General features: G+C 37.8%; 1 protein-coding gene and 2 pseudogenes across 1 annotated transcript; 1 reads left to right on the top strand and 2 right to left on the bottom strand.

Moving 5' to 3' along the window:
• The first annotated feature begins 16,715 nt into the window (after window positions 1–16,715).
• On the top strand, window positions 16,716–18,690 carry LOC105499872 (double-strand-break repair protein rad21 homolog pseudogene; annotated as a pseudogene).
• Window positions 18,691–26,922: 8,232 nt separating this feature from the next.
• On the bottom strand, window positions 26,923–51,952 carry LOC105499870 (C-type lectin domain containing 6A). Its single transcript, XM_011772693.2, has 6 exons — window positions 51,796–51,952; window positions 49,958–50,047; window positions 47,940–48,041; window positions 43,291–43,436; window positions 30,796–30,911; window positions 26,923–29,719 (listed from the first exon to the last, which is right to left on the bottom strand). The coding sequence occupies exons 1-6, from the start codon at window positions 51,824–51,826 to the stop codon at window positions 29,575–29,577; spliced, it is 630 nt and encodes a 209-aa protein (XP_011770995.2). The 5' UTR covers window positions 51,827–51,952; the 3' UTR covers window positions 26,923–29,574.
• Window positions 46,414–47,020, bottom strand: LOC105499869 (large ribosomal subunit protein eL15-like; annotated as a pseudogene).
• Window positions 51,953–72,089: the final 20,137 nt, after the last annotated feature.

Here is a 72,089-nt window from a genome sequence, read left to right as displayed (position 1 = left end):
CAGATGCTCTGTCCCAGGAAGATGGGAATTTTATCTATAAGCCCTTGACTGCGGCTGCTGCGTTTCTTTCAGAGATGCCCTGTCCAGAGAGGAGGAATCTAGAGAAGGGGTCTGGCTACAGTGGCTTTGCCATGCCAGTCCAAACTTCCGGGGAGTCTTTGTTTCCACTATGAGGGGAAAACCGCCTACTCAAGCCTCGGTAATGGAGGAAGTCCCTCCCCTACCAAGCTCGTCCCAGGTTGACTTCAGACTGCTGTGCTGGCAGCGAGAATTTCAAGCCAGTGGATCTTAGCTTGATGGGCTCTGTGGGGGTGGTATGCACTGAGCAAGACCACTTGGCTCCCTGGCTTCAGCCCCCTTTCCAGGGGAGTGAACAGCTCTGTCTCACTGGCATTCCAGGTGCCACTGTGGTAGGAAAAATAAAACTCCCGCAGCTAGCTCGGTGTCTGCCCAAACAGCCACACAGTTTTGTGCTTGAAACCCAGCGCCCTCGTGGTGTAAGCATCCCAGGGAATCTCCTGGTCTGTGGGTTGCAAAGACCATGGGAGAAAAGCTTAGAATCTGGGCTGGATAGCACAATGCCTCACCGCAGGGTGCCTCATGGCTTCCCTTGGCTAGGGGAGGGAGTTCCCTGACCCCTTACACTTCCCAGGTGAGGCAATGCCCCACCCTGCTTCTGCTCACCCTCTGTGGGCTGCACCCACTGTCTAACCAGTTCCAATGAGATGAACCAGGTACCTCAGTTGGAAATGCAGAAATCACACACCTTCTGCGTTGGTTTTGCTGGGAGCTGCAGACCAGAGCTGTTCCTATTCAGTCATCCTGCTTATATAAAAATTGACTCAAGATGGATTAAAGACTTAAATGTAAGACTTAAAACCATCAAAACTCTAGAAAAAAACCTAGGCAATACCATTCAGGACATAGGCAGGGGCAAAGACTGCATGACTAAAACACCAAAGGCAATGGCAACAAAAGACAAAATTGACAAATGGGAACTAATTAAGCTAAAGAGCTTCTGCACAGCAAAATAAACTATCATCAGAGTGAACAGTCTATCTACAGAACGGTATAAAATTTTTGCAATCTATCCATCTGACAAAGGGCTAATATCCAGAATCTACAAGGAACTTAAACAAATTTACAAGAAAAGAAACAAACAACCCCATCAAAAAGTGGGCAAAGGATATTAACAGACACTTTTCAAAAGAAGACATTTACATGGCCAACAAACATACGAAAAAAAGCTCATCATCACTGGTCATTACAGAAATGCAAATAAAAACCATGATGATATACCATCTCACACCAGTTAGAATGGTGATCGTTAAAAAGTCAGGAAACAACAGATGCTGGAAAGGATGTGGAGAATTAGAAATGCTTTTACATTGCTGGTGGGAGTGTAAATTAGTTCAACCATTGTGAAAGGCAGTGTGGCAATTCCTAAAGGATCTAGAACCAGAAATACCATTTGACCCAACAATCCCATTACTAGATGTATACTCAAAGGATTATAAATCATTCTGCTATAAAGACACATGCACACGTATGTTTACTGTGGCACTATTCACAGTAGCAAAGACTTGGAACCAACCCAAATGTCCATCAATGTTAGACTGGATAAAGAAAATGTGGCACATACACCATGGAATACCATGCAGCCATAAAAAAGAATGGGTTCATATTCTTCATAGGGGCATGGATGAAGCTGGAAACTGTCATTCTCAGCAAACTAACATGGTAACAGAAAACCAAGCACCGCATGTTCTCACTCATAAGTGGGAGCTGAACAATGAGAATACATGGACATACGGAGGGGAAAAACACTTACTGGGGCCTGTCGGGAGAGGATAGGAAGGGGTAGACCATTGGGGAAAAGAACGAATGCATGCTGGGCTTAATACCTAGGTGATGGGTTGATAGGTGCAGCAAACTACCACGGTACACATTTACCTATGTAACAAACCTGCACATCCTGCACATGTACCCCAGAACTTAAAAAATAAAGCATAAAAAAACAAAGATTTAGTCTGCTTGAGAAAATCTCTGAGCACTTTTTAATTTAAATATTGGTGTTTTCACAGAGAATTTATGGAGAAGGACAAAAAAAGAATTTCCTTAGTCAAAAAAAAAAAAAAAAAAACTTAGTACAAGTATCCTAAGCAATACACCAATAAGAAGATGCATTCCAGCTGATGCGAGTTCTAATCTCGGAGCATTATGAAAGATGTACCTCTAAAACAATGATAGGTAACATATGTTGATATGTCAGGCACTGCTCTAAGCACTGAACAGTAATTAACTTGTTTAATTTTCACAAAATGAGGTAAGTGCTATTACTGCCATTTTACAAATAACATACCCAATACTTTGAAAAGTTACAAACTTGCCTGAGCTCCTGAAGAGTGCTGGAATATGCTAGAACTGGAATGCAGATTTAGGCTACATAACACTCAAGCTCATATTGGTAACCTCTAGGTTATAATCCTCTGAGAAAAAAAAAGGACAACTTACCAGTAAAAAGCCACCAATAAACACTAACAGATAAATTTAAAACATCAGAAAATATCCAGCAATCAAATGTTGGAATTCATGACTAGACTAGAAAAGGAAACTGCGTAAGAAGCAGAGGAAGGAACAGATGTATACCAACAATCATGGTGATGAAACTGCTATCAGCAAGCCAGATGGAAACCACAGCAGCAGTTCAGTGACTCAAAGCGGACCCACAACTTCCTCTTTGGGTGGAAAATGTAAAGAATAGTGATCTGGGGTAATACGTTTCTTGGCCGGGGTAACTCAGAAATGTTTACAAATGAGTATGTCTAGACTTACAGTAAAGATCACTTTTTCTTTCCAAAAGTACTTCTGACACATTCTAGAGGGCAGACTGCAGTCAGAGATATTTTAAATAGAAGAACTGTCTTCAAGTAGTGAGACAGCATCCATACTTCCAGGCTACTGCTGGGGTATATATGTAGGAGATGAACTCCTTAGGAAACACAGATTATACATTTACATCTCTAGTTCTTTTACAGACATGGGCATACTTAACTTTCCTTTCAAGGTCATAGTCATTTCCCCAAAGCACTACAATTTTATATTTCATTCTAATCCATCTCAGGTTATCATTTCCGTACTTCTTGTTATCTAGATAATTTGTGTATTGTGTTATATTTTCATTTATAAGTGACAGAAATAAGTTTGTGGGCCAGGCATGGTAGCTCACTCCTGTAATCTCAGCACTTTGGGAGGCCCAGGTAAGCAAATTGTTTGAGACCAGGAGTTCCAGACCAGCCTGGAAAACATGGTGAAATCTCATCCTACTAAAGATACAAAAAATTAGCTGGGCGTAGTGGTGCTTGCCTGTAATTTCAACTACTCGGGAGGCTGAGATGGGAAGATCACCTGAGCCCAGGAGGTTGTGCTGTGAGCTGTGGTCATGCCACTTCACTTCAGCCTGGGCGACAATGAGATCCTGTCTCAAAAAAAATTAAAATAAAAATAAAGAAAGAAAAGAAAAGAAAGAAGCTTGCTAAAAATTGCTAATGAAAAATGAACGTATAGGAAGGCTACTTGTGAATTTCCCAGAATCCATAGGGCAGAACAACCAGGCCCCACAAGGATGGGGTTAATGTAGCTTGGGGAATCTCAGACACAAAAGTATTCATGGATCTTAAACCTAGAGCTCTGTCGTCAGCAAAATTAATTATTTTTCCAAATTTGTGCTTTTGAAACTTCTAAACACTTAATGTTCTCTGAAATCGACCCCTTTTATTAGATTTCCATTTATGAGGCAAAATTCTTATTTTTTTCTCTTTGAAATTGAAGCATATCTATAACTTAGAGCAGTTCATCATCACTGGCCATCAGAGAAATGCAAACCAAAACCACAATGAGATACCATCTCATACCAGTTAGAATGGCAATCATTAAAAAGTCAGGAAACAATAGATGCTGGAAAGGATGTGGAGAAATAGGAACGCTTTTACACTGTTTTGAGACTGTAAACTAGTTCAACCATTGTGGAAGACAGTGTGGCAATTCCTCAAGGATCTAGAACTAGAAATACTATTTGACCCAGCCATCCCATTACTGGGTATATACCCAAAGGATTATAAATCATGCTACTATAAAGACACATGCACACATATGTTTATTGTGGCACTATTCACAATAGCAAAAACTGGGAACCAACCCAAATGTCCATCAATGATAGACTGGGTAAAGAAAATGTGGCACATATACACCATGTAATACTATGCAGCCATAAAAAAAGATGAGTTCATGTCCTTTGTAGGGACATGGATGACGCTGGAAACCATCATTCTCAGCAAACTATCACAAGGACAGAAAACCAAACACTGCATGCTCTCAGTCATAGGTGGGAATTGAACAATAGGAACACATGGACACAGGGCGGAGAATATCACACAGTGGGGCCCGTCAGGTGTTCGGAGGCTAGGGGAGGGTTAGCATTAGGAGAAATATCTGATGTAAATGACGAGTTGATAGGTGCAGCAAAGTAACATGGCACATGTATACGTATGTAAAAAACCTGCACATTGTGTACATGTACTCTAGAACTTAAAGCATAATTTTTAAAAACGATGTAAGTTGTAGCATTAAAATATAAAATGTTGGAGGGGCAATAAAAAATATGGCTTTAGTGTACTATCAAAGTGAAGCGGTTACCAGCTAAAAATAGACTATTCTAACTAAAAAATATTATATGTAAACCTCATAGTAACCACAAAATAAAATCCATAGTAGATACAGAAATTATAAAGGAATCAAAATATACCAATACAGAAAATCATTGAATCACAAAGGAAGACAAGACAGGAAGAAAAAAAACAAAGAATCTACAAAGAGCCAGAAAACAATTAAAATGGCAACAGTAAGTTCTTGTCTATTAATTATTCTCTTGAATGAAAATAAATTATCCAACCAAAAGATATACAGTGGCTGAATAGATAAAAACAAGACCCCACTATATACTGCCTATAAGGGACTCACTTCAGCTTTAAGGACACACATAGATTGAAAGTGGAGGGATGGAAAAAGATATTCTATGCATCTGAAAACCAAAAGAGAACAGGGGAGAACTATGCTACATAAGGTAAAATAGACTTTAATATGAGTTTTTAGCCTGGCGGGGTGTTGAGTTTTATCAAAGGCCTTTTCTGCATCTATTGAGATAATCATGTGGTTTTTGTCATTGGTTCTCTTTATGTGATGGATTACATTTATTGGTTTGCATATGTTGAACCAGTCTTGCATCCCAGGAATGAAACTAGGTATTGATGAAATATACCTCAAAATAGTAAGAGCTATTTATGACAAACCCTTAGCCAATATCATACTGAATGGGCAATGCAAGGAAATTCAAAAAACCATACAAGAAGTCAAAGGACTAATATTCAAGGAAATAGATAGCATAAAGGAAAAACAATCAAAACTTCAGGAAACATTGAACACACTTATAGAAATGCAAAATGCTCTGGAAAGTCTCAGAAGTAGAATTGAACAAGTAGATGAAAGAAATTCAGAGCTCAAATACAAGGTCTTTGAACTAATCCAATCTGACAAAGACAAACAAAAAAGAATAAGAAAAGATGAACAAAGCCTCCAAGTAGTCTGAAATTATGTTAAATGACCAAACATTAAAATAATCGGTGTTCCTGAGGAATAAGAGAAATCTAAAGGTTTGGAAAACATATTTGGGGGAATAATCTAGGATAATTTCCCTGACCTTGCTAAAGACCTAGACATCCAAATACAAGAGCACAAAGAACACCCAGGAAATTTATCGCAAGAAGATCGTCACCGAGGCACATTGTCGTCAGGTTATCTAAAGTTAAGACAAAGGAAAGAATCTTAAGAACTGTGAGACAAAAGTGTCAGGTAACCTACAAAGGTAAACCTACCAGATTAACAGCAGATTTTTCAGCAGTGTTAGACATAAGTGCCTGGTACTGCAAAGAAAACCAGCATGTAGGCAAAAAATTCCTCAGCAAGGCAAATTTACTTCTGCAGAAGGGTGCAGTTTGTGCCAGTCACGATCGCAAGAGCACACTGAGTAGGGTAGGGCAGGGATTTTTATCCCTAACACAGTTCCTAGCACTTCTGTGTCCTTTCCCCATTGGCTGGGGTTGGACCTCACAATCTAAAGCTAACTTGATTGACTAAGGTTTAAAATTGAATAGGGTTTATTAGGTGGGAAGGAAGAGGGACTGTCCGTTACAAGGCAGGAAGCGATATCTGGGCTTGTCTGAACACAGCAAAGGCAGGAAGGTTGTTTACAGAACAGGTAGCTAGGAGACAAGGAAGTACAAAGAAGTGGGTCTTAAGAAACAAAGAACAGGGAACTAAAGCTTTTTGAAGAAGAATTTATCATCTCTAACAATTTCCCCCGCTTGATTTTATGGTTTTTCTGCTTCAAAATGCCGTAGCATATCTAGGCTCTGTTGTTCTTCTTGGGCATCAAGAAGGAAGAGTTTATCTGAATAAGGTGGAGGTGAACTAAGGGAGGTTTTGGTGAGAGCTGTTTTTATAAGTCTTTGCACTAAACCACAAATACAGGGTATGATACAGCATCCTACAAGAATGATTTATTTAGAATTCAGATGACAGTGTCATTTCAGCCTATTAAGTTTGAAATGCTTATTTAGGGTCTCCAGTTGAAGCAGCAGGACTTACATGGAATTCATAACAGAGAACAAGCTGAATAGGAATGTGGCCATTAGAACAGGAAGTCTGATTATTCACAGCAAAGTGATACCTTTAAGCGGAACTGCATTTCAAATCTGATCAGGAAAAACCCCTTTTCTATTTTCCATTATGCAGATTTTTGACAAGTCACTGGAAGAGAGGAAGGTGGATTAGTTCCCTTAGACTTCATTACGTCTGTCAAGCTAAAGAGCTTCACGTTCTTAAAATCCTTCAGAACACAACCCTCTCACAGAGCAGCTTACCCCTGTTATCTCACCCTTATTCTCTCTCAGGTGTTAAAGATTAAAATTGGCATCATGATTCTTACTCACTTAATGTCAATTCTCTCCAATCCTCCTGAATATACTCGCTCTTCTACATATCCAATCCAAGAAAGAAAACGTTGCTATTTCAGAGCTTGCTTATGTTTGTTTATTTTATCTGTTTACAGGTTTGCATATCTTTTCGATGTCCCTCGTATTAAAATGTAGGAGCAGGAACTCTGTTACATGTCTCATTGTTCCCCTAATACCAGGAAAATACTAATTACCCAATAAAAATCTGTTGACTCACTGGCTGCCTGTGTCTCTGTATTTTATTATTTCTGAAGAAAACTCATGGGCCTTTTTAGAGTTTTTGAAGTTTTCTGACTGCTATTATCTATTTTTTAATAAGGAGTAATTTTTAACAAAACAAGGGAAAGTTTTAATGTTTTGACATATCTTAAACATCTCGCAATAAAAGCTATCTTTATGTTTTTGGTGAGAACATGCAGTGATATCTTTGTTTTCCACTTCATCTCCTTACTCCTTTAATTCATTTTTTTGTGATTTGTGAAGACTCAACCCAATTTAATTACTATTCATTTTCTTAGTCTAAAAATGAGTTTCCTAATCTACTTCCCCTTGATTAATGATTTATTCTTAAACTCAATTCTCTCTAGCACTTGATCTTAAAAAACGAAATTGGAGCTAACTTGGGTGATGAGCTCTTTCTTTCTAATATACTGAAGTCTGAGATATTCTTTTTTTAACACCCAAAACAATTTTCATTTATCTAAATCAACATGCTTCCAATTCACATAAGATGGCACTTTAGGTTAGTCTCCCATAGGCTCTTATTATATGTTTTTTGTCACCATATCAGAAAGTAGATCTATTTTTTAAATCAGAAAAATAATAAAGCAGAGAAATGGGAGATCTTTAAAGCCTGTCACAATAGCAAACCCTAGATATTAATTTGGTGGTGCAGGAAACAAAAGATATATTCACTGCCATATTCCTTGATGAAATTATTCTTTGAATACATTTTTCTCTAATGGTATAAAAAACTCTCATATTAAGATGAAAGACACTAGCCTAGATATTATAATTATGGAAGACGCTAATTATTTTGAATATGACTTTTTGATCCATCTAAGCACTGGCAACCCTAGAATTGGTAGCAGCAATTAATTTGGTGAGTACCATTGCTACACATGCATGGATGAGTTCAGAACCAAATTTGGGAAAATACAGCTAGATTCAGGCAAATAAACTAAAAATGAGAGCCAATTATCAAAAAGCATATTTTAGTACTTTTAAGGTCAAAGAAGAAAAATATCAAGTCTATAATACATATTTGAATTCTGTTTTTTTTTAAGGCAGAAAAATTAGAGATTGGCATAATAACAGAAAGAGAAAGATATTTTGAGGGACATTTGTTTAAAAAGCTATATCATAAGTGATGAAAAGATAGTTCCATTTCTAGTGAGAATTTACAAAATCAGCTACAATGAAACAGCCACTGAGAAGTTGGGTGGAAACCATAGAGATATTCTCTGAGGCTTCTCCTGGGTCTACAAGCTCCTTCTACCAAATATGCAAGACAAAAAGAAGAGGTTTATACTTTTCTCAGTCAAAAGGCTTGGGATACCAGTTATTTAGGAGTCTGGAGTATAGAAAGTGATCACTAGTAACCTAAGATTAATAATATTGGGGAAAATTTAAGTTAGAAGAATCCTAGAAACATCCTGTGATCAAATGGCCAAATACAAACTTAGGCAATACGAAGCAGTCCAAGCTTACTCTTACCTTTTTTCTTCAAGAGCATCCTCCCTTTGATACCCTAACTTTCCCCAATTTTTACTATTTTCTCCAATTTTTCCACTCCCAAATTTGTAAGTTTTTCTTCTCCTCTCAGTTGCCCTTAATGTGACTTACTTTCCTAATTTCATCATTTTCTAACCTATTATCAGGTTTCAATCTCTGTTTCAGTCCTAAGATTATCTAACTTTACAATTCTTCCACTTTGTTCCTTTGCTTACTTTAAAAAAAAAAATCAATCTTAGAATTAACATCAATTCCTAATCTTCCATTCTTGGTTTTACTTTTAATCTCCTCCCTGTAACTAAAAAGAAAAACAGTTCTCACTTCCACTTTAAGGTTAGTCTTCTAGAATCACTGCATGTACAACTCCAAAGTGAGGCAGACAGGAACCACTTGTGCAGGTTTCTTTGAAGCTCAAATCTTATTCTTTATCTTGACAAAAACACAGGCAAAAGAACGTTCAAAAATTTAAAGAATGTTGACTCTCCAAATATGTTCAAATAATTCTCATGATGTTTTATGTGAAGTTTCTCTTTTTGATTACCATGTTAAACCATGCAAAAAACAAGCATTTAAATGGCATAATTTGCTTATACGCCTTCAAAATATGAACAAGTATTCAACATCACAAATATCTATTGCTATTTCTATATGCTTTTCTTAATGATAAGTAGTCACTGGAAGTTGTGTTAATAAGTTAATGTCTTAAGAAGAAACATAACAGAGGGCTGGCAAGATGGTTGAATAGTAACAGCTCCAGTCTGCAGCTCCCAGTGAGACCAACAGAGAAGGTGAGTGATTTCTGCATTTCCAGCTGAGGCACCCGGTTCATCTCATTGAGACTGGTTAGACAGTGGATGCAGCCTATGGAGGGTGAGCAGAAGCAGAGTGGGGTGTTTCCTCACAAAGGAAGCACAGGGATCAGGGAAGTCCCTCCCCTAGCCAAGGGAAGCCATGAGGGACTGTGCCATGAAGAATGGTGCTATCAGGCCCAGATACTACGCTTTTCCCATAGTATTCACAACTCATAGACCAGGAGATTCCCTTAGGTACATACACCACCAGGACCCTGGATTTTGAGCACAAAACTGGGCGGCCATTTGGGCAGACACCAAGCTAGCTGCAGAAGTTGTTTTGTTTTTTGTTTTGTTTTGGTACCCCAGTGGCACCTGGAATGCCAGCAAGACAGAACCACTCACTCCCCTGGAAACGGGGCTGAAGCCAGAGAGCCAAGTGGTGTCATCAATGGGTCCCATCCCCATGGAGCCCAGCAAGCTAAGATCCACTGGCTTGAAATTCAACCTGCCAGCACAGCAGTCTGAAGTTGACCTGGGAGGCTTGAGCTTCGTGCAGGCGGGGAAAGGGTGTCCGCCATTACTGAGGCTTGAGTAGGCAGTTTTCCCCTCACAATGTAAACAAAGCGGCCAGGAATTTGGAACTGAGCAAAGCCCATTGCAGTTCAGCAAAGCCAGAACATAAATGGAGCTGAAAAACACAGCATGAGAACTTTGTGAAGCATACACAAATATCAGTAGCCAAATTGATCAAGTGGAAAAAAAGGATAGAGATTGAAGATCAACTTAATAAAATAAAGTGTGAACACAAGATTAGAGAAAAAAGAATGCAAAGGAATGAAAAAAGTCTCCAAGAAATATGGGACTATGTGAAAAGACCAAACCTATGCTTGATTGGTGTACCTGAAAGTGATGGGAAGAATGGAACTAAGTTGGAAAACTACTTCAGGATATTATCCAGGAGAACTTCCCCAACCTAACAAGGCAGGCCAACATTCAAATTCAGGAAATACAGAGAACACCACAAAGATACTCCTCAAGAAGAGCAACCCCAAGAGAGATATTGATCAGATTCACAAAAGTTGAAATGAAAGAAAAAATGTTAAGGGCAGTCACAGAGAAAGGTCAGGTTACTCACAAAGGGAAGACCATCAGAATAACAGCAGATTTTTCTGCAGAAACCTACAAACCAGAAGACAGTGGGGGCCAATATTCAACATTTAAAAAAAAAGAATTTTCAACCCAGAATATCATATCCAGCCAAACTAAGTTTCAGAAACAAAGGAGAAACAAAATTCTTTCCACACTTGCAAATGATAAGGGATTTTGTCACTACCAGTCCAGCCTTGTGAGAGCTACTAAGGGAAGCACTGAATATGGAAAGGAAAAACTGGTGCCAGCCACTGCAAAAACATACTGAAACGTAAAGACCATCAACACTATGAAAAAACTGCATCAACTAATGTACAAAATAACCAACTAGCATCATAACAACAGGATCAAATTTACACATGACAATGTTAATTTTAAACTTAAATGGGCTGAACGCCCCAATTAAAAGACACAGACTGGCAAATCGGATGAAAAGTCAAGACCTATTGGTGTGCTGTATTGAGGAGACCCATCTCATGTGCAAAGACACACATAGATTCAAAATAAAGGGATAGAAGAATATTTACCAAGCAAATAGAAAGCAAAAAAAAAAAAGCAGGGGTTGCAATCCTAGTCACTTGTAAAACTGACTTTAAACCAACAAAGACTTATAGGACGAAGAAAGGCATTACATAATGGTAAAGGGATTAATGCAACAAGAAGAGTTAACTATCCTAAATATATGTGCACCCAATACAGGAGCACCCAGGTTCATAAAGCAAGTTCTTAGAGACCTACAGAGAGATTTAGACTCCCACACAATAATACTGAGAGACTTTAACACCCCACTGTCAATGTTAGACAGATCAACGAGACAGAAAATTAACAAGGATATTCAGGACTTGAACTTAGCTCTGGACCAAGCAATCCTAATAGACATCTACAGAACTCTCCACCTCATATCAACAGAATAAACATTCTTCTCAGCACCACATCGCACTTATTCTAAAATTGACCACTTAATTGGAAGTAAAACACTCCTCAGCAAATGCAAAAGGATGGAAATCATAACAGTCTCTCAGATCACAGTGCAATCAAATTAGAAGTCAGGATTAAGAAATTCACTAAAAACCACACAATTACATGGAAACTGAACAACCTGCTCCTGAATGACTACTGGGTAAATAACAAAAATCAAGGCAGAAATAAAGATGTTCTTTGAAACCAATGAGAACAAAAACACAACGTACCAGAATCTCTGGGACACACTTAAAGCAGTGTATAGAGGGAAATTTATAGCCCTAAATGCCCACAAGAGAAAGCAGGATAGATCTAAAATCGATACCCTAACATCACAATTGAAAGAATTAGAAAAGCAAGAGCAAACAAATTCAAAAGGTAGCAGAAGACAAAAAGTAACTAAGATCAGAGCAGAACTGAAGGATACAGGGACACGAAGAACCCTTCAAAAAAATAATTGAATCCAGGAGCTGGCTTTTTGAAAAAATCAACAAAATAGACTGCTATCCAGACTAATAAAGAAGAAAAGAGAGAAGAATCAAATAGACACAATAAAAAACAATAAAGGGGATATCACCACTGATCCCACAGAAACACAAACTACCATTAGAAAATACTATAAACACCTCTACACAAATAAACTAGAAAATCTATAAGAAGTGGATAAACTCCTGGACACATACACATTCCTAAGTCTAAACCAGGAAGAAGTCAAATCCTTGAATAGACCAATAACAAGTTCTGAAAGTGAGACAGTAATTAATAGTCTACCAACCAAAAAAAGTCCAGGACCAGACAGATTCACAGCCGAATTCTACCAGAGGTACAAAGAGGAGCTGCTATCATTCCTTCTGAAACTATTCCAAACAACAGTAAAAGAAGGAATCCTCCCTAACTCATTTTATGATGCTAGCATCATCCTGATACCAAAATCTGGCAGAAACACAAGAAAAGAAAATTTCAGGCCAATATCCCTGATGAACATTGATATGAAAATCCTCAATAAAATGCTGGCAAACCGAATCCAGCAGCACATCAAAAAGCTTATCCACACAATCAAGTTGGCTTCATCCCTAGGATGCAAGGCTGGTTCAACATATGCAAATCAATAAACGTATCCATCACATAAACAGAACCAAAGACAAAAACCAGATGATTATCTCAATATATGCAGAAAAGACCTTCAACAAAATTCAACACAACTTCATGCTAAAAACTCTCAATAAACTAGGCATTGATAGAATGTATCTCAAAATAATAAGAGCTATTTATGACAAACCCACAGCCAATATCATACTGAATGGGCAAAAGCTAGAAGCATTCCCTATGAAAACCAGCACAACACAAGGATGCCCTCTCTCACTACTCCTATTTAACACAGTATTAGAAGTTCTGGCCAGGGTAATCAGGCAAGAGAAAGAAATAAAGGGTATTCAAATAGGAAAAGAGGAAGTCAAATTGTCTCTGTTTGCAGATGATATGACCGTACATTTAGAAAACCCCACCATTACAGCCCAAAATCTCCTTAAGCTGATGAGCAACTTCAACAAAGTGTCAGGATACAAAATCAATGTGCAAAAATCACAAGAATTCCTATACACCAATAATACAAACAGCCAAATCATGAAGGAACACCCATTCACAATTGCTACAAAGAGAATAAAATACCTAGGAATACAACTTACAAGGGATGTGACTCTTCAAGGACCTCTTCAAGGAGAACTACAAACCACTTCTCAAGAAAATAAGAGAGGACACAAACAAATGTAAAAACATTGCATGCTCATGGATAGGAAGAATCAATATTGTGAAAATGGCCATATTACCCAAAGTAATTTATAGATTCCATGCTATCCCCATTAAGCTATCATTGACTTTCTTCACAGAATTGGAAAAAACTACTTTAAATTTCATATGGAACCAAAAAAGAGCCTGCATTGCCAAGACAATCCTAAGCCAAAAGAACAAAGCTGGAGGCATCACACTACCTGAATTCAAACTACACTGCAAGGCTACAGTAACCAGATCAGCATGGTACTGGTACCAAAACAGAGATATAGACCAAAGGAACAGAACAGAGGCCTCAAAAATAACACCACACATCTACAACCATCTGATCTTTGACGAACCTGACAAAAACAAGCAATGGGGAAAGGATTCCTTATTTAATAAATGGTGTTGGGAAACTGGTTAGCCATATGTAGAAAACTGAAACTGGGTCCCTTCCTTACATCTTATACAAAAATTAACTCAAGATGGATTAAAGACTTAAATGTAAGACCTAAAACCATAAAAACCCTGAGAAAAACCTAGGCAATACCATTCACGACTTTGGCATGGGCAAAGACTTCATGACTAAAACACCTAAAGCAATGGCAACAAAAGCCAAAATTGGCGAGTGGGATCTAATTAAACTAAAGAGCTTCTGCACAGCAAAAGAAACTATCATCAGAGTGAACAGGCAACCTACAGAATGGGAGAAAATTTTTGCAATCTTTACATCTGACAAAGGGCTAATATCCAGAATCTACAAAGAACTTAAGCAAATTTACAAGAAAAAAAGAAACAACCCCATCAAAAAGTGGGCAAAGGATATGAAGAGATACTTCTCAAAAAAAACATTTGTGCAGCCAACAAACATATGACAAAAAGCTCCTCATCACTGGTCATTAGAGAAATGCAAATCAAAACCACAATGAGATACCATCTCACGCCAGTTAGAATGGCAATCATTAACAGTCAGGAAACAACAGATGCTGGAGAGCATGTGGAGAAATAGGAACACTTTTACACTTTTGGTGGGAGTGTAAATTAGTTCAACCATTGTGGAAGACAGTGTGACAATTCCTCCAGGATCTAGAACCAGAAACACCATTTGACCCAGCAATCCCATTACTGGGTATGTACCCAAGGGATTATAAATTATTCTACTATAAAGACACATGCACACATATGTTTGCTGTGGCACTGTTCACAATAGCAAAGACTTGGAACCAACCAAAATGCCCATCAATGATAGACTGGGTAAAGAAAATGTAATACATATGTACCATGGAATACTATGTAGCCATAAAGAAGGATGTGTTCATGTCCTTTGCAGGGACATGAATGAAGCTGAAAACCATCATTCTCAGCAAACTAATACAAGAACAGAAAACCAAACACCACATGTTCTCATTCATAAGTGGGAGTTGAACAATGAGAACACATGGACACAGGGAGGGGAACATCACACACTGGGGCCTGATGGGGGTTGGGGGGCTAGGGGAGGGATAGCATTAGGAGAAATACCTAATGTAGATTATGGGTTGATGGGTGCAGCAAACCACAATGGCTTGTGTATACCTATGTAACAAACCTGCACATTCTGCACATGTACCCCAGGACTTAAAGTATAATAAAAATAAATTAATTAAATAAATAAATACTAAAAATTGATAAAATTCAAAAAAAAGGGACAAAGAAAACTTTTTTTATTTTTCTATTTTTATTTTTTATTATTATACTTTAAGTTCTAGGGTACATGTGCACAACATGCAGGTTTGTTACATAGGCATACATGTGCCTTGTTGGTGTGCTGCACCCGTTAACTCATCATTTACATTAGGTATATCTCCTAATGCTATCCCTCCCTCCTCCCCCCTCACCCCACCCACGACAGGCCCTGGTGTGTGACGTTCCCCAACCTGTGTCCAAGTGTTCTCATTGTTCAATTCCCACCTGTGAGTGAGAACATGCAGTGTTTGGTTTTCTGTCCTTGCTCAGAATGACGGTTTCCAGCTTCATCCATGTCCCTACAAAGGACATGAACTCATCCTTTTTTATGGTTGCATAGTATTCCATGGTATATATGTGCCACATTTTGGGACAAAGAAAATCTTTAAAATAGCCAGAGAAAAAGGGAAATTACCTTCAGAGAAGCAAAATTTAGTTGAATTGCTAGCTTTTATAGCACAAGTACAGAGGCCAGAAGATGTGGAATGATAATTTCCTTGAGCTGAAAATCTCCATCAAAAGAGAATTCTATACTCAGCAAACACTGTCTTCAAGAGTAAATGTAAAATCATAACGTTTTCAAGCAAACAAATTTTGAGAAAATTTGTCATGAGAAGATTGACCCTAAATAAAAATATAAAGACTATTATTCAGACAAAAGGAAAACAACTGTAAGACCTGAGATTCTGGAATCAATGAAGAGAAATAAAAATTATAAATACGTAGATAAATCTGCGTGGACATTGACTGTATAAAACTTGTAAAGTGTAAAGAAAACATAGTGTTAAAATACATAGCAACCTTAGCTTATAAAAGAGAGAAGGGGCAAATGGAGTAGCGCTCAAAGATTCTCATACTGTTCAGGAGAACAGCCAAAGCACCAGTTACCGTTAGATTTGATAGGTCATTGTTGCATGTTGTAATTTCTAGAGTAACCAGTATGGGTAGTCAATGAGCATGTGATTCCCAAAATGACAAAGGAGGGAAATAATAATTTTTTTTTTTTTTTTTTTTTTTTTTTTTTTTTTGTGAGACGGAGTCTCGCTCTGTCGCCCAGGCTGGAGTGCAGTGGCCAGATCTCGGCTCACTGCAAGCTCCGCCTCCCGGGTTTACGCCATTCTCCTGCCTCAGCCTCCCGAGTAGCTGGGACTACAGGCGCCCGCCACCTCGCCCGGCTAGTTTTTTGTATTTTTTAGTAGAGACGGGGTTTCACCGTGTTAGCCAGCATGGTCTCCATCTCCTGACCTCGTGATCCGCCCGTCTCGGCCTCCCAAAGTGCTGGGATTACAGGCTTGAGCCACCGCGCCCGGCCTGAAATAATAATTTTTAAAATAATCAATCTATAGGAAGCCAAGGCAGTAGGAAGAAAAAAAGGAAACATAAAATACGTTGTAGCAAGCCATCTTGTTTGTTTGAGTGAATCAGAAAGGAGGCGGCAGCTGTGTCGGCGGCGGGAGCTGCTTCGAAGCTACACCTCACAAGGGTAGCCCCCTTTCCCTGTCCCCTCCCCCGACCCTTTTCCCCTCCCCGGGCCACCCAGCCCGCCCAACTCCCAGCGGAGAGCAAGGTTTCCTTCTATTTTCATAGCCAACCAGAACAATGTTCTACGCACATTTTGTCCTCAGTAAAAGAGGGTCTCTGGCCAAAATTTGGCTAGCGGCCCATTGGGATAAGAAGCTAACCAAAGCCCATGTGTTTGAGTGTAGTTTAGAGAGCAGCATGGAAAGTATCACCTCACCAAAGGTGAAAACAGCATTACGACGTCAGGACATCTCTTACTGCGAGTAGTTCGAATCTATCACAGAAAAGCTAAATACCTTCTTGCAGACTGTAATGAAGCATTCATTAAGATAAAGATGGCTTTTCTGTCAGGCATTGTTAACCTGCCTGAGGAAAATCGGGAAGCAGCTTATAATGCTATTACTTTACCTGAAGAATTTCATGACTTTGATCAGCCACTGCCTGACTTAGATGACATTGATGCGGCCCAGCAGTTCAGCTTGAATCAGTGTAGAGTGGTAGAGAGAACCAAGAGAGAAGAAATTGAGAACACCAGTATTTTACAAGAAAATGGATTTGGTGATTTTGGAAAGGGTGGTTGTTAGATAATGAGCAAAGGCAGTGCTTTTGACGATGAGGACGTGTTAGTAAGCGCTACTGCATCTAACCTCCTATTAGAGTCTGAACAGAGCACCAGCAATCTGAATGAGAAAATTAACCATTTAGAATATGAAGACCAATATAAGGATGATAATTTTGGAGAAGGAAATGATGGTGGAATATTAGATGACAAACTTACTAGTAATAATGATAGCAGTATCTTTGATGATCCCCCTGCCCTCTCTGAGACTTGGGTGATGTTGCTGGAGCAGCCTACAATGATGACATGGGTGAGGATAAGGTATCAATGGGTGGGCCTGATAGCCCTAATTTAGTGGATCCACTGAGCCAATGCAAACTATGACTGATCAAACAACACCGGTTCCAAATGAGGAAGAAGCATTTGCATTGGAACCTACTGATGTAACTATTAAAGAAACAAAAGCCGAGAGGAAGAGGAAGCTAATTGTTGACAGTGCCAAAGATTTGGATAGCAAGACAATCAGAGCCCAACTTAGTGATTCTTCTGATACTGTTACTGCTTTGGATGTGGCACCACCCACCAAGAAACTGATGATGTGGAAAGAGACAGGAGGAGTAGAAAAACTGTTTTATTTGCCTGCTCAGCCTTTGTGGAATAATACACTACAGAAGCTTTTTACACGCTGTTTTACACTGCTTCTACCAGAAGACCTTAGAAAAAGGAGGAAAGGAAGAGAGGCAGATAATTTGGATGAGTTCCTCAAAGAATTTGAAAATCCAGAGGTTCCTGGAGAGGACCAGCAACAGCAGCATCAGCAGTGTGATATTTTCAATGAGCCCATTTTGGAAGAGCCAAGCCACCTCCAGGAGTCAGTGATGGAGGCCAGCAGAACAAACCTGGATGAGTCAACTATGGCTCCACCACCACCTCAGGGAGTTAAGCGAAAAGCTGGACAAAGTGACCCAGAGCCTGTGATGCTTCCTCAGCAGGTGGAGCAGATGGAAATACCACCTGTAGAAGTTCACCCAGAAAAACCTACAAAATATGTCAGCGACTACCAGAGTTAGAACTTCTGCCAGAAAAAGAGATGGAGAAAGAGAAAGAAAAAGAAAATGATGGAGAGGAAGAGGATGAAGATGTTTCAGGTGATGATCAAGATCAGGAAGAAAGAAGATGGAACAAAAGGGCTCAGCAGGTGCTTCGTGGTCTTCAGCGAGCTTTTGCCAAAACTGGAGCTGAATCTTTCAGTTTGCTTGAGTTACATTGAAACACGAACAGAAAACAAGCTGTCACAAAGTTCTACAGCTTCTTGGTTCTTAAAAAGCAGCAAGCTATTGAGCTGACGCAGGAAGAACCATACAGTGACATCAACGCAACACCCAGACCAAGGTTCCATATTATATGAGGAGTTAGAAGCATTATAGCTAGTGTTCATTTCACTAGTGCTGCAAATTGCCCCCATGTGTAGGCAACACAGAACCCTTTGAGAAAACTTAGATTTTTGTCTGTACAAAGTCGTTGCCTTTTTCTTTCTTCATCTTTTTTCCAGTATATTAAATTTGTCAATTTCATCTTTGAGGGAAACTGATTAGATGAGTTGTGTTTGTGTTCTATTGGAGAAAACAGCACCCCAGGGACTCAGAAGATTATTTTAGCAGTTCAGAACAGATGTGTGCAATATTGGTGCATGTAATAATGTTCAGTAGCAGTTGAAAGTCAGGATTTTATCTTAGTTGTTCATTACTGCATTAAGAAGGAAAACCTGTCTAGGAAAATGCCTGACAGTTTAATTTATAATTATGGTATAAGTCTTTGACAAGAAATAAAAAACCCGTTCTATCAGTAACACTGGCAATCTTCTTGTTTACCATTCTCCTTAGGGATGGCATCTGAAACAACAAAGGTCACCCTCTTGAGATTCGTTTTAAGTGTAATTATGGAATTACACTTAGGTGTACATGAAACTGTGTTGTGACTGATGCACTTCAGCTACAAAAAGATAGGACTGACTTGGTTTAAAGTGTTCTATTTTGTGAATCATTCCATTTGAGTCTTTCTGATGAACTTGGCTATCCTGAAATCTGTTATTTTAGTGAGGCTCCAAAATGAGCAGAAATAGGCTTCATTACAGTAGAGTGACTATTAAAAAATATAACTTTCTAGGAGCTCTAAATCAAAGCTTTAAAAAGATGTTTGGACATATTTGAGTATTCACATCATGAAAATAGACATTGCCCTGCCTACTGTTAGAGCAGACTGATGGGAAATTATACTTAACCTTTAAACAGACAATGCTGTAAAAGCTAATGGTTTCTCTGATATTTATTATAAGTTTTAGTACTGATCTCCTTTTCCAGTGCTGCACACTCCTGTGTTTGGAACTTTAATAGCTTTGCAACAAAATCCTATATCCAGTTTCCTATAATTTAATTAAAGAAAAACACATCCAAATAAAGGCTTTATTATGTTTTATTATTATTATACTTCAAGTTCTGGGGTACATGTGCGGAACGTGGAGATTTGTTACATAGGTATTCATGTGTAAAGGCTTTATTATTAACAGAGCAGATAGCATCAGAAATCATGTGACTATTATGATTATCAGAATATGTCTTAACTTTTCGGGCAAAATTAACACTGAAAGTTCTAGCTTAGTGTTGACACCTTTGTGGGAAAAAAGAAACCACTTTTGAAACTCAAATTTAAAACTGAAATGTTTTAAATTTGTGAACTCCTAATTACTATCTTAATGATTCGTTTTCTTGAGAGTGATAATTGTATAAAATGCTATTGCAGCTTTATTTTCAGTATGACATGCCTGTAAACCATGGAGTTTTCCCTGTTTGTAAATAGACATTGCAGATAATTAAATGTTTGATTTTAGAAAGGTCATTAGTTTCTTGTTACACATTTTGTTAGTACGGTTTTCATTGCTTATCAGGTTTCATTTTGTTCTTGAAAATAGTTGATGCTATGTCACATATAACTTTTCTAATAAAAGTTGTGTTATAAGCTGTAAAAAAAATAGGTTGGAGCAGAGGAAATGGAAACCACCTAGTAAGATGATAGATTTAGAACCATATATATGTTGAATTGTCACAAATGTAAAAGGATTAAATTTTTGACCTAAAAGGTGATTGACATATTGGATTTTTAAAAATTTAACTATATGCTACTTACAAGAAGCACATGTGGAATATAAAGATAAAAATGGTCAAAAATAAAAGATGGAAAAAAGAAGTGTTTTATAGCACTAACATAATGAAAGTTACTATATCTATTTTAATATCAAGAGAAAAATTAAAGCCAAAGGTATTACTAAATTTAAAGAAAGTGACTCCACAATGATAAAAAAATTAATTTGCCATGTACAAGTAATAATTGTAACATTGTATATACCTCATCATGGCTTCAGTATACAGGTATCTCTTTTTATAGGAAGCTTTAATATCCAAATATTTGCTACATTAACTTTAAAAAATTGTTATGCCATATTTCTATTCAAGGGGGAAAAATATGTTAGAATCTACATATGCATCGCAGTAACAACTATTCAAGTTGCTCGTGAGTCCAGGTGAGAAGACATTCAGTACTACCAGCTTCCCAATCCTTTCCCCAATTTCTTATCCCTTTATAGGCTCCTACTACCAGATACTTCTGAGTATCAATCAATATAGGCTCAATTTGGATGATGGGTTTCTTCTTTATATTATGATATTTTCAGTGCAATGAAAAAGAATAACATAATTTGTATCATATATCACACAACTTTTGCATATAGTCATGCCCACTAATAAGTTTAATATGTACTAAATAATTAGGTAATTTGTTTTAAAGTATGTTATATTATGCAGAAATCCTTTGTGGATATATATTAATGACTGTTTGAGTAGTTGTTTAGAAAATTTGATGAGGTTTTTATATAAAATAAAAATAAACTATCATTATTATTGCCATTTAAAATGATGAATTACAGGCTCTAGTTATCTCAAACTTTGCTAACCATCATATTTTCAGGAATAGATTAGATTTGGGTAGCAAGAGATACTTGCAAGCAAAGAAAGATTTGACAAAACTTAAATGAGAAATAGACAAATTCCCAATCAGCGAGAGATCTTAACACCTATGCCTCAGAGATAAAACAAGTAAACCAATAATATAGGATATAGCAGTATCAAACACCATGCTTGCCAAACTTGATCGAATCAACATATATAAAATGCCAAACCCCTAACTGCAGAATAAAATTTATTTCCAGGACACATTAAACATTTACAAAAGTTAATTTTTTCCTGAGTCATAAAAAGGTTTTAATATGTTTCAAAGACATGAAATCATTTTGAAAACTAGGAAAATATAAGCTGTAATGTACAGAAATGCAAACTTAGGAGATAAAAAATATAATGAGTATAAGGAATGGATTACAATAGAAGTCAGAAAAGTGGCTACCTTTAAAAAAGAGAAAGGATGGCTGGGCGCGGTGGCTTATGCCTGTAATCCAAGCACTTTAGGAGGCCGAGGCAGGAAGATCACGAGGTCAGGACATCAAGACTAACCTGGCTAACATGGTGAAACCCCATCTCTACTAAATATACAAAACATTAGCCGGACGTGGTGGCGGGCGCCTGTAGTCACAGCTACTCGGGAGGCTGAGGCAGGAGAATGGCTTGAAGCCGGGAGGCAGAGCTTGCAGTGAGCTGAGATGGCGCCACTGCACTCCAGCCTGGGTGACAGAGCGAGACTCCGGGTCAAAAAAAAAAAAAAAAAAAGAGAGAGAGAAAGGATTTGAATTAGGAAAAGCTTCTAGGCAACAGGCTTCTAGGATTCTGGCAATATTTTGTATTTGACATGAGTGGTGATATTTGCTTGAAATAATTCTTCATAAATGTTATTAAAAATATACTAGCATGGACCATAAAGTACCATAGATGGCTTGGTATGATGTTTATAGTACAGACCCTCAGTGAAGTTTCTGGCATCTAATTAAACATCTAATTAAGGTATCTAATTAAGGTAAGTTGCTAAACCTGTACCAACCTACCACCAATAAAAAGACATGACATTTATTGGGCCAGTATGGATTTGGAAAAAAACATACACCTCATTTGCGTGTGCTATCCTGGTCCATATACCAATTGGCATTAAATCCTTCAAGCTTTGAGAGGGACCAAGCATAAGAGAAGGATCTCCAGCTCATTCAGGATGCAGAGCATGTAATTCTGCCACTGGGCACTTATGACCAAGCAGATCCTATATTGTCGAAGTGACTGTGGCAAATCAAGAGGTTGAACTGAGATTATCAAGCCTCTTTAAAAGAACCACATCTGTGGGCCCTTTGGCTTGGAGTAAGGTCATGCCCTCTTTAACAAGCAACTAGTTTCTTCTTAAAAAATAATTATTGATCTAATATAGGGCCCTAGTAGAGACGGAATACCTGACCATGTGTAATAGTTCGTATTTACACTGCTATAAAGAACTACCTGAGACAGCATAATCTATGAGGAAAAGGGGTTTAATTGACTGACAGTACTGGAGGCTGGAGGAAGTATGATAAGAGGCCTGAGGAAACTTACAATCATGGTGGAAGGCAAAGGGAAAGCAAGCATGTCTTACCATGGTGGTAGGGGAGAGACAAAGAGAAAGAGAGAGAGAGAGAGAGAGAGAAAGAGAAGGCAGGAAGAGCTACACACTTATCAAACAACCAGATCTTGTGAGAACTCTGTCTCGAAAACAGCAAGGGGGAAGTCTGATCCCATGATTTAGTCACCTCCCACCAGTCTCCTCCTCTGACATGTGGGGATTACAGTTTGAGACGAGATTTCAGTGGGGACACTGAGCCAAACCATATAATTCCACCCCTGGTCCCTCCCAAATCTCATGTCCTTTTCACATTTCAAAACCAATTGCCAACAGGTCAGAATTAATTCTTGCAAGCCAATTGCCAACAGTTCCCCAAAGTCTTAACTCATCCCAGTATTAACTCAAAAGTCCAAGTGCAAAGTCTCATCTGAGACAAGTCCCTTCTGCCTATGAGCCTATAAAATCAAAAACAAGTTTGTTACTTTCTAGATAAAATGGGGGTACAGACATTGAGTAAATGTTCCCATTCCAAAAGGGAGAAATTGGCCAAAATAAAGAGGCTACAGGCCCTGTGCAAGTCCAAAACTCAGCAGGGCAGTTATTAAATCTTTTTTTTTTTTTTTTTTTTTGAGATAAGATTTAGCTGTGTCACCCAGGCTGGAGTGCACTGGCACAATCTCAACTCACTGCAACCTCCACCTCGCAGGCTCAAGCAATTCTCTTGCCTCAGCCTCCCAAGTAGCTGGGACTACAGGCACATGCCACCGCGCATGGCTAATTTTTGTATTGTTCATACAGAAAGTGTTTTGCCATGTTGCCCAGGCTGGTCTCAAACTCCTGAGCTCAGGTGATTTGCCCACCTTGGCCTCCCAAAGTTCTGGAATTACAGGCATGAGCACCACACCCAGCTTCATTAAATCTTAAAGCTCCAAAATAATCTATTTTGATTCCATGTGTCACATCCAGGGTACACTGATGCAAGAAGTGGGTTACCAAGGCCTTGGGCAGTTCAGCCCCTGTGGCTTTGCAGGGTACAGTACCTGCAGCTGCTTTCACAGGCTGGCATTGAGTCCCTACAGCTTTTCCAGGTGCACGGTGCAAACTGTCAGTGGATACAGATCTTGGGTCTGGAGGATGATGGCCCTCTTCCCACAGCTCCATCAGGCAGTGCCCCAGTGGGGACTCTATGTGGGGTCTCCAACCCAACATGTCCCCTCTGCATTACCCTAGTAGAGATTGTCTTCAAAAGGGCTCCACCCCTGGAGCAGACTTCTGCCTAAACATCCAGGTGTTTCCATACATCCTCTGAAATCTAGACAGAGGCTCCCAAAGTTCAACTCTTGTCTTTCGTGCACCCACAGGCCCAGCAACATGTGGAAGCCACCAAGGCTTTGGACTTGCACCCTCCAAAGCAATGGCCTGGGCTGTGCTTTGACCTTTTAGCCATAGCTAGAGATGGAGCAGGTGGGATGAAGGGACCATGTCCCAAGGCTGCACAGAGCAGCAGAGCCCTGGACCCAGCCTGTGAAACCACTTTTCCCTCCTAGGACTCCAAGTCTGTGATGGGAGGGGCTACTGAGAAAATTTCTGAAATGACCTGAAGACATTTTCCTCATTAGCATTTGGCTCCAGTTCCTCTTTACTTATGCAAATTTCTGCAGCAGGCTTGACTTTCTCTCTAGAAAATGGGTCTTTCTTTTCTTCTACATGGCTGGGCTATAGAGTTTCCAAGCTTTTGTGCTCTGCTTTCCTCTTAAAGATAAGTTGCAGTTTCAGATAATCTCTGTTCACACATATGAGCCTACAGTTTTAGAAACAGCCAGGTCACATATTAAATGCTTTGCTGTTTAGAAATTTCTTCTGCCAGATACCTTAAATCATCTCTCTCAAGTTCAGAGTTCCATATATCTCTAGGGCAGAAACAAAATGCCACCAGTCTCTTTGCTAAAGCATAGCAAGAATGACCTTTACTCCAGTACCCAACAAGTTCCTCATCTCCATCTGAGAGCACCTCAGCCTGGACTTTATTGTCCATATCACTATCAGCACTTTGGTCAAAACCATTTGACAAGTCTCTTAGAAGTTCCGAGCTTTCCCACATCTTCCTGTCTTCTTCTGAGCCCTCCAAACTGTTCCAACCTCTGCCCATTACCCAGTTTCAAAGTCACTTCCACATTTTCATGTGGAATTTCATGTGGGGTATCTTTATAGCAGTGCTCCACTCTCCTGGTATCAATTTTCTGTAGTAGTCCATTTTTACACTGCTATAAAGAACTACCTGAGAATGGGTAATTTATGAAGAAAGGTGGTTCAACTCACAGTTCTGCAGACTGAAGGAAGCATGACTGGGAGGCCTTGAGAAGCTTACAATCATGGTGGAATGCAAAGGGAGAGCAAATACATCTTACCATGATGGCAGGAGAGAGCAAGAGAAGGAAGAAGAGCTACACACTTATCAAACAACCAGATCTTGTGAGAACTTTATCATAAGAAAAGAAAGGGGGAGGTCTGCCCCCATGAATCAATCACTTCCCTTGAGGCCCCTCCTCTGACACATGGGGATTACAGTTCAAGATAAGATTTGGGTGGGGACACAGAGCCAAACCATATCACCACTTATAAAGACCTTCATCAACTGTGTTAGCTGATATATCATGGGAAATATTGGAGCATTTTAAATAGGATTAGACATAAATTGGTTTCAAAACACAGTGATTCACAATCTCTGTATGCTTATCCTGCCATAATGTTATTTCTCCCTAAATCCTCCCCTGTGACCTCCTAGGGAGTTCTCTATGACTAGTTATCACAGAAGGAAAGAAAGTTTTGTTTTCAGATGGTTATGCTCATTATTTGGCACTTACTAGAGGTAGACTGCTGGAAGTTATAGCTCTACTCAGAACTAGCTCAGAAAGTCTGTGAAAAATGGAAATCTTCTCACTGGGAGTAACTTCAAACTGTACATCTTATGGTTCATTTTGCCTAGAAGGAACGATGGCTTCAGATAAGGTTCTGTATCAATTCACAGTTAGTGCCTGATGGTTTGGCTGGGTACTCAGGGGCTTTGAAAGAATAAGGTTGCAGAATTAATATCAAGGAGGTTTGGGAAGGGGTATGAGGTTACGCCTCTCAGAATAGACTCAGAGTATGAAGGATACTTGTTAATCCATGTGAATACTCTCCACTGAGGAGGAGGCTTGTTCATTGCATTTTTTGTTTTCCTGTTACATAATAAACCCGAATGAAAGCAGTCCTAAATAAGCGTAAGCAGTTATCCTCACCGATTTGCTAACACAGTTTAGCTTTTCTTGTCTGGATTAATTCAAGGCCACAAAGAAAATATAATAAACTCTTAAAAGTATTATAGAATGCATATGCTGCATTCTTTAAACAAAATGTAGTAAGAAATTTTCAATATAGAAGCCAAAAACTGATCTATTCTCATAAAAATTTTAAAACACTGTACTGAATAACTCCTAGACTAAGAAAAAGTTGTTCCCACAATTATCACTATGTAAAAATGAGAAATAATGAGATCATTAAATTTCAAAAGCTGTTGGGTTAAAATAATACCCAAAGTAAAAATGTAGCCTTTAATGTTTTATTTGTGAAAAAAGACTGAAGATCAATGAATTCCTTTATATTAATTTAGTTTAAGAAGCTAGATAAAATTAAAATAAATCCAGAGAAAGAAGAATCAATTAATAACAAAAACAGCAATTAATTAAACAGAAAAAAGTACATATAATCAGAAAAGCTGAGTCTCTTTTTTAAAGTACATTTAATGTAACTTTGACAAGCTTGATCAAGTTAAAAAAGATACATGCAAAATTAATTAAAAGTAAAAATGCTACACATTCTTCAGATGCAAGGGTAGATTAAAGTTATATACATACACTATTCACAGATTAAATCGACAAATTAAAAATTAATATGAAATATATGATTGTCTAAAAAATACTATATTAACTAAGAAGAGTTAGAAATCCTAAGTCTCAAAATCAGAGAAGAAAAGAAAAATATGGTCAAACAAGTAGTCTTAAATAGGGAGCAAGTCCAGAGAATTTTACAGATAAATTTAACTACTTCTAAGAAAAAAACACTTACATTACAGACAAATTTAACCACATTGTTCAGAGAATAGAAGATGAAAAACACTAGGACTCATTCTATGAAGCTAGCATAAAGTGATTCCAAACAAGGATAGCACCAAAAGGAAAAATATGGGCCATCTCACTTAAGGATAGTGATGTTAAGGCCAAATATAACCATGTATTTAAATAATGCTGTAGCACAACCATACCGGATCTAGTCAATCAGCACTCACACCCATTCCCACCTCCTTTGTTGTGCCTGCCAGTGCTTCAAAGTCTGGAAAGCTATGAACAACATTTTTTAGACTTTCTTTCAATTATGTTATTGATGTAAATGTGGAACCTATTAAATTCAATAGCATGAGATGTGGGAAATAAAAACAAAGCAGGGGCTAATTTCTTGCTGGTGTTTCTGCTGATGAACAAGATCACAGATTGTGACTTTTACTTGTTCTTTTGGATTACTTGTTCCAATAGCAGCTGGCCACCATATTGTAAGGAGATTCAGTTAGCCCTATGGATAGTTCCACATGGTCAGAAACTGAGGCCTCCTAGCAATAGCCAACACCAAGTTCCCAGCCATGAGAGTGAACCATCTAGAAAACAGGTCTTTCAACTCTTGTCAGGCCTTCAGATGATTGTACTTCCAACTACCATCTTGACCAAAAAGATTTCTTTATGGATAGATGGAGTATCCAGTGTCTAGTCACCGGCTTCATTATGGTGATGGTGGCATGAAGACAAAGACACCTTCTGGATCCCAGGAGCACAACAATTTCAGTGTGATCTTCAACACAAAGGTATCAGTCAAGAACCCCAAACTTCCATTAATCTAGCCTCCAGTGGATTTTATATTCCAATTATTTTTCAAATTTGCACTTTGCACAATAGCATATTAATCATAATTTTTTTTTAGATGGAGTTTTGCTCTTGTCTCCCAGGCTAAAGGGCAATGGCACAGTCTCGGCTCACTGCGATCTCCGCCTCCCGGTTCAAGTAATTCTCCTGCCTCAGCCTCCCAAGCAGCTGGGATTACAGGCACGCACCACCATGCCTGGCTAATTTTTGTACTTTGAGTAGAGACAGAGTTTTGCCATGTTGGCCAGGCAGGTCCCAAACCCCTGACCTCAGGTGATCTGCCCCCTTTGGCCTCCCAAAGTGCTAGGATTATGGGCATGAGCCACCATGCCCGACCTGAACATAATTTTAGATTCATCCTATGCTATCCTCTTTACACTTTTGTTTCATTTTGTTTTGTTTTGTTGATATTTATGTTAACTTCACTGCCCAATACAAAAACTAGAATTTTAGAACACCTCTTCATTTTAATACCCAAATGTCATAGACCTTGAATATCTCTCAATACAGCATTTTTTGAGTAGTATTTATGTAAGGAAAATGTATATTTATGTACTTTCCAAAGCAGTTCTACAAAGTTAAACACAAATCAGTAATGTATATGGGATCTTATTGATCTATATTTCCTCCCACTTTTGGAATTCTGTTTTTTAATTTCATCATTAAAATTGGAATAAAATGATGTCTTATTTTCTTGACTTACAGTTATTACTTTGTGAATGAAGCTGAGCATCTCTATAAAAGCATGTTTTGTATGCATTTCCTCATCAAGTGCTTGTTCAAATATTTTGCTCATTTTTTTGTGTTCTAATTAATTTGTGATAGATATTCATATATGCTTGGCATTAATACTGTGTCAGTTATAAGTGTTTAAAATATCTTCCTCCAGTCATTTTTATTTTAATTTTCTTTATGGTGTTTTAATGAACAGAAGTCCATAATTTTAGTGTAGGAGATTTTTAAATTAATTTATTTTTCATTACACTTTTTTTTCGTATCTTTTAAAATAAATTTTGCTGTGATAGCCTCCAAGATGGCTTTTGGTGATTATCACATTCTGTTATTCATGCCTTTGGGTATTCTCCTTCCTTATTATATCAGATCTGTTTTATGTGACCAATGGGGTAGAGCAGAAGTTATGGTGCATAACTGCTGAGTGTAGTTCATTAAAGACATTACTACTTTTACTTGTTCTTTTGGATTACTTGTTCCAATAGCAGCTGGCCACCATATTGTAAGGAGATTCAGTTAGCCCTATGGATAGTTCCACATGGTCAGAAACTGAGGCCTCCTAGCAATAGCCAACACCAAGTTCCCAGCCATGAGAGTGAACCATCTAGAAAACAGGTCTTTCAACTCTTGTCAGGCCTTCAGATGATTGTACTTCCAACTACCATCTTGACCAAAAAGATTTCTTTATGGTATATTGAGGAAGAAAAGTCATAATTTGCAAAAGATGCTTCCTTATAAATCTTCCAACAAACAAAATAGTACAGTCTCTGAAACAATAAATGTTTGTGTAATGAAGTGTGAAGAAAGAAGAAAATGAATAACAAGTGAAAGAATGGAACAAAGAGAGGAAAGGTGCATTCTATCATTAGTGGAAAGGAGGAAACTAGAAGATTGATTAAAGGGAAACAGGTATCTTTCCATTTCTATGAACCTCTATAACATAAGGGTTATGTGTAAATTACAGAAAGAAATTATCATTTCAGAATAGGTTTCAATTTTAAAGACATCACTGAAAAAAGTTCTACTCATAGGTAAATCTTATTCATCTCACATATTGAATTCCTGCTAGTTTCACAGATAACATCATTCCAGCCCCATCCTATAGGTTTCCAGAAGACTATTGAAGCACATTTCTCTGCTGAATGACTGGGCTCATTTGGGTGCCAAAATCTAAACAAAAAAAAAAGGAAGGTAGACATCTTCAGTGAATGCATGGTGAATGATTAGAAAGTATAAACCTTTGGAGTGAACAGAGTGGGATTTAGGAAGAGAGAACATTCCAATGATTGTTCCTCCTTCCCATACTGCCCTCCTCAGATCCTTAAGTATGGACACATACTTTTACACTTGCTCCTTTAACATTCTCCTGGCAAAATTTTATGAGATGGTTTATTCTTAGATCTTTCCGCTGCAATCATCTTCCTCTTTACAGAGCCTTTATCCTGGCTGGGGTTATTAAATAATTCCTTACTGACATGAAATAAAGAGGCTATCTCCTTACATCTGTATATTCTTATCATCTTCCTAAGCTTCTTTATTCTCATGGATCTGCCTTAAGTGAATGTTAGGATGCCTGAGTCTGGATGTAAAAGTTACCCTGCCTCCAGGGAATACATTCTGGGTAAAGAGTGGGAGGTTGGACATAAATTTTGGAATTACAAGACCTGTTTTTGATACTCACTCATTTTGATCTTGGGCAAGTAATTCAATCTCCTCAAGTATTAGATTCCTCATCTTTAAAAATAGGAATTATAATAAGGTCCCTAACTAACCCACGAGATTGTGAAAAAATCAAATAAGATAATGTATAACTGAATTCTTTTTTAAAGCCACAAGTAAATAGTATTATTATGTAATTTTTCTACTAAAATTGTACATAGTTCTGACCCAGATATTTTAAGTTTTATTAATTAGAGATCAGTTTAAGTGTCTACTTGTGTTTAGAAACAGCAAAATATTATAGTTTAGAGCACCATCTCTAGAGTCAGATAGACAAGGAGTTGACATCCAGTTTTTCATCTTATTAGTTTATTGATTTGGGGCAATTTATTTAATTTTTCATCCGTAAAATTAGTTCAGAAAAAGAGATGTTTTCATGAAGTTTAAGTGAGATAATGCATATCCTTAGTAACACTTAATAATTGTTAGATCCTATTATCATAATTATCAATATTAACATTATTAGTCACTCCTAACAAAATTTCCCTAGATTTTCTATGTAAACAAGGCCCCAGATCTGCACTCACCTGACATTTTTCTTGAAAGGTGTCTTATCAATCCATTGCCAATTATTATTACCTTGTGGGTCTGAAAGCCCCAGAAAATAAGAAAATGACTCATTCAGCTGCTGGACAATGAAATTCTGCATGAAGGAAAAAAAAAAGGAGTCAGACTTTGGTATTTCCAGATTGAACAAAGTAAAGTTTCCTTATAGCCTTCAGAGCTATTCTATAGAAGAAAACACAAGGTGCAAGGATCTGTCACATGATGGTCTACTGACCAGGAGTACAGGCCAAAAGTACTAACATCATTACAGGGAAGAAACAGTCCTAATACAGGAATTCCTGTCTCAGAATTTCATTCTTTTCTTTACCAAGAAACAGAATGGTCTTTAAATATACATACATTTATTTTTGTGTTTTCAATCTTTTTTTTATTTTATATGTTCAGATGGTGTAATGGCTAATTCTATGTGTCAACCTGACTGGGCCAAGGAGTGACCAGATGAGAGTAAGGGTGTTTTCAGATGAGACTAGCATTTGAATTGGTAAGCTCAGTAGTAGATTGCCCCCACCCCAGTGTGGGTATGCATCAGCCAATCTGTTGAGGGCCTGAATAGAAAAAAAAGGCAGAGGAAGGAGGAATTCATCCATTTTTTTGTTTCTTCCTGGCTGCCTGCTGCTTGACCTGAGACATCGATCTTTTACTATCCTTGGACTAGATTTACACCATTGGTTCCCCTGGATTTCAGGCCTTTGAACTCAAACTGGACCTACACCACCGGCTTTTCTGGGTCTCCTACTTCCAGATGGCAGACTGAAGGACTTCTTAGCCTACATAATCATGTGAGCCAATTTTTTCATAAAAATCTCTTCATATACACATATGTGTGTATATATATATAGAGAGAGAAAGTTTTTCTGGAGCACATTGACTGCTAAGATGTGTTCCATATTAATTTCCTATTGTTTTTCAGTGAAATTGCATTGGGGTTCTTAAAATACAAATTTGTTTCTCTACTCTCCTGAGTACTTTTTCCCTGGAAAGTAGCAAATTACTAACCATCATTCTCAACAAACTATCACAAGGGCAGAAAATCAAACACCACATGTTCTCACTCATAGGTGGGAATTGAACAATGAGAACACTTGGACACAGGGTGGGGAACATCACACACTGGGGCCTGTTGTGGGGTTGGGGGCTGGGGGAGGGATAGCATTAGGAGAAATACCTAATATAGATGACGAGTTAATGGGTGCAGCAAACCAACATGGCATGTGTATACCTATGTAACAAACCTGCATGTTGTGCACATGTACCCTAGAACTTAAAGTATAATTAAAAAAAAAAGAAAGTGAGTAGCAAATTACTTGGAAAAGTTAAACATAATAGAGAGCTCACTAGGTTTTAACTATAGTTGATTTATTTATTTCATAAAAAATAATTATTCTCATCTTTTCAATTGAGCTTCTAAAATACCTTTAGCTATGTCCAGATTGTTTTCCTATAAGTAATTTTATCAAGGCAAATGGAAATTAATTTTGAATTGAACCTGAAGGCTTAATGAGTATTTGTTGTGTATTGCCCTGAGGCTTCCTGACATAACCTAATATTCCAGGGTGGGGAGTAGTGCTTCTCAGTCAAAAATGTTAGGAAAGTTTTCCTGGTATTAATTTGTATTTTTAAAAATACCAGCTCTGGCCGGGCGCGGTGGCTCAAGCCTGTAATCCCAGTACTTTGGGAGGCCGAGACGGGCGGATCACGAGGTCAGGAGATCGAGAGACGATCCCGGCTAACACGGTGAAACCCCGTCTCTACTAAAAAATACAAAAAAAAAAAAATAGCCGGGCGAGGTGGCGGGCGCTTGTAGTCCCAGCTACTCGGGAGGCTGAGGCAGGAGAATGGCGTAAACCCGGAAGGCGGAGCTTGCAGTGAGCTGAGATCCGGCCACTGCACTCCAGCCTGGGTGACAGAGCAAGACTCCGTCTCAAAAAAAAAAAAAAAAAAAAAAAAAAAAAAAAAAAATACCAGCTCCAAAGAACAAAGCCAGACACATCACATTACCCAACTTTAAACTATACTATAAGGCTACAGTAACCAAAACATTAGAGTACTGCTACAAATATAGACACATAGACCAATGGGACGAAATAGAGAACCTAGAAATCAAGCCAAACACCTGTAGCCATCTGATCTTTGACAAAGTTGACAATAGAAAGCAATAGAGAAAGGACTCCCTATTCAATAAATGGTGCTGGATAGCTGGGTAATCATATGCAGAAGAATAAATCTGAACCCCCTACCTTTCACCATAGACAAAAATTAACTCAAAATGAATTAAAAGTTTAAGTATATGACCTCAAATATAAGAATCCAAGAACAAACTCTAGGAACCACCATCCTGGACATCAGCCTTGGGAAAGAATTTATGACTAAATCCTCAAAAGCAATTGCAATGAAAACAAAAATTCTCAAGTGGGACCTAATTAAACTAAAGTGCTTCTTAGTAAAAGAAACTATCAATGGACCAAACAGACAACCCACAAAATATGAGAAATATTCACAAATTACACATCCAACAAAGGTCTAATATCCAGAATCTATGAGGAACTTAAATAACTGAACAAACAAGAAACAAGCAACACCATTAAAAAACGGGCAAAAGACATAAACAGACACTTCTCAAAAGAAGACATATAAGCAGCCAACAAACATCTGGAAAAACGCACATCTCTAATAATGAGAGAAATGCAAACAAAAAGCACAACGAGATACCATTTCACAGCAGTCAGAATGGCTATTACTTAAAAGTCAAAAACAGCAGATGCTGGAGAGGCTGTAGAGAAAAGAGAACACTTATATACAATGCTGGTGGGAATGTAAATTAGTTCAGCCTCCATGGAAAGCAATTTGAGGATTTCTCAAAAAACATAAAACAGAAGTACCATTCAACCCAGAAATCCCATAACTGTGTATATATCCAGCAGAAAATAAATCATCTCACCAAAAAAAGTATGTACTCATATGTTCATTGCAATAGTATTTCCAATAGTAAAAACATGGAATCGACCTAGGTGCCCATCAATGGTGAACTGGATAAAGAAAATATAATACATATACACCATGGAATACTATACAGTCATTAAAATGATTTAAATCATGCCCTCTGCAGCAACATCAATGCAGCTGGAGGCCATTATCCTAAGTGAATTAACACAGGAACAGAAAACCAAATACCACATGTTTTCACTTATAAGAAGTAGGAGCTAAACATTGAGTACTCATGGATATAAACATAGCAAAAATAGACACTGGGGACTAGTAGAGGAGGAAGGGAGGAGGAATGGAGTGGGGCGATGGTTGAAATACTAACTATTGGTTAGTACCTGGGTAACAGGATCACTTGTACCCCAAACCTCAGCATTGTGCAATATACCCATATAACAAACACGAACATGTACTTCCTAAATCTAAGCTAGAAGTTGAAGTTTTTTTTTAAGTACATGCTCCACTGATATCAGTAAGATGGCAGAATAGAAAGCCCCACGCCCTAGTTCCCCCATGAAGACACTGACTTAACAATATATGAATCAAATTGCCTTTGTGAACTTCAGAAAAATAGTTAAAAGATTGCAGCCCCACTGGTAAGACCAAAGCTGAGAAAACTGGCATTGAAACAGGTAAGAAAGTTTGCTGCATTTACTTGCCACAGTCCTTCCTCATACTGGCACACAAAGCAATAGAGAAAAACCTCCCATCTCTAAGCATCTCTCTTGGAAGGGAAAGAGAAGAATGAAACCTGCATCAACTTTCTGGCTTTCCAGGGGACTGCCTTAGGGAATGGTTTCTGTTACACCTAATTCAGACTGCTAATGGGAAACACAACATATCTGGGAGACTTGGTGGCTGCTGAGAACAGAAGCAAGCATGGCAGCTTATTACTAGAGAGACTGGTACTGCATATAGACACTAGGTAAAACAAGGGAATACGAGCTCCTAAAAATGAAACCCGTGTAAATTACTTTATCTGGAAAAGTAAACACACAGGTCCAGAGAAGATGCATCACCAGAAAAAGTTTGAGAGACTCCTAGAATCTATGCCCAGCTAATTGGTGAAGGTCTGTATGAAGCCAGACAATGAACACTAGAATAGGTGTTTTTTTAATGCCCAAATGTAAACAAAAGATCTCAAGACATACAATGAAACAAAAAAAAAGGCTAAATTAAAGGAACAAAATAAATTGATTTATGAATAACCTGACAAAGACTTCAAAGTTACGATCTTAAAAATCTCAATGAGTTAAAAGACAACACAGATGCAGTACTAAACAAAATCTGGAAAATGATGCACAAACAAAATGAGAATATCAACAGATAGGATCTATTGAATTTTAAAAATATATATACTGGAACTGAAGAATCCAATAAATGAACTGAAAATCACTAGAGAGGTTCGGCAGAGGACTTGATCAAGCAGAAGAAACAATTGGTGAACTTGAGGACAAGTCATTTGAAATTTTCAAGTCATAGGAGCAAAAAGAAAAATGAATGAAGAAAAGTGGAGAGGGCCTAATAACTTGTGGAAACCATGAAGTGGACCAATATAGGTGTTGTGGGAGTCATAGGAGGAGAATAAAGAAAAAAGGGGGAAGAAAATCTATTTGAAGAAATCATCACCAAAAACTTCCCAAATTTCATGAGAGAAATGGACATAGAAGTTCAAGAAGATCAATTACAACCAGAACAAATCCAAAGAGACTCATACTAACATGCATTTAATCAAACTGTCAAAAGCCACAGAGAAAGAATGTTAAAAGCAGCAAGAGAAAAGTGCTCTCATGTACAACCAAGCTCCCATAACTGTCAGCAGATTTCTCAGTGAAACCTTGCAGGACAGAAGGGATTGTTATGATACATTCAAAATACTGAAAAAAATAAAAACAGCCAACTAAGAAAATTGTATCTGGGAAAGCTATCATTCAAAAGTGAAGAAGAGGCTGGGTGCCGTGACTCACATCTGTAATCTCAGCACTTTAAGAAGCTGAGGCAGGTGAATCACTTGAGGCCAGGGGTTGAAGACCAGCCTGGCCAATATGGTAAAACCTCATCTCTACTAAAAATGAAAAAATTAGCCGGGTGTGTTGGCACACGCCTGTAATCTCAGCTACTTGGGAGGATGAGGCACAAGAATCTCTCCAGCCTGGGAGGCAGAGGTTGCAGTGAGCCAAGATGACACCACTACACTCCAGCCTGGGTGACAGAGGGAGACTCTGTTTAAAAAAAAAAAAAAGTGAAGAAATTAAGAATTTCCCAGATAAACAAAAGCTGAGAGAATTCATTGCCACTAGATCCACCCTAAAACAAATACTAAAGGGAATCCTTTGAGTTGAAGTGAAAGACTGGTAGATAGAATCATGAAAGCAGACGCAAGATTTCTGGTTAAAGTAGATATACACATAAATACAGAATACTGTAATATTGTAATGTTAGTGCATAAATCACTTTTAATTCTCATACAGAATTCAATTGACTTGTCCTCAAATTCACTGATTCTTTCTTACATTCTTTTAATACATTTCTTTAAAAATGTATTAAAATAGCTATAAAATCTATGATAATGAATGAATGATGTAAAAATAACTAATTTGCGACACCAGTAACATAAATGGGGATGGGGGGATATTTGAAGGAATAGAGGGCTTTTTGTATACAATTGAAGTTAAGTTGTTTTCATCTTAAAGTGGTTCTATTTTTAATATCTTTAGTATGTTTTATGTAATCCCCATGAAGATAACAACAAACAAATACTTATAGAAGATACACAAAAGGAAATGAGAAAGGAATCAAAACATACCACTCCAGAAAATCAATGAAACACAAGAGATAGCAGCAAGAGAGGAACAAAAGGACAAAATACACAAGATATACAGAAATACTGAGCAAAACAGCAATATTAACTCCTTCGCTATAAAGAATTGCTTTAAATATAAATGGATTAAACTTCCCAAGACCTAGATTGGTGCAATGACTAATAAAAAACAAGATCCAACTATATACTGTATACAAAAGACTTTCATTAGCTCAAAAGCACTCACAGGCCAAAAGTGAAAAGAAAGGAAAACATATTCCATGCTAATGTTAACAAAGAGAGAGCATGGGTCACCATATTTATATGAGACAGATAAAATTTAACTCAAAAGCTGCCCCAAGAAAGAAAGAAGGAAGATATGGCAATTATAAACATATATATGCACCTAATATCAGAGCACCTAAATATATAAGGCAAACATTACAGAAGTGAAGGGAGAAATAGACACCACCACAATAAGTGGGAGCTAAGGTATGAGTAGGAGACATTGATAAATGCTTATCTAGAGTAAGTAAGAAAAAGGAAAGAAGATTCAAATGACTAAAATGAGATGTGAAATAGAAGATATTACAAAATATCTGCAGAAATAAAAGGATTATAAGAGACTACTGTGAACAATTATATGCCAACAAATTAGGTAACAGAAGAAATTCATAGAATTCTAGAAACATACCACCTGCCAAGACTGATTGATGAAGAAATAAAAATCTGAATAGATCAATAACTAGTAGGGAAATTAATCTGTAATCAAAACCTCCCAACAAAAAAAGTCAAGAATCGGAAGACTTCACTGGTGAATTCTACCATACATTTAAAGAAGAATTAACACTAATCCTCCTGAAACAATATCAAAAAATCAAAGAGGAGGAAATCTTTCTGAACTCATCTGATGAGGTCAGCATTTTCCTGGTATCAAAACTAGAAAAAGATACTATGATAAAACAACAGGCTAATATGCCTGATGAAGATTGATATAAAAACTCTCAGCAGAATACTACAAACCACTCCAATAATATACTAAAAGGGATAAACACAATGACCAACTGGGATTTATTTCTGGAATGTGAAAATTGTTCAACACATGAAAATCAACGTAATAAACCACATTAAGAGAATTAAGAACAAAAACCACATGATTACCTCAATTGGTGCATAAAACCCATTTGACAAAATCCAACATCCTTTACTAATAGAAACACTCAGCAAACAAGAGAAGGAAAGTATCAACAGAAGGAAAGTATCTCTACACGATAAAAGTCATATATATAAAGCCTACAACTAACATCATACTCAATTTTTCTGTTTCAATAGGTTTTGGGGGAACAGATGGTGTTTGGTTACATGAATAAGTTCTTTAGTGGTGATTTCTGATATTTTGGTGCACCCATCATGCAAGCAGTGTACACTGTACCCAATGTGTAGTCTTATCCCTCACCTATCTCCCACACTTTCCCCTGACTCCCCAAAGTCCATTGTATTATTCTTATGCCTTTGCATCCTCATAGCTTAGCTCCTACTTATGAGTGAGAATATACGATGTTTGGTTTTCCATTCGTGAGTTACTTCACTTACAATAATGGTCTTTAATTCCATCCAAGTTGCTGCCAATGCCATTATTTCATTTCTTTTTATGGTTGAGCAGTATTTTGTTTTATATATATATATGTGTGTGTGTGTGTATACATATATATGGAGTATATATATGGGAGATATATTTATATATATAATATATAACATTTTCTTTATCCACTCATTGATTGATAGGCATTTGGGCTGGTTCCACATTTTTTGAATTGTGCATTGTGCTGCTATAAACATGCATGCACAAGTATCTTTTTCATATAATCACTTTTTTTCCTCTGGATAGATACCCAGCAGTGGGATTGCTGGATCAAATGTAGTTCTACTTTTAGTTCTTCAAGGAATCCCCATAATGCTTTCCACAGTGGTTGTACTGGTTTACATTCCCACCAACAGTGTAAAAGTGTTCCCTTTTCACCACATCTATGCCAACATCCATTATATTTTGATGTTTTGATTATGGCCATTCTTGCAGGAGTAAGGTGGTATCTCATTGTGGTTTTGATTTACATTTCCCTGATCATTAGTGATGTTGAGCATTTTTCCATAAGTTTTGTGGTCATTTGTATACCTTCTTTCGAGAATTGTCTATTCGTGTCCTTAGCCCACTTTTTGATGGGATTGTTTGTATTTTTCTTGCTGATTTGTTCGAGTTCTTTGTAGATTCTGGATATTAGTCTTTTGTTGGATGTATAGATTGCAAAGATTTTCTCCTACTTTGTGTGTTGTCTGTTTACTCTGCTGATTATTTCTTTTGCTGTGCAAAAGCTTTTTAGTTTAATTAAGTCTCAACTACTTATCTTTGTTTAGGTTGCATTTGCTTTTGGTTCTTGATCATGAAGTCTTTGCCTAAGCCAATGTCTAGAAGGGTTTTTCCAATGTTATCTTCTAGGATTTTTATGGTTCCAGGTCTTAGATTTAAGTCCTTGATCCATCTGAGCTGATTTTTGTATAAGGTGAGAAATGAGGAGCCAGTTTCATTCTTCTACATGTGGCTTGCCAATTATCCCACCACCGTTTGTTGAATAGGGTGTCCTTTTCCCACTTTATGTTTTTGTTTGCTTTGTTGAAGATGTTTGACTGCAAGTATTTGGCTTTATTTCTGGGTTCTCTATTCTGTTTCATTGGTCCATGTGTCTATTTTTATACCAATACCATGTTGTTTTGGTGAATGTAGCCTTATAGTATAGTTTAGAGTTAGGTAATGTAATGCCTCCAGATCTCTTCTTTTTGCTTAGTCTTGCTTTGGCTATGCAGTTCTTTTTTTATTCCATATGAATTTTAGATTTTTTTTTCTAGTTCTGAGAAGAATGATGGTGGTATTTTGATGGAAATTACAATGAGTTTATAGATTGCTTTTGGCAATATGGTCATTTTAACAATATTGATTCTAACCATCCATGAGCATAGGATGTGTTTCCATTTGCTTGTGTCATCTGTGATTTCTTTCAGCAGTGTTTTGTAGTTTTCCTTACAGAGGTCTTTCACCTCCTTGGTTAAGTAAATTCCTAAATGTTTTTGTTTTGCAGTTACTGTAAAAGGGGTTGAGTTCTAGATTTGATTCTCAGCATGGTCACTGCTAGTGTATAGCAGAGCTACTGATTTGTGTACATTAATTTTGTATCCTGAAACTTTGCTGAACTCATTTATCAGTTCTAAGAACTTTTTGGATGAGTCTTTAGGGTTTTCTAGGTATAACCATGTCATCAGCAAACAGCGATGGTTCAAATTCCTCATTACCAATTTGGATGCCCTTTGGTTTTTTTATCTTGTCTGCTCTGGCTAGGACTTCCAGTACTATGTTGAATAAAAGTGGTGAGAGTGGGCATCCTTGTCTTGTTCCATTTCTCAGGGGGAATGCTTTTAACTTTTCCCTGTTGAGTATAATGTTGGCCGTAGGTTTGTCATAGATGACTTTTATTACCTCAAGCTATGTCTCTTCTATGCTGATTTTACTGAGGGTTTCAATAATAAAGATATGCTTTTTTGTCAAATACTTTTTCTGGCTCTGTCGAGATGATCATATAATTTTTGTTTTTAATTCTGTTTATATGGTATATCACGTTTATTGACTTGCAGATGTTAAACCATCCTTGCATCCCTGGATCATACTAAATTTTGAGAAATTAAAAGTGTTTCCTCTAAGATTCAGAACAAGGCAAGAAAGCCCATTCTCATCACTTCTTTTCAACATAGTACTGGAAGTCCTAGCCAGAGCAACTTGGTAAGAAAGAGAAAAAAATTATCCAAATCAGAAAGTAAGAAGTAAAATTATCTCTGTTCACAGATGACATAATCTTATATGTAACGAACCCTAAATATTCAACAAAAAATCTCTTAGAACTCATAAGCAAATCCAGCAGTTTCAGAATGCAAAATCAGTGTAGAAAAAAATAGTATCATTTCTAAATACCAAAAATAAACAATCTAAAAAGAAACTTGAGAAAATAATCCCATTAAAGGCCGCATGTGGTGGCTCACACTTGTAATCCTAGCACTTTGGGAGGCCGAGGTGGGTGGATCACTTGAAGTCAGGAGTTCAAGACCAGCCTGGCCAACATGGTGAAACCCCGTCTCTACTAAAAATACAAAAAATTAACTGGGCTTGGTGGCACATGCCTGTAATCCCAGCTACTTGGGAGACTAAGGAGGGAGAATCATTTGAACCTGGGAGGCAGAGGTTGCAGTGAGCCAAGATCACACCACTGCACTCTAGCCTGGCAACAGAGCAAAACTCCATCTCAGAGAAATAAATAAATAAATAAATAATAAATAAAGTAGTATCAAAAATAATAAAATTCTTAGAAATAATCTTAACCAAGGAGGCAAAGCACTTGTACTATAAAAACTACAAAACATTGATAAAGGAAACCAAAGAAGCCACAAACCAATGGAAAGACATCTCATGTTTAATGATTGGTAGGTTTAATACAGTTAAAATGCAATCTAAAGAGTCAACGTGATCCCTACCAAAATCCCAATGTTATTTTTTGCAGAAAGAAAGAAAATTCTAAAATTCATATAGAATATCAAGAAATCCCTAATAGCCAAAATAACCTTGAAAAAGAACAAAGTTAGATGCCTCACACTTCCTGATTTCAAAACATGTTCCAAAGCTACAGTAATCCAAACAGTGCAGTGCTGACATAAAGACAGACATAGAGACCAATGTAACAGAATAGAGAGTCCAGAAATAAACCCTCACATATATGGTCAAATAATCTCCAACAAGGTGCCAAGACCACACAATGGGGAAAGACAATCTCTTTAACAAATGGAGCTAGAAATACTGGATATCCACAGGCAAAAGGACCAAGTTGAATCCTTACTTTATGTCACATACAGAAATTAACTCAAAATGTTTTAAAGACCTAAACAAAGGCCTAAAACTGTAAAACTCCAGGAAGAAAACATGAGCAAAAAGATTCATGACATTGAAATTGGCAATGTATTGGATATGAAACCAAAATCATGGGGAGCAAAAGCAAGAAAACAGACAAATGGAACTCCATCAAACTAAAAACTTCTGCAAAGCAAAGGAAACAATTAATGAAAAGACAGCGTATGGAATAAAAGAAAATACTTGCAAATCATATATCTGGTAAGGGGTTAATATCAAGAATATATAAGGAACACCTCCATCTCAACAACAATAAAACAAATAACCCATTTAAAAAGTGGGCCAAGGACTTGAATAGACATTTCTCCAAAGAAGATATACACATTGTCAACAGTACATTTTAAAAGTTGCCAGCCGAGTGCAGTGGCTCATGCCTGTAATCCCAGCACTTTGGGAGGCCAAGGTAGGTGGATCATGAGGTCAGGAGTTCAAGACCAGTCTGGCCAAGACGGTGAAACCCCGTCTTTAATAAAAATACAAAAATTAGCCAGGCATGGTGGTGGGCACCTGTAATCCCAGTTACTCGGGAGGTTGAGACAGAGAATTGCTTGAACCCAAGAGGCAGAAGTTGCAGTGAGCCAAGATTGCGCCACTGCACTCCAGCCTGGGCAACAGAGCGAGACTCTGTCTCAAAAAAAAAAAAAAAAAAGTTGCTCAACATCACTAATTGTTAAAGGAATACAAATCAAAATCACAATGAGATATTACTTCACGTCCATTAGGATTGCCAGTATTCAAAAAGCAAAACAGAAAAGAACAAGTGTTAACCAGAATGTGAAGTGAGACCCTTGGGTACTCTTGCGGGTGATGTTAAATGGCACAGTCATCATGAAAACGGTATGAAGGTTCCTCAAAAAATTAAAAATAGAACTAACATGTGATCCAGCAATCCCACTTGTCGGTATTTATCCAAAGAATTGAAAGCAGGAACTCTAAAAGATTATTTGCACATCCACATTCATTGCAGAATTATTCACAATAGCCACAAAGCGGAAGCAACCTAAATGACAACTGACAAGTAAATGAATGGAAATGTGGCATCTTATGTGTTCTCACCACAGAAAAGGAGAAAAAGAAGGCTAAATATATGAGGTAATAGATATATTAATTAGCTTGACTGTGGTAACCATTTCATAATAAATTTGTATATCAAATCATCACAGTACACCTTAAATATATGCTACTTTTGGTGGTCAGTCACACTCCAATAAACCTGGAAAATAAGAAATCAAATAAAACAAAGAAACAAAAAACAAGTGTGAGAGACACATACAATGGAATGTTATTCAGCCCTAAAGTGAAAGAAAGTCCTGTCTTATATGAGAACATGGATGAATCTTGAGGATATTATGCTAAATGAAATAGATTATTCAAAAAATGACAGATACTATATAATTTAACTTGTACACAGTATTTAAAAGAGTCTAACTCATAGAAACAGAAAGTAGAGGAGTGATTGCCAGGGCTTTCAGGGATGGGGAAATGGACAGTTGTTATTCAATGGGTGGGGAGTTCCAGTTTTGCAAGATGAAAAATTTCTAGAAATCTGGTGCCCAGTAATGTGAAAATAGTAAATGCTACTGAACTGTACACTTAAAAATGGTTATGACAGTAAATTTTGCGTTATGTGTTTTTTCTACAATTAGATAATTTATTAAGTAGAAACAGTACCTGCTCTGCTTCTGTGTTGAACACAACCAAATGTGCTCCCATCTCAACACAGTTCTGCTCACTCTTAGACCAAACGTTCTTTTCACTGGAAATGAAGTAGCAGCTGGAATCAAATGACTTCCAAGAAGCTGGGCAACATCCCCAGGCTATTTTTGTGTTACATGAAAAAAAAAGAGTGAGTGAAAGATGTGATAAATAAGATTAAGGATCTGTGGTTGCTTTGTAGAGACAGTCTCTTAATTCATGTTTTTACTGTTTCCTGAATTATATAATTTGAGGCCCTAGAATTGATTTCAAATAAATATTCTTTAACATTAAGTCCTCAATATTTACTAAAGTTTACCTGCAGTATTTGTCTCCATTTTCTTTTTTGCAAAAAAAAAAAAGTCATTATTGAGTTTTGTTTTTCATGTCCCTTGTACATTATAAGCACCAAGTCCTCTTAGAATTTTAAATGACTAACACGGACGAACCTAGAAACCCAGTTCTGCTCAGTAATCTTGGGCAAGCCACAAAGCCTTGGGTTTTCAAAATGATAACTATTCACAGGTTGGTTATGAGAAATAGAATTATGCCTCATTAGAATTCTGGCTCCCCCATTTATCATGTACGTCTTCAAGCAAATTCATAACCTTCCTGAGCCTCAATTATTGCATCTCTAAAATGGAAATAATAATAGTGCCAACCTCACAGGGGTATTTAATCACATAATATGTATAAAGCATTTTAAAAGATGCGTAACATAGAATAATTGCTCAATAAATGTTACCTATTACTAATTTTCACACAGTATTAAATGCTTAAGAATCTTAAACAATTAGCAGTTCTCTCCCCTTACAAGTACCAGTTTGTCACTCTTCTAGGATTGAAAAAATCCATAGCTAGACATATATAAATCGACTGATATATTTTGATTATACTTATAATCAATATGATTTTGATTACATATAATTTAAACAAATATATATGCATGCTTAAATAGTAAATTGTTTAGATTTGTTTGGTTTTGAAATTTTAAACAGCAATTATGATATATGTGATCTTCTTGGGCTTATTTTTTTGTTTTGCATTGCTAATATTCATCCATGTTATCACACATAGTTCTATTTTATTCATTTTTTACATTATTATATCATTACATATTAAGTGATTAAAAACCAAAAAGCTTATTCTTCCTTTTATAATATTATAAAATGAATAAAATAGATTAACCATATCTATATTATTTGCATATTGGCTGCTTTTAGAAATATACCTTAATTGTGCATTCTGCTCATTATTAATGATTGCTTTAATATGTCTCAAAGTGTGTATTAACATATGATTTGAATTTTGAAAGTCAAATTTGACTGACTTTGCCAATTGAGCTATATACACCAAACATTTTTTTATAAGTTGAACATGTGAAATTGCCAGCTCCAAGGCCAACAAAAAATATTGTCAGCTGTGATCAGTAAAAGCATCTGTCAAAAAGGTATACTAACATTAATAATATTTTATTTTCTCAATTTATGCTGAGAATAATGAGCTGATCAAGTCACTTTGCAAGTGTAGAAAGTAACAGATGTAAATCGCAATCATTTGATAAGCCTTTTTAGAACACTTTTGGTATACTTTTGAGAAAGTAAATAACTACTGACTGAGAAATAACAAATCTTTTGCAAAATTATTCTATAATATTTCTTATTCTTTACTTTCTATAACATTGGGAGTAACCTGATCAAATTCTCAGTTTACAAACCATTATAAATAATTTTTGACAATAGATCACTATATCATCTTAAGCAGACAATGCTGAAAGAATATCAAAAATTGAGTGACATTCAAGCAAAGCCTTTTTCATTCTTATCTACTGACTTAGGTGAGCAAGATTTTTTAGTTAATGTCATTAAATTGGAAAATAGGAGCTGAATTGGTGTTGAATATGTTAGCAATAATATTATAATTACATTTGATAGCATTTTTTCAAACTTCCACTCATCTCATTAAGATTTAGACTTCCAATAGTTTTACTTAATTATTGATGATTTATCAAAATCTATCATAACTTTGTGATGTTTTGACATCATGTCCTGATAATAATTATGATAGTAAATCAATCCAGAACACATTTTATAACACACGAAGCCTAATGGTCCACAGGAAATTGAAATATTAGGCATGTTTATCTACATATTTTGGCAGATGAGAAAAGTATCATGTAAATTTTAGTTCAAGGAGATAGAAGAACGATGTAAAACATCCAACTGTTAAATAATATATGTTTAGTTTTGTTTTAATGGATGATGGGGGTTAGCACTTTGTAATAGTATTTACACACAAGTAAATACATTTTAAGAGAGAAATAACAGTTTTGTTTTTTAAAGTCAATATTTACAATGTTCCAGAAATTAAAGCTTTTGCTTCCATAGCATGATGAAAATTCTGATGTCAAATTAAACTGTATCGGAGGGTACATACGTTTTCAGAATCCTTTTTGGGGATTGACAAGCAAAACAGTTAAAAGAAAACTGGCCTAGGCAGAGTGCAGGGTGATTGAGGGAACTCTAGCTCTTCCTATGCTCCACACTCCAACTGCAACTGAGTGGGAAACAAACTGAACAAGATACAGTGTGGATTTAAGTTATTTTTTAACTTTAATCAAAATGGAAATTTTGTGTATGGACTTTTATTTTTATTTTTCATTGTAATGATGATTTGAAAGAATGTTGTTAAAATTGGAGCATTTTTATTTACTGACATGGTATTATACAAAATAATTGTATTTTATCACATAAGATTTTCTGTAACTTTAAGTAGTTGTATTGAACAGCTTGACTGGTCATTTACATTGGATATACTTAGGGGGCAAATTAACAGTCTCTTATGCCAGATGGATATGGAGTTAATTTAATTAATATCCATCTCTGTCCCATTTCAGGGCATTCGGAAGGCAAAAGCTAAGTGCCCATTGTTGCTTCCAGGAAAATATCCATTCAAATGTTACTTGTTGAAGCAGTGTTCCACATAGGTAGGAAGAAGACTATGCACTTCACTTCTCTTTCCCTTTTTCTTTTCTTTTTTTTTTTTTTTTTTTTTGACTGTCCTAAATTGCTTATTAGGTATGAATTTTACACACTTTACTTATATTAACAGTAACGGTGGAGCTGGAGAGTATTGCGCATTCTCCAAGCTGCCTGATGAGAACCACAAATAGTGTGGTGGAACTTCTGGCCCCTTCCATGGCCACGGCTCTTTCAACCTGCAGATGTCAGGCCACGCATCTCCCTGTGCTTGTGGACTGGTTTGGTGTCAGGATTTCTTCTGATAGCTTTATAGAATGCATCAATGAGGATAACCCCCAAAAATTTTTATGTGGAATCTTCACCAAGGCAGTAAGAACTCAGGACTCTTAGAGACCCCCAGGGGTATCCAGCTGGCTCCTCTGCAACAGACTGAAGGCTTGGAGCAAAATTTGGCTGGTTAACACCATGATAGACAGGCTTGCCGTAAGCTGCACCCTTAGGAACTGGGTGTTTTGGGCCACCACGGCGAACACGAATCCTATATATAAGTAACCTTGGTTGACCTTGTAGCCCAGTCGGCCCACTTTATCAGGCCAGGTGGGGTGGGGAGCACTGTAGAGAGCAGAGAGCTGGCAGTACTGCCCGTAGCAGACCCTCAGAAGCAAGCTCATGACATCAGACTGCTTCTTTTTCCATAGCTCGTGGATGTACTTGTATGCACCCATCTTGACTTACCTGATGGCTGCCGCCAGACGGAAAGGCTCTTACCCTTTTCCATGAAGCTGACTGATATGGTTTGGTTCTGTGTCCCCACCCAAATCTCACCTCGAATTGTACTCCCATAATTCCCACGTGCTGTGGGTGGGACCCTGTGGGAGATAATTGAATCGTGGGCGTAGTTTCCCCCATACTGTTCTTGTGTTAGTGAATAAGTCTCACAAGATCTGATGGTTTGATAAGAGGAAACCCATTTCACTTGGCTCTCGTTCTTCTCTTATGTGCTGCCATGTGAGACGTGACTTTCACCTTCCACCATGATTGTGAGGTCTCCCTACCACGTGGAACTGTGAGTCCAATAAAACTGTTTTTTTTGTAAATTGCCCAGTCTCGGGTATGTCTTTATCAGCAGCATGAAAACTGACTAATACACCAACCATAATCCTAAATTCAACTCCGCCAACTCTCCACATATGAAGTTAACAACAGTATATTTTGGACAGGCATCAGTCTCATCCTGAACCAATTTGACCAGGAATAATGCTAGTATTTGGGATGGAGATGGATAGTATTAATTGGAAACCTTAAATATTGAAAAAAATATTGTATGCATTTGATGGAGGGTGAGAGGAATGTAAAAACTGTAAGAATTGTTATGAATAATTTCCAGGGTTGGCCTGAGCAAATTACATGCATGTAGGTTTATAATATTTACCAAGCTCAAGAAGTGTGAAGAAGGAATTGTTTTGGGGGCATGTCTAGAGCCTGACATGAACATGTATGTTTAGAGAAATTATGAAAATATCCGAGCAGAGACTTTCATAAAACATACACACACAAATGCACAATAGAATAACCAATCTTGAGCTCAACCCTGTTCTCTCCCTGAGAAAAAAGAAAGTCTATGTAAGCATTTTAAAGCTTTACCTGTCACCTTTGTCCCTTCACTGAAGCAGGTGAGACTTGAATGATATGAGTGTAGTTCAGACAGCGTTTTGCCAGTTTCGCCATATGTAAAACGGTAAGTTACTGGGAAGGAAGAAGAAGGATTAGTGTCCATCTATGATTTTGCTCTAAAGCCTTGAGCTCTATATCTGTACAGTGCTGGCTTACCTCTGACCCCCACCACTCTTTCTCTATGCAAGCCCAATAAAAACCATGCCAAATTATTATTTGCTTGTATTCATTTATCTTACTTTTTTAAAAAATATATATCCCCCATTTTCACCTCTAGAATTTAGACTCCATACTCGAACAGAGATTCTGCCAGTTTCCCACAACAATTAATCACAAACACAACTTAAAGGTTTCAAAACATCTCATATACCCCGTAAATATATACACCTACTATATACCCACGATTTTAAAATAATAATTTAAAAATATTTTATTATCAAAAAAGGAGGAAGTCTGAAGGTGAAAACTGATCTTTTCTTTAATCACAAACACCTAAAAGGGTAACTGTCACAAAGTCATCAATAAATATTTATTGACTCACTGGATATCTGCTTCTCCTTAGCCTTAATAACCTTGATGCAAGCACACAGGTTATTTTGATGTTTTCTAAATAATTCTAGCTGCAGGTAGCCACACATCAACAGACGGGCTAAGTAACAACCAAGGGGAAATTTTAAACATTTATAAAAATATTTTTAATGTCTCAAATGAACATTAACTTTTATGTTAATGTTCACTTTCAGCAAGACCTTTTATCTCTCAGGATCTGATCTGATTCTTCACTCATTTCTTTTTTGTCCTTCTATAACTAAAGTTCAATACAGTCAAATCTTTCTGCCCTGCTCTTAGTTCATGTTTTGAGATCCTGAATTTGTGTTTCTTTTTATGAAATATCTATTCTTAAACCCCTTCTCTCCTGCACTTGATTCTGAAAAGTAAAACAGATTCTAACTTTGGTGATAATTACTTGTATTTTACTAAATATTGTGAGATTTATTTAAAACTCTGAGGGAGCTACATCTATGACCTGATTGACAGGGGAAGTCACTTTCATTCCCTCCCAGACTATTCAACAACTATTTTTTTTTTTTTTTTTTTTTTTTTTTTGAGACGGAGTCTGGCTCTGTTCCCCTGGCTGGAGGGCAGTGGCGCGATCACGGCTCACTGCAAGCTCCTCCTCCCGGGTTCCCGCCATTCTCCTGCCTCAACCTCCCGAGTAGCTGGGACTACAGGCGCCCGCAACCGCGCCCGGCTAATTTTTTGTGTTTTTAGTGAGACGGGGTTTCACCGTGTTAGCCAGGATGGTCTCAATCTCCTGACCTTGCGATCCGCCCGCTTCGGCCTCCCAAAGTGCTGCGATTACAGGCGTGAGCCACCGCGCCCGGCCGCTCAACAACTATTTTTAACCACCTTATCAATGAGTAGAAATCCAAATTGTGAATCAGAGAGGAAAAAGGTCTTTAAGACTTCTCACACAATGAACTTGAGACATGTATTTGGAGGCAAGCAGAACAGAGAAGAAATATTGTATTCTCTTTATCTCCATCATTTCATTTGAATACTTTATCCTCTCACATTGGAAAGGTTCTGTACATGAATCAAAGAATCTAATATAGAATATCACAATTATGACAGCAATTAGAGTTGCACTCCCAATACAAGACTTTTGTGACTAGGGAACACATGATTACCAGTGAATCCAGTCCTGAAAGATGGTGCCTTAGATGATGGCTACAATGAACAACATGGATATATGAGGCCATGATTCAGAAAATGCTCATAAAACCAGGTAAACTAAATCCACAAGAATTCAATTTTCAAAAGATAGAAGAAGAACAACAAAGGGAAAAGGAGAAATCAAGGAAAATGTGACATTCCAAGTAAGAATTGATGTATTAATGGGGCAGAGGAGAATATATCCTAGGAAACGTGTATGGAATATTCAAGGGAAAAGAAGCAAAGATAATGCACCTCAGGGCAGAACTTACCCACACAGCTCACAATGAAGCAAGCACTGAGGAGTGCAATGGAAATCCCAGCCACAGACCAGAGTTTCAGGGACCACCAACCTCTTTTCTCTGTCCAATCAGGAAGACAACAAACACAGTTACCAGGGGGCCGGGGAGCCAAAATCCCCAGGAAGCTTACAGCAATGAACAAACTAGATGAAGAACCTCAGAGCAGTTAAAAATCTAAAGCAAGAAGAGAGCTTACAAACTCCCTCAGAACAAATAACCAGGTAGTAGCTCTGTGGCCCCAAAGAATACAGGTAAAACATATGCTCAACCAACTGGAATTTCCATATTTTTATTCTTTCCTCTTAACTATTACATGTTTCATTGATTTTCTTTCTCAAAACATCACTTTTGTCTCCCATTTCTCATATCCCTGTATTGATATTTGGTTTCTTCAGTATATCCAAGAGATATCTGCACTCCCATGTTTATTGCAGCACTATTCACAGTAGCCAACATATGAAATCAACCTAAGTGTCTATCAACAAATGAATGGATAAAGAAAATGTAGTATAATATATACAATGGCATATTATTGCCCCATAAAAAAGAATAAAATCCTACCATTTGCAACAACATATATGGAACCAGAGGACATCATGTTAAGTGAAATGAGCCAGGCACAGAAAGACAAATATTGCATGTTCTGACTCCTATGTGGGAGCTAAAAAAATTGATCTCATGGAGGTAGTGAATAGAATGGTGGCTACCAGAGGCCAGGAAGGTTAATGGGGAAGAGAAGATAGAGAAGGGTTGCTTCATGCCTACAAAAATACAATTAGCTAGAAGAAATAAAATCTAGTGTCCCTTACCACAGTAGGACAACTGTAGTTAACATTTTTTTTTTTTTTTTTTTGACGTGGAGTCTCACTCTATCACCCACACTGGAGCATAATGAGGCAATCTTGGCTCACTGCAACCTCCACCTCCCAGGTTCAAGTGATTCTCCTGCCTCAGCCTCCTGAGTGGCTAGAATTACAGGCACATGCCACCATGCCCAGCTTATTTTTGTCTTTTTAGTAGAGATGGGATTTCATTATGTTGGCCAGGCTGGTCTTGAACTCCTGACCTCAAGTGATCCACCCACCTCAGCCTCCCAAAGTGCTGAGATTACAAGTATGGGCCACTGAGCCTAGCCCAACAATCATTTATTGTATATTTCAAAATAGCTAGAAGAGTAGATTTGGAATGTTCCAAACACAAAGAAATGATAAATATTTGAGGTGATGGATAATCTAATTTTCCAGACTTTATCATTACACATCATATTCTTATATCAAAATATCACATGGAGCCCATTAATATGCACAACTGTTTTGTATCCATTAAAAAAAATTTTAAACATTATTGATGGACATGCAAAGAGTTGAAGCTAAAGTCAAATTTTCACGCATTAAAAATGGGAAGCTTTTTTCTTACAAAAACTTAGAAAAGCAAGTACAAAAACAAACTCAGGGTAATTGGAAAGAATACTGCTGCCTGGATTTCAAGATTAGTCAAAAGACTTTCAAGAGCAGATATCTAATAATCAATTATTTCCCTGATTACCTTCTATCATGTAAATCTTTTCTGTCTCCCTAAACTTTCAATAAAATCTGATACAAACCTCGCAAAAAAAATTTGCTTTCTTATTCTTTCAATTGCTTATGGCTCTGGCTCTGAAGAATGACTCTTTCTTTCAAATTCCTTTCAGTCTACTATATTGGTCCAATCACTAGCTCTTCAATCTGTTCTTTGTCTACTTCTTCTCTCTGGGTGATCTTATTTCATCATACACTTCCACTTTCCTCTGAAACAGAGGAAATACTCACCTGTACTTTGAGGTTGCAGCTCTTGCATCATTATGCAGGCTCCCTGTGTTGAGAAGGTCCAGGAACCTTTTGTATCTCTCGCCCAGAAGATGCTGCCCAGAGACCCAGCTTCATTTAAAAAAGGTAGAGCTCAGGGACAAACTGCTACACACTCTCATAGGACTAAGAGACTTCTAACATTAAGTGTACCTCAAAAGAAGAAGTCACAGTTACAACTAAAGTTTCCAGTGATTTTGAAACATGGGATTAAAAAAAAAAAAAGAGGAATTGAGAAACATTGAAAACCACTCATGAGAACTTTGACAAGAATACTTAGATCATTTCTTCAGTTCCTAATATAAAATTTCTCTGTCTGATTCCTATTCATTCTAGCATGCAAAATAGAAAATTTTGTATCTCCTAAAAGAAATCCATTTAGAGACCTTGGTTAAATTAAGTGCTCCCTAACTAACCTTTACATTGGTTACTTATTTTATGCAAGCCTTAATCCCTGTGTTGAACAGTGTCTTAGGAAGTAAGCAAAAGTCTGATTGAATGGATATGGTTTAGATATGAAGGGTAAGATAGTAAATAACAAAACCCATGAACATTGTTAAGGAATGTGATTGCAAAATGAAACATTCTGAAATCACTCTGCAAAGGTGATGAAAGATTCTTATTGTATTCAGACTAATACTGGGCAGATGACAGTGATATATTGTAATCTCCCTGATTAGGTAAAAGGGAGCCTGAAGTGATATAAAATCAGAAACAGGCTTCATGAATTTTATATTGTAGCACAGAAAATATGATTTGTTTTCTTATCCTCATAGATTCTTAGTAGAGACACTCTCCTGAAAACAAAAGTCAGAGAAACAAGAGAAAAAACAGCAGTTTATCAATGTGTGCTATACCCATCACTCAGGAGAGAACTCAGTTCAAATGTATTTATCTCTTTCAAGGCAGTGGCTTACAGGCCTTGCTTAAATAGTATGTTAACAAAGAGCCATAAATCTTATGGAGTGGTGAGAAAGAAAACAAACAAACAAAAAACTTTGTTTAAGGATGTGAGTGCCTTGAAACTATCAAGTCCAGAGTGGACTCATGAGAGAGACATGACAGGAGTCGTGCCTCACTCCCACCTTAAGCTAAATTTACCTCTTGAAGCCATTTGCTATGTAGATTCTAGACTAACTGAACCCTACAGTTTAACGGTGTATAGCCAATTACCAATCAATGTGGTTTCTGTAAACCAATGATAACTTACTGATGAGTAACTTTTCAAATCACTCCCTCTCCTGATTCATTCTTTTTTTAATTTTTATTTTTCCATAAGTTATTGGGGTACAGGTGGTATTTGGTTACATGAGTAAGGTCTTTAGTGGTGATTTGTGAGAGTTTTGTGCACCCATCACCCAAGCAGTATACCCTGCACCATATCTGTAGTCTTTTATCCTTCGTGCCCCTCCCACTCTTCCCCACAAGTCCCCAAAGTCCATTGTACCATTCGTATGCCTTTTGCGTCATCGTAGCTTAGCTCTGCAAATCATTGAGAACATATGATGTTTGGTTCTCCATTCCTGAGTTACTTCACTTAGAATAATAGTCTCCAATCTCATCCAGGTCAGTGCAAATGCTGTTAAAACATTCCTTCTTATGACTGAGTAGCATTCTATTGTATATCTATACCACAGTTTCTTTATCCACTCATTGATTGATGAGCATTTGGGATGGTTCTGTGATTTTGCAGATTCATTCTTTTTTCTTTAAAATCTTCAGTCTTTCCTTTGTTCTCTCTCTCTTTTTTTTTTTTTTTTTTTTTTGAGACAGAGTTTCACTCTTGTTGCCCAGGCTGGAGTGCAATGACGTGATCTCAGCTCACTGCAACCTCCACCTCCCAGGTTCAAGCGATTCTCCTGCCTTAGCCTCCCGAGTAGCTAGGATTACAGGCATGTGCCACCATGCCCGGCTAATTTTGTATTTTTAACAGAGATGGGGTTTCTTCATGTTGGTCAGGCTGGTCTCGAACTCTCAACCTTAGGTGATCCGCCCGCCTCGGCCTCCCAAAGTGCTGGGATTACAGACGTGAGCCACCACACCCGACCTCCTTTGTTCTCTAGGCCACGTCCCAAGGCAACTTGGAAGTGTTTTCCGAAGTAGCTGTTCTCAACCTTGGCCCAAATAAACTCTATATTAACGTGGCTTCAGCTACTTCCTTTAGGATGATAGTGAAAAGACAAAGAAGAGAATATCTTCAGGATTCCAAAAAGAAATGAAATACTGGAAGGTATTTTTACAGGAAGAGTAAAGTGTGCTTCTAAATCCTTTTACAAGTATCATAAAGGAGCTAATCCTTAGCTGGGAAAAGTAGAAAGGAGGGCAGGAAGACCTTCGTCTTTGTAAATTGTTCTGCCAACAGGCAAGCAGAAGGAGGGGAAGGATGTTCTCCCACATTGCCACCTTTTTCAGCTCAACAATATGCAGTTATCTTAGAGAAGTTTATTTTGGTTTCCTCCAATCATTACCCAAGGGCTTTGAGATACCTCATCATTCACATACAGTCTCTAAAATGTAGACCATTCTATTAACATCACAAGCATCTCCACATTCTCAAGTGAGCAGTGTTGAATACAAGAAAATCTACTATGAATATTGAACTTGTGATATTATAAGAAACATGCATATTTCATTGTTGTTTATCACAGAGCTTCTGAAACCCTAAAACTTCCTGGTTGATAGAAATGATAAGAGCATCTTTGATTATAATATTTGGGTTTTGTCCTCAGCTTCTCAACCATGTTCTAGAGTAATAAAGGTGCACAAAACAGCCTATGTTATCTATTTGTTTTTTGTTCCCAGTTTCTGAAACAGCTCGAGGGCAATAAAGACGAAAGAAAAAAATCAACAATAATTACCTAGCTGAACATTAAAAAAAAAAATTAAGATGAAAAGAGTGTCTTTTATTATTCATAACAAGACCTTTTAACCAAGCCTAGTGTCTATGCTCATGAGGTAACTCTTGATGTTTCCCAAGACAGCTCCAGGATGGGGGCTGGTTGCCAGAGGAACCAACCGTGTGACTAGAGGATGGGAACTTTCAGCCCCACTCGTCCAGGGAAGAAAAAGGGCTGGAGATTGAGTTCAATCACTAATGGCTAAAGTTGTAACCAAACATGCCTTCATAATTTAGCCTCCATAAAAACTCTCAACAATGGTTTTAAACTGAACAGGAATTTTTTTTTTTTTTTTTTTTTTGAGACGGAGTCTCGCTGTGTCTCCCAGGCTGGAGTGCAGTGGCGTGATCTCGGCTCACTGCAAACTCCGCCTCCCGGGTTCACGCCATTCTCCCGCCTCAGCCTCCCAAGTAGCTGAGACTACAGGCGCCCGCCACCACGCCCGGCTAGTTTTTTGTATTTTTAGTAGAGACGGGGTTTCACCATGTTAGCCAGGATAGTCTCGATCTCCTGACCTCGTGATCCACCCGCCTCGGCCTCCCAAAGTGCTGGGATTACAGGCTTGAGCCACCGCGCCCGGCCGAACAGGGATTTTTTTAAGTGACAAGATAGTTATAGCTATAGCGAATAATGAAATACACATGGAGAAACAGGATAAAAGCTCAGAAAACTTCCCCAATGGTTAATTTGAGATGCATTTGATCATTAAAGGGCAAGGGGGAAGAACTGGTTATAAGACATCAACGTTCGTTTCCAGTTCCCCTTAGAGACAAACACAAACGCAAGGATTGAGTCACTTGGTGGTCCAGTAAAAGAATACATCCTCCTTAGCTATCTGGAAGTAAAGTAGTTTAAAGACCCCTTTGTTTCTCATCTGTCTCCTATTTATGCTCCCCTAATCACGTTCTGGTCTTGACCATTAGCAACCTGAGCTCCATTCTCTTTGTTTCTTTCCACTTCTTTGTCCTGTATAAATTTCTAGATTACAGTGTCATGCCTTTGAATCAAGAGTGCTGAAATGGTAGGAGCAAAGGCAAAAGGAAGAGATATATCAACATAAAATATAATATAACACAAAATCAAGAGAAAGACTGCTAAATCAGAGCAAAAGCAGAATTGTGTGCAGGCTCAGGTCACATCTCCAGACAAATGTAAGCTATTTGAGCCTGTCCAGGGAGTAATGCAAAAACAAGCAATGGAGAAGATGGGAACTAGTAGAGATTGAAAATAAAAGCATATGCTATTATACTAGTAGACAGAGATAAAGTGAAAATTGTTATTTTGGCCTGATCTCTTTTAAAGGAGATGTGAGAGGTGAATTAAAATTATGAACCAAATCCTTTTCCTAAAAGTAGTATTGGGTTGTTCTTTTGAAAACGGGTGTCCATGATTGAACTAAGTAGTCACAACTTGATTCTCTTGTATCTGAATTGAGATAAAAACAATTACATCGATCGTTGGTGACAAACATTGCCCCTAGGAGATGTTTAGACTCAGATATGAGGTCCACACAAATTAGCATAAAATACCCTCAAATACCTGCCTGGCTGCCCCACCACCTGGCAAGTGAGGAGACCCTCTGCTCAGTGGCCGCACTGTCTAGGAAGTGAGGAGCGCCTTTAACCCGCCACCATGCAACCCTCCAGGTGTGAAGTGGCAGCCTTGTCTGTGATCTTTCTGCCCTCGCCAAGTTTGCATTTTCAACAGTAAAGTTTATTTTTAATTTAAAATAATATATATACACATATATGTGTATATATATCCTCAAATACACAAGACATATAGCATCTCGTTATTTTCAAAGTATTAGGTTTTTTGTTGGTGGTGGTGGTTCGTATTACCCCTGGCTAACAAGAAATTCCTTGGAAGTCATTCTTGGAACTATCCTCTGTCCCTGGGATTATATCAAGATTCTAGAGATTATGTAGATCCATAAATTGAAGGAGCAAAAAGTGGCAGTTTATTGTTCATGGATCCATACTGGTCATATCTGTAGTCTCATGTGCCCCAAGCCCTCAGTGCCATGATACCTCCCCAGTGCTTGGGAAGTTGACTTTGTCCTGTTTTGTTTTTTTTTGTTTTTTTTTTTTTTTTTTGAGACGGAGTCTCGCTCTGTGCCCAGGCTGGAGTGCAGTGGCGCGATCTCGGCTCACTGCAAGCTCTGCCTCCCGGGTTCACGCCATTCTCCTGGCTCAGCCTCCCGAGTAGCTGGGACTACAGGCGCCCACAACCGCGCCCGGCTAATTTTTTGTAATTTTTAGTAGAGACGGGGTTTCACCGTGGTCTCGATCTCCTGACCTTGTGATCCGCCCGCCTCGGCCTCCCAAAGTGCTGGGATTACAGGCGTGAGCCACCGCGCCCGGCCGACTTTGTCCTGTTACTTATTCTTTGTGCAAGAGTTGGTCTACAACAAGCTACTTCACTATTACTAGAAGTGGGACAGCTCATTTGGGTAACCCTAAATGATTTTGTTTTCCCTTAACCCTTATCAGGGTTTTGGAGTAGCGGAGTTGAGTAGTTGGGAAGTTGAAATCAATCTAGATAAATAATTATTAAACTCTTACAGGCCAGTGGCCCATGTGAGATTCTGATTAAAGCTTTGAGTCAATAACAGGTTATTATTTTCATAAATACATAACACATAAATTATATATAATATTTTTATCAAAAAAGAACTTCATTAACATCAGCAGTATAAGCTATTTTTACCCAAGAAAAGTGTCTCTTTTTAATTTTTATGTAAATATTAAGGTCCTTTGTTTTTTCTTTATATTTTAGCTTTTATTTTATTTATTTATTTATTTATTTATTTATTTATTTATTTTATTTTTTTTTTTTTTTTTTTTTTTTTTTTTTTGAGACGGAGTCTCGCTCTGTCGCCCAGGTTGGAGTGCAGTGGCGCGATCTCGGCTCACTGCAAGCTCCGCCTCCTGGGTTCACGCCATTCTCCTGCCTCAGCCTCCTGAGTAGCTGGGACTACAGGCGCCCGCCACCGCGCCCGGCTAATTTTTTGTATTTTTAGTAGAGACGGGGTTTCACCGTGGTCTCGATCTCCTGACCTTGTGATCCGCCCGCCTCGGCCTCCCAAAGTGCTGGGATTACAGGCGTGAGCCACCGCGCCCTCAGCTTTTATTTTAGATACAGCAGGTACATGTGTAGGATTGTTCATTGAGTATATTGGACCCAGCTAGTGAGCACAGTACCTAAAAGATAGTTTTTCAAACCTTGCCCCTGTCCTCCCTCTCCCAACTAGTAGTCCACTGTGTCTATTGTTTTCATATTTATATCCATGTGTGCTCAGTGTGTAACTCCCACTCATAAGTGAGGACGTGCAGTATTTGGTTTCCTGATCTGGTGTTAATTCCCTTAGGATTTTGGTCTCCAGCTCCACCCATGTGGCTACAAAGGACATGATTCCTTTTTTTTTTTTTTTTTTTTTTCATGGCTATGTAGTGTTCCATGTTGCATATGTACCACATTTTTTTAATACAATCCACCACTGATGGGCACCTAGGTTGATTCCATGTCCTTGCAATGGTGACTAGCACGGCAATGAAAATATGAGTACATGTGCCTTTTTGATGTAATAATCTGTATTCCTTTGGATATATACTTTAATGGAATTTCTGCATTGAATGGTAGCTCTGTTTTAAGTTCTTTGAGAAATCTTCAAACTGCTTTCCACAGCGGCTGAACTAAGCTACATTCCCACCAGCAGAGTTTACGTGTTCCCTTTTCTCCACAGCCTCACCAGCATCTGTTGTTTTTTGACTTTTTAGTAATACCCATTCTGACTCGTGTGAGATGGTATGTCATTGTGGTTTTGATTTGTATTTCTCTGATGATTGGTGATGATGAGCATTTTTTCATATTTTTGGCCACTTGTATGTCTTCTTTGGAGAAGTCTCTGATCATATCTTTTGCCCACTTTTTAATGGGGTCATTTATGCTTTGCTTAGAGATTTAAGTTCCGTGTAGATTTTGGATATTAGACCCTTCTCAGATGCATAGTTTGTGAATATTTTGTCCCACTCTGTATGTTTTCTGTTTAGTCTATTTATCACTTCTTTTGCTGTACCAAACTTCTTTAGTTTAATTAGGTTCCACTTGACAATTTTTGTTTTTGTTGCAATCGCTTTAGGGGAGTTAGCCATAAATCCTTTGCCAAGATGCTGAGTATTTTCTAGATTTTCTTCTAGGATATAGTTTGAAGACTTATATTTAAATCTTTAATCCATCTTAAATTAATTTTTCCATATGGTGAAAGGTAAGAGTCAAGTTTCATTCTTCTGTGTATGCCCAGCCAACAATCTTAGCACGATTTATTGAATAGGGAGTCCTCTCCCCATTGCTTGTTTTTGTCAGCCTTGGTGAAGTTCAGTTTGTTGTAGATATGTAGCTTTATTTCTGAGTTTTCTTTTCTGTTCCATTTGTCTATGGGTCTGTTTTCGTACCAGTATCATGCTGTTTTGGTTACTGTAGTCTTACAATATAATTTGAAGTCAGGTGGGGTTATGCCTCTTCCTATGTTCTTTTTACTTAGAATTGCTTTGGCTATTGAGACTCTTCTTTGTTTCCATATGAATTTTATAATAGTTTTTTCTAATTCTGTGAAGAATAACATTGATAGTTTGATAGGAATAGCATTGAATCTGTAAATTGCTTTGGCCAGTATGACCATCTAAATGATATTGATTCTTTCACTTCATGAGCATGATGTTTTTCCATTTATTTGCATCATCTCTGATTTCTTTCAGTGGTGTATTGTAGATTTTCTTGTAAAAATCTTTCACATCCTTGTTTGGCTGTATTCCCTGGTATTTTATTCTCTTTGTGGCTATTGTAAATAGGGTTGTGTTCTTGATTTGACTCAGCCTGGGCATTATTGGTGAAGAGAAATGCTACTGATTTTTCCTGTTGCTTAGTGTCCTAAAACTTACTTAAAATTGTTAATCAGTTCCACTATCCATTTGGTGGAGTTTTTCTTCTTTGTGACGTGCTTTTTTTCATTTTTATTTTTATTTTAAGTTCCAGGGTACATGTACAGGATGTGCAGGTTTGTTACATAGATAAATGTGTGCCATGGTGGTTTGCTGTACCTATCAACCCATCACCTAGGTATTAAGCCCAGCATGCATTAGCTATTTTTCCTAATGCTCTACCTCCCCCACCCCACTTCCCAACAGGCCACAGTGTGTGTTGTTCCACCCCCTGTGTCCATATGTTCTCATTGTTCTTTTCCCACTTTTAAGTGAGAACATGTGGCATTTGGTATTCTTTTTTTGCATTCATTTGCCGAGGATAATGTCTTCCAGCTCCATCCATGGCCCTGCAAATGACATAAACTCATTCATTTTTATGGCTGCATAGTATTCCACAGTGTATATGTACCACATGTTCTTTATCCAGTCTACCTCTGATGGGCATTTGGGTTGATTCCATGTCTTTACTATTGTAAATAGTGCTGCAATGAACATACACATGCATGTATCTTTGTAACAGAATGATTTCTATTCCTTTGGGTATATATCCAGCAATGTGATTGCTGGGTCAAATGGTATTTCTGGTTCTAGTTCTTTGAGGAATTGCCACACCATCTTCCACAATGGTTGAACTAATTTACACTCCCACCAACAGTGTAAAAGCATTTTTATTTTTCCACAGGCTTGCCAGAATCTGTTGTTTCTTGACTTTCTAATAATTGCATTCTGACTGGCATAAGATGGTATCACACTGTGGTTTTGATTTGCATTTCTCTAACGATCCGTGATGTTGAGCTTGTTTTGAAATATTTGTTGGCTGCATGAATGTCTTCTTTTGAGAAATGTCTGTTCATGTCCTTTGCCCATGGGGTTTAATGCAGCCATGTGTTTTTTTCTTGTAAATTTGTTTAAGTCCCTTGTATATTCTAGATATGAGGCCTTTGTCAGATGGATAGATTGCAAAAATTTTCTCCCACTGTGTAGGTTGCCTGTTCACTCTGAAGATAGTTTCTTTTGCTGTGCAAAAGCTCTTTAGTTTAATTAGATCCCATTTGTCAACTTTTATTTTGTTGCAATTGCTTTAGGCAAGTTTGTCATGAAATCTTTGCCCATGCCTATGTTCCTGAATGGTATTGCTTAGAATTTCTTCTAGGGTTTTTATAGTTTTGGGCTTTACATTTAAGTCTTTAATCCATCTTGAGTTAATTTTTGTGTAAGGTATAAGGAAGGGGTCTAGTTTCAATTTTCTGCTTATGGCTAGCCAGTTCTCCCAGCAGCACCTATTAAATAGGAAATCCTTTCCCCATTGATTAGTTTGTCAGGATTGTTGAAGATCAGATGTAGATGTGTGGTGTTATTTCTGAGGTCTCTATTCTTTTCCATTGGTCTATATATCTGTTTTTGTAACAGTACCATGGTGTTTTGCTTGCTGTAGCCTTGTAGTATACTTTGAAGTGAGGTAGCATGATGCCTCCAGCTTTGTTCTTTTTGCTTAGGATTGTCTTGGCAATGTGGGTTCTTTCTTTGGTTCCATGATAACTTTAAAGTAATTTTGTCCAATTCTGTGAATAATGAGAATAGCATTGAATCTATAAATTACTTTGGGCAGTATGGCCATTTTCACAATATTTATTCTTTTCATCCATGAGCATGGAATGATTTTTCATTTGTTTGTGTCCTCTCTGATTCCCTTGAGAAGTGGTTTGTAGTTCTCCTTGAAGAGGTCCCTCACTTCCCTTGTTAGCTGTACTCCTAGGTAGCTTATACTTATTGTAACAACTGTGAATGGGAGTTCACTCATGATTTGGCTCTCTGCTTGCCCGTTGTTGGTGTATAGAAATGCTTGTGATTTTAGCATTCCCATACACCAATAACAGACAAACAGAGAGCCAAATCATGAGCGAACTCCCATTCACAATTGCTTCAAAGAGAACAAAATACCTAAGAATACAACTTACAAGAAATGTGACAGACCTCTTCAAGGAGAACTACAAACCACTGCTCAGCAAAATAAAAGAGGACACAAACAAATAGAAGAACATTCCATGCTCATGGATAGGAAGAATCAATATGAAAATCGCCACACTGCCCAAGGTAACTTACAGATTCAATGCCATCCCCATCAAACTACCAATGACTTTCTTCACAGAATTGGAAAAAACTACTTTAAAATTCTTATGGAACCAAAAAAAGAGAGCCCACATTGCCAAGACGATCCTAAGCAAAAAGAACAAAGCTGGAGGCATCACGCTACCTGACTTCAAATTATACTACAAGGCTACAGTAACCAAAACAGCATGATACTGGTACCAACACAGAGATATAGACCAATGGAAAAGAATAGAGACCTCAGAAATAACACTACCCATCTACAACTACCTGATCTTTGACAAACCTGACAAAAACAAGAAATGGGGAAAGGATTCCCTATTTAATAAATGGTACTGGGAAAACTGACTAGTCATATGTAGAAAGCTGAAACTGGATCCCTTCCTTACACCTTATACAAAAATTAATTCAAGATGTATTAAAAACCTAAATGTTAGACCTAAAACCATAAAAGCCCTAGAAGAAAACCTAGGCAATACCATTCAGGACATAGGTATGGGCAAACACTTCATGACTAAAACACAAAAAGCAATGGCAACAAAAGCCAAAACTGACAAATGGGATCTAATTAAACTAAAGAGCTTCTGCACAGCACAAGAAACTACCATCAGAGTGAATAGGCAACCTACAGAATGGGAGAATATGTTTGCAATCTACCCATCTGACAAAGGGCTAATATGCAGAATATACAAAGAACTCAAACAAATTTACAAGAAAAAAACAAACAACCCCATCAAAAAGTGGGCAAAGGATATGAACAGGCACTTCTCAAAATAAGACATTTATGCATCCAACAGGCACATGAAAAAATGCTCATCATCATTAGTCATCAGAGAAATGCAAATAAAAACCACAATGAGATACCATCTCACACCAGTTAGAATGGAAATTATTAAAAAGTCAGGAAGCAACAGATGCTGGAAAGGATATGGAGAAATAGGAATGCTTTTACACTGATGGTGGGAATGTAAACTAGTTCAACCATTGTGGAAGACAGTGTGGTGATTCCTCAAGGATCTAGAACTAGAAATACCATTGAACCAGCCATCCTATTACTGGGTATATACCCAAAGGATTATAAATCATGTTACCATAAAGACACACACACATGTATGTTTATTGCAGCACTATTCACAATAGCAAAAACTTGGAACCAACCTGAATGTCTATCAATCATAGACTGGATTAAGAAAATGTGGCACCTATACACCATGGAATACTACGCAACCATAAAAAAGGATGAGTTCATGTTCTTTGCAGGGACATGGATGCAGCTGGAAACCATCCTTCTGAGCAAACTATCACAAGGACAGAAATCCAAACATTGCATGTTCTCACTCATAGGTGGGAACTGAACAATGAAAACACTTGGACACAGGGTGGGGAAATCACACCCTGGGGCCTGTTGTGGGGTGGGGGGCAGGGGAAGGCATAGCATTACGAGAAATACCTAATGTAAATGACGAGTAAATGGGTGCAGCAAACCAACATGGCACATGTGTACCTATGTAACAAACCTGCACGTTGTGCACATGTACCCTAGAACATAAAGTATGATTTAGAAAAAAAAGAAATGCTTGTGATTTTGGCACATTGATTTTGGATCCTGAGACTATGCTGAAGTTACTTATCAGCTTAAGAAGCTTTTGGACTGAGACAATGGGGTTTTCTGAATATGGGATCATGTCACCTGCAAACAAAAGCAGTTTGACTTCCTCTATTCCTATTTGAATACTCTTTATTTCTTTATTTTGCCTGATTGTCCTGGCCAGAACTTTCAATATATGTTGAACAGGAATGGTGAGAATGGACATCCTTGTCTTGTGCCAGTTTTCAAGGGGGAGGCTTCCAGCTTTTGCTCATTCTGTAGGATATTGGTTGTGGGTTTGTCAGAAATAACTCTTATAAGTTTGAGGTATGCTCCTTCAATACCTAGTTTACTGAGAGTTTTTAACGTGAAGGAATGTTGAAATTTATAGACGGCCGTTTCTGCATATATCAAGACAATCATATGTTTTTTGTCTTTAGATCTGTTGATGTGATGAATTATGTTTATTGATTTGTGTATGTTGAACCAACCTTGCATCCTGGGAATGAAGCCAATTTGATCGTGGTGGATAAACTTTTTGATGTGCTGGTGGATTCAGTTTGCCAGTATTTTATTGAGAATTTTTGCATCAATGTTCATCAGGGATATTGCCCTGAAGTTTTCTTTTTCTGTTGTATCTCTGCCAGGCTTTGGTATCAGGATGATGCTGGCCTCATAGAATGAGTTAGGTAGGAGTCCCTCCTTTTCAATTGGAATAGTTTCAGAAGAAATGGTACCAACTCCTGTTTATACCTCTGGTAGAATTCAGCTGTAAATCCATCTGGTCCTGGGCTTTTTTTGGTTTGTAGGCTATGTATTAGTGCTCAATTTCAGAGCTTGTTATTGGTCTATTCAGGGATTCAACTTCTTCCTGGTTCAGTCTTGGGAGGGTGTATGTATCCAAGAATTTATCCATTTCTTGTAGATTTTCTAGTTTATTTGCATAGAGGTGTTTATAATATTCTCTGATGGTTGTTTGTATTTCTTTGGTTTCAGTGGTGACATCCCCTTTATTATTTTTATTGTGTCTATTTGATTCTTCTCTCTTACCTTCTTTATTAGTCTAGCTAGCAGTCTATTTTATTAATTTTTTCAAAAAAAAAAACTCCTGGATTCCTTGATTTTTTGAACAGTTTTTTGTGTCTCTATCTGCTTCGGTTCCACTCTAATCTTGGTTATTTCTTGTCTTCAAGCTTTGAGGTTTGTTTGCTCTTGGTTTTATAGTTCTTTTAGTTGTGATGTTAGAGTGTCAATTTTAGATCTTTCTATCTTTTTGATGTGGGCATTTAGTGCTATGAATTTCCCTCTGAATACTGCTTTAGCTGCATCGCAGATCCTGGTAGGTTGTCTCTTTGTTCTCATTGGTTTCAAAGAACTTTTTGATTTCCATCTTAACGTCATTATTTACCCAAGAGTCATTCAGGAGCAGGTTGCTCAATTTCCATGTAGTTGTGTGGTTTTGAGTGAGTTTCTTAATCTTTAGTTCTAATTTGATTGTGCTGTGGTCTGAGAGACTGTCACTATTTCAGTTCTTTTGCATTTGCTGAGGAGTAATTTACTTCCAATTATGTGATCAATTTTACAGTAAGTGCCATGTGGCGCTGAGAATAATTTATATTCTATTGTTTTGGGATGGAGAGTCCTGTAGATATCTATCAGTTCCTCTTGATCCAGAACTGAGTTCAGATCCTGAATACCTTTGTTAATTTTCTGCCTTGTTGATCTAATATTGACAGTGGGGTGTTAAAGTCTCCCACTATTATTGTGTGGGAGTCTAAGTCTCTTTGTAGGTCTCTAAGAACTGGTTTTATGAATCTGGATGCTCTATATTGGGTGCATATATGTTTGGGATAGTTAGCTCTTCTTGTTGAATTGACCCCTTTACTATTATGTAATGCCCTTCTTTGTCTCTTTTGATCTTTGTTGGTTTGAAGTCTGTTTTGTCAGAAACTAGGATTACAACCCCTGTTTTTTTCCGTTTCCCATTTGCTTGGTAAATTTTTCTCCATTCTTTTATTTTGAGTCTATACGTGTCTTTGCATGTTAGATGGGTCTCTTGAATACAGCACACCAACGGAATACAGCACAGAATAGCTTACCATTCTGTGTCTTTTGATTGGGTCATTTAGCCCATTTACATTTAAAGTTAATACTGTTATGTGTGAATTTCATCCTGTCATCATGATGTTAGCTGGTTATTTTGCAGACTTGTTTATGTAGTTGCCTCATAGTGTCATTGGTCTGTGTACTTCAGTGTGTTTTTGTAGTGGCTGGTAATGCTTTTTCCTTTCCATGTTTAGTGCTTCCTTCAGGATCTCTCACAAGGCAGGCCTGGTGGTGATGAATTTCCTCAGCATTTGCTTGTCTGAAAAGGATTTTATTTTTCCTTCGTTTATAAAGTTTGGTATTGCTGAATATGAAATTCTCAGTTGGAAATTCTTCTCTTTAATAATGCTGAATATTGGCCCCCAATCTCTCCTGGCTTCTAGGATTTCTACTGAGAGGTCTGCTGTTAGTCTGATGGGCTTCCCATTATAGGTGACTTGGCCTTTCTCTCTGGCTACCCTTAACATATTTTCCTTCATTTCTATGTTGGAGAATCTGATGATTATGTGTCTTTGGGTTGATCTTCTTGTGGAGTATCTTACTGGGGTTCTCTGTATTTCCTGAATTTGCATGTTGGCCTGTCTTGTTAGGTAGAGGAAGTTCTCCTGGATGATATCCTGAAGTGTATTTTCCAACTTGGTTTTATTCTCCCTGTGTCTTTCAGGTATCCCTATCAGTTGTAGGTTCAGTCTTTTAACTCGATCCCATAGTTGTCAGAGGTTTTGTTTGTTTCTTCTCACTTTTTTCTCTAATCTTATCTGCCTGCCTTATTTCCACAGGATCATCTTCAAGCTCTGATATACTTCCATCAACTTGGTCTATACAGCTATTGATACTTGTGTTTGCATTGTGAAATTCTCATGTTGTGTTTTTCAGCTCCATTGAGTCATTTGTGTTCCTCTCTAAACTGGTTACTTTGGTTAACAGCTCATGTAATTTTTTATCATTATTAGCTTCTTTGCAATGAATTAGAACATACCCCTTTAGCTCAGTCAAGCTCATTATTACCCATCTTCTGAAGCCCACTTGAGTCAATTCATTCATCCTAGCCCTCAGCTCAGTTCTGTGCCCTTGCTGGAGACATGTTGCGATCATTTAGGCACTCTGACTTCTTGAGTTTTCAGTGTTTTTGCATTGATTCTTTCTCATTTTCCTGGGTTTATCTACCTTTGATCTTTGAGGCTGCTGACCTTTGGATGGGGGTTTTGTGGGGTCTTTTTTGTTAATGTTGTTGTTGTTGCCTTCTGTTTGTTTTTCTTTTAGCAGTCATGCCCCTGTTTCCTAGGGCTGCTACAATTTGCTGGGGGTCCACTCCAGACCCTATTCATCTGTTTCCCTCCCACCCCTGGAGATGTCACGAGTGGAGGCTGCAGAATAGCAAAGATGGCAGTCTGCTCATTCCTCTGAGAGCTCTGTCCCAGAGGGGCACTGACCCGATGCCAGCCAGAATGCTCCTATATGAGGTGTCTGGAGACATGATTTCATTTATCTGGCCGTGTAGTACCCCATGGTGTATATGGACCACATTTTAAAAAATCTAGTCCACGGATGATGGGCATTTAGGTTGATTCCATGTTTATGCTATTGTAAATAAGACTGCAATGAGCATATGAGTGCATGTGACTTTATGATAGAATGATTTGTTTTCTCTTGGGTATATACTCAGTAATGGGCTTACTGAGTTAAATAGTAGTTTTAAGCTCTTTGAGAAATCTACAAACTGCTTTCCACAGAGGCCACGCTATTTACATTTTCACCAGTAGAATGTTTCCTTTTCTCCACAGCCTCATCAACGTCAGTTATTTTTTTGTCTTTTTAGTAACAACCATTCTGATTGGCATGAGATGGTATCTCACTGTGGTTTTGATTTGCATTTCTCTAATGATTAGTGATGATGTGCATTTTTTCATATATTTTTTGGCCACATGCATATCTTCTTTTCAGAAGTGTCTGTTCATGTTCTTTGCCCATTTTAGTAGGATTGTTTTTTGCTTGTTGAATTGTGTAAGTTCCTTATAGATTATGCATATTAGACCTTTGTAAGATGCATATTTGGCAAATGTTTTCTCCCATTCTGTAGGCTGTCTGCTTAGTCTTTTCTCTGGGGTTAGTTACTACAGAATTATTGTGTTTCTTTAGTGGTATCATGTTTTCTTGCTTTTTCATGTTTCTTGTGTCCCTGCTTTGACGTCTCTTTTTCTGGTGGATCATTCACCACCTCTGAATATTACAGAGTGGCTTTAATAGGAAAGGCTTTCATTTGCAGATGGGTCTTAGTGTACCCATTGGGAAGGGTGTGGTGACTCTACTTCCCAATAGATGCAGCGGCATAGCCTCTGTGCAGCTTCTTTGGCTGCAGTCAACATCAATGATGACTATGCGTGCCTCAGCCAAAATACCAATTCCCCAAGAGGCAATATATTGCTTCAATACTGGCCCAGGGGTCATGGCTGCTCTGGGTGGCCAGGGCACTAATTCCCTAGGAGACAGAGTGCTGTTTCAGAACAGACTCAGGAGAATGATTCCTCTGGGCAGCCAAGATACCACTTCCCCAGGTGACACGCTCTCATGTCAGCTCAGGCACAGGGTGTTGCAAGTGCTTTAGGTGGCCAACACACTATTTCCCTGGGAGGTAGTGTGCTGCTTCAGCTCATGCCCCTAGGAGCAGGGCACAGCAGCAACTGGGAGGGGTAGATAATGCAGCTCTGCCACAGGTTAGTCCCACAGTTCAGGGCATAGCAGTGACTCAGCTCAGGGATAGTATTCCACCAAACAGGGGTGGTTCAATGGCAACAAAGTCTCAGAGACAGAAGTGTGCCATAGCCTCTTACATGTAGAGCAGGACACCCTCCAGCAGTGGTTCCAAGTCCAAGATGCTGCAGTACAGCAGCCCCATCAGCCATGATGAATGGGGCACAGTGTCAACTCCTTTGGGAGGAGCACAGTCATGTTAACTCCAAGAAGCTCCCTCAGGTGGGCTTTGCACCTGTGACAACTGCAGGAGTTTCCAGTGGTGAGGACTATAGGTGTCCAATGTGGTGATAGAGGCTGCTGAGGGCCTCTTGCTTACCTTTTCTCTGCAGTAAGAAATCCTTCCTGGTTCTGACCTGATCATAACTAGGGGATGAGGTGGCAGAGCCAAGGTGTTTCCTTCCATTCTCTGAGACCATCCTGGGTTTCTGTGCCCTACAGGGTTTCTGCTTCTCCTTTGCTGTACTCTGGTGCCCTCTTTTAGCTATTCTCATCAAGATGTAGTTTTTTAGTCAGGCTTTTTTCCTTGTGTGCAGATGAGCACTAAAGGCTTCTAGTGTAGGTTAGCTTGCCAATATTACTCCAGTATGAACATTTTAACATTAATTATTTTAACACATAAACATAGGATATCTTTTCATTGCTTTGTGTCTTAAATTTCCTTCATCAGTGTTTTATAATTTTCAGTGTACTGATTTTTCACCTCTTTGGTTAAATTTATTCCTAAGTAGTTTATTCTTTTTGACAGTTTTGGAAATTTTTAAAATAATTATTATTTTAAATAATTATGTAATAATGTTATTTCTTAATAATTAAAAATAGTTAACTACTTTAAGTGATTATTTAGTAATAATTTTAAAAATAAACTCCCAGGTATACAGTCAACTAATATTTGACAGGGGTGCCAAGATGAAAACAAAATAAGAAAGGACAGTTTCCTCAGTAAATGGTGTTGGAAAAACTGGATATCCACATGTAAAAGAATGAAATTGAAACCTTATCTTCCACCACTCATGAAAATTAATTTAAAATGTATCAAAGACTTAAATGTAAGGCCTAAAACCATAAAATTCATAGAAAGAAAAATAGGAAAAAAGCCACTTGCCATTTTTCTGGAGAATTATTTTTTTAATAGATATAAGAAGAAAAGCTCCTGTGAACATGGCACTGAGAGTGGCGTGGAGTTTGCAGGCAGTGGTATGTAGCCTGCATGCACCCTCAGCACCTGCTGGGCCTTGCCTGCAGAGGCTCTGGTGGCTGAGGGTGGGTGACTTCTAGACATGTTCTGCTCTCACTGCATAAATTCACAGAGAAACATGAATGCATAATAACAGAAAATGGTATTGTAACAGTGCGAATCAGCAATTTGCACAGAGATCTTTGGGAGCTGTTGTTTACTGTAGTCGGCCTGAAGTTGGGACAAAATTGAACAAACAAGATGAGTTTGGTGCTTTGGAAAGTATGAAAGCTACTAATGAACTCTTTTCTCCTTTATCAGAATCCCTTGAAGAAAATCCAGAGTTGTCAACAAATCTATTGGGGGAACCAGCTCCTAGTATTTCAATGTAGGTTCTTTTCTATTTTCCCTAAGTGTTGGCTGGTCTAAGAAATAAAGAGAAAGAGTACAAAGAGAGAAATTTTACAGCTGGGCCTCCAGGGGTAACATCACATATTGGTAGGACCGTGACGACCCCAGGTCGCAAAACCAGCAAGTTTTTATTAGGGATTTTAAAAGGGGTGGGGGTATATGTGCAGGGAGTAGGTCACAGAGATCACATGCTTCAAAGGGCAATAAAGATCACAAGGCAAGGGCAAAATCAGAATTACTGCTGGGGGTCTATGCCCTGCTGTGCTGATGAGGGTCTATGTCCCACTGTGCACATATTGTCTGGATAAACATCTTAACAGGAAACAGCATTAGAGAGCAGAGAACCAGTCTGACTAGAATTTACCAGGCTGGAATTTCCCAATCCTAGTAAGCCTGAGGGTACTGCAGGAGACCAGGGCTTATTTCAGTCCTTATCTCAAGTGCATAAGACAGACATTCCCAGAGTGGCCGTTTATAGACCTCCCCCAAGGAATGCATTCCTTCCCCAGGGTATTAATTCTTAATATTCCCTGCTGGGAAAAGAATTCAGCGATATCTCTCCTACTCACACATCTGTTTATAGGCTCCCTGCAAGAAGAAAAATATGGCTCTATTGTGCCTGACCCTGCAGGGAGTCAGACCTTATGGTTATGTTCCCTTGTTCCCTGAAAATCGCTGTTATTCTGTTCTTTTTCAAGGTACACTGATTTCATATTGTTCAAACACACGTTTTACAATCAATTTGTACAATAGTGGTCCTGAGGTGATGTACATTCTCAGCTTACAAAGATAACGTGATTAAGAGATTAAAGACAGACATAAAAAATTATAAAAGTATTAGTTTTGGGAACTGATAAATGTCCATGAAATCTGCACAATTTATGTTCAGAGATTGCAGTAAAGGCAGGCATAAGAAATTATAAAAGTATTAATTCTGGAAACTGATAAATGTCCATGAAATCTTCATAGTTTATGTTCTTCTGCCTCAGTTCCAGCCGGTCCCTCCGTTCAGGGTCCCTGACTTCCCACAACACAAATCTTGTTATGAAGATGATTGGATGATCACAATGACACTAGGTAACCCTTCAGAACTAGATGAACTACAGCTCATGCTTGTAATCCCAGCACTTTGGGAGGCCAAGGCAGGCAGATCACCTGAGGGCAGGAGTTTGAGACCAGCCTGGCCAATATGCTGAAACCCTATCTCTACTACAAATACAAAAATTAGCCAGGTATGGTGGCACATGCCTGTAATCCCAGCTACTCAGGAGTCTGAGGCAGGAGAATCACTTGAAACCAGCAGGCAGAGGTTGCAGTGAGCTGAGATCATGCCACTGCACTCCTGCCTGGGTGACAGAGCAAGACTCCATCTCAAAAAACAACAAACAAACAAAAAAAATTTCTAATGATTGTGGATAAATACAATATGCTTCTTTTTCACAATACCCTATGATTTTTAGACTAGGCTCTAATATTCAGAATTCATGAAATTATGGCAAAACCTAGTTATTAATATTATGTAATTCAAGGATACCATTGTTGTCTTAAACCTAATATAATACTGTAGCTTGTTTATATCAATATCTGGATGTGGGTCAAAATACTAAATCATCTTTCCATTGGAAGTAATTGGGAGTAGAGAACTTTTTGTCAGTGGATGTACAGTGTCAGATGAAGAACAACACTATCTTAATTGTTCAAGATAGTACATTTCCTGTTGCTATTTTTATACAGTGAAGCAACAGCTTTGCAGCAAAATAAGAAATAAAATATTCAATTTCATTTTAAAAAAGAAAACCAGGAAACAAAAGCAGAAACACACAAATAGGATTGCATCAAAATAAAAAGCTTCTGCACAGCAGTGGAAACAATCAAAAAATGGAAGAGCAGTCTACAGAATGGAAGAAAATATTTGCAAACTATATATCTATGAGGGGTTAATATTCAAAATCTGTAAGACAGGGGTGTCCAATCTTTTAGCTTCTCTGGGCCACATTGGAAGAAGAATTGTCTTGGGCCACACATAAAGTACACTAACATTAACAACAGCTAATGAGCTAAAAAATCTCATAATGTTTTAAGAAAGTTTACGAATTTGTGTTGGACTGCATTCAAAGCCATCCTGGGCCACCTGTGGTCTGCAGGCTACAGGTTGGACAAGCTTGATGTAAGAAATTTGTTCAACTCAACAGCAATAAAAAAAAAACCAAATAATTCGATTTACAAATGGTCAAAGA

The sequence above is a fragment of the Macaca nemestrina genome, chromosome 10, assembly GCF_043159975.1.
Source record: "Macaca nemestrina isolate mMacNem1 chromosome 10, mMacNem.hap1, whole genome shotgun sequence".
Classification (NCBI taxonomy): domain Eukaryota; kingdom Metazoa; phylum Chordata; class Mammalia; order Primates; family Cercopithecidae; genus Macaca; species Macaca nemestrina.
Note: the sequence above shows the minus strand (reverse complement) of the source record. Positions and strands in the feature narration are given on the sequence as shown.

Excerpts from the sequence above, each read along its gene's own strand:
- LOC105499870 (XM_011772693.2), bottom strand. The coding sequence starts at position 51,826 with ATGATGCAAGAGCTGCAACCTCAAAGTACAG. Across the intron at positions 50,048-51,795 it reads GCTGCAACCTCAAAGTACAG|AGAAAAGAGGTTGGTGGTCC; the intron begins GTGAGTATTTCC and ends CTGATTGGACAG. Across the intron at positions 29,720-30,795 it reads CCTTTCAAGAAAAATGTCAG|ATTTTGGCACCCAAATGAGC; the intron begins GTGAGTGCAGAT and ends TTTTTTGTTTAG.